The sequence below is a fragment of the Lutra lutra genome, chromosome 3 (genome assembly GCF_902655055.1).
Source record: "Lutra lutra chromosome 3, mLutLut1.2, whole genome shotgun sequence".
In the NCBI taxonomy this organism is placed as follows: Eukaryota; Metazoa; Chordata; class Mammalia; order Carnivora; family Mustelidae; genus Lutra; species Lutra lutra.
The window spans coordinates 78,906,803-78,978,891 of record NC_062280.1 but is presented as its reverse complement, the minus strand read 5'-3'; the positions used below and the strand labels follow the sequence as shown (position 1 = coordinate 78,978,891).

At 35.5% G+C, this 72,089-nt stretch overlaps 1 protein-coding gene across 2 annotated transcripts; it reads right to left on the bottom strand.

Annotated features, from left to right (window-relative positions):
• Positions 1-14,742: 14,742 nt before the first annotated feature.
• DNAJC10 (DnaJ heat shock protein family (Hsp40) member C10) lies at positions 14,743-63,577 on the bottom strand. 2 transcript variants are annotated; one of them, XM_047722371.1, is made up of 24 exons: positions 63,439-63,573; positions 62,684-62,706; positions 61,581-61,930; positions 59,839-60,004; positions 58,515-58,565; positions 47,268-47,350; positions 46,896-47,027; positions 46,247-46,340; positions 45,112-45,189; positions 41,037-41,080; positions 40,255-40,392; positions 36,120-36,209; positions 35,237-35,350; positions 32,350-32,464; positions 24,984-25,111; positions 24,565-24,681; positions 23,016-23,117; positions 22,237-22,392; positions 21,301-21,434; positions 20,153-20,206; positions 19,760-19,907; positions 17,862-17,981; positions 15,920-16,024; positions 14,743-14,865 (listed from the first exon to the last, which is right to left on the bottom strand). In XM_047722371.1, exons 3-24 carry the CDS (start codon positions 61,782-61,784, stop codon positions 14,854-14,856), a joined length of 2,385 nt encoding a protein of 794 aa, XP_047578327.1. In that variant the 5' UTR covers positions 61,785-61,930; positions 62,684-62,706; positions 63,439-63,573; the 3' UTR covers positions 14,743-14,853. The 2 variants fall into 2 exon arrangements, with proteins under 2 accessions (XP_047578327.1, XP_047578326.1); XM_047722370.1 differs by lacking the exon at positions 62,684-62,706 and having other exon boundaries at positions 63,439-63,577.
• Positions 63,578-72,089: the final 8,512 nt, after the last annotated feature.

Below are 72,089 nucleotides of genomic sequence, written 5' to 3'. Positions count from 1 at the left end.
ACCTGGAAACTAGAGCAAAGCCATATACCTAGGTTTAGGGTATATTTTGATCTGTTAGAAGAAACTATCCCAAAATTTTAAAGAAAGAAAGACTTATATGTATATAAAAAATAAGGTTAAGGGGTGCCTGGGTGGCTCAGTGGATTAAAGCCTCTGCCTTCGGCTCAGGTCATGATCCCAGGATCCGCAGGGAGCCTGCTTCCTCTTCTTTCTCTCTCTGCCTGCCTCTCTGCCTACTTGTGATCTCTGTCTGTCAAATAAATAAATAAAATCTTTAAAAAAAAATAAGGTTAAATACAATAAAGGTATAGAATATAACAATAAAAATTTTAAAAAGATTTTTAAAAGTATTGATAGTTTAAATAGTTTAAATAGTTTAAAAAGGTTAAAATACGAAAGAGGAAAATTTTTAAAAAATAGAATAAGAGAAAATAAAATTAAAAAAATTTAATTTTGAAAGACTGAAGAATCATAGGGGAAAGCTATGAATTCTATGTGTTTCATTCCCCTAGCTCTGGAGTTCATTGGTTCTCATTGATCAGCGAATTTGGTCTTGGCTGGATGTTCTTGCTGGTCTATTGGGGTTAGGGCCTGTTGCAGTGATTCTCATATGCCTTTGCCCCAGGTGGAATTGCACCACTCCTGCCAGGGGCCAGGATAAGTAATCTGCTCAAGTTTGCTCTTGTTAGCTTTTGTTCCCTGAATTCTTTCTATACAGTTTTGGAGGAAGAGAATACAGATGGTAGCCTCCCAGTGTCCAGCCTGGAGTAGCTGAGAGCTCAGGGCCCCACTCCTCAGTGCACCCTCAGAGAAAAGCAGTTAATCCCTCCTGTCACTCTGGTCTCCAGCCACACTCCATGCTTACCCAGCCTACGATTGAGTGTTTCTGTCTCTGGTGCATGGCTCCATTTGGAGTCTCTACACCCAGCCAATTCCTGTAGTGCACTCCTGTGCCTCTCCTCCTGGAGGAAGAAGGAGGGGGGTCTCCCTGGATCTGCCACTTGTGAGGGTCCCTGCTTGAAGAGCAGTGACATGAGTGTGTGGGGAATCACAGTTTGTGACAATCCCAAGCTGAAAGCCCACTCCTTGGCTCCATCTCTGCTGCCAGTTTCCTGGGGCCAATACCTGGGAGCTCTGTCACACTTAGACATCTCTGATCTTTCTTGCCCTGTGCGTTCTGAGACCACACTGTCCTGGTGAGTGCTCCATCCCCTGCTTAGCATCTGGAGCAATGTTCCTCAATGGAGCAGACTTCTAAAAGTTCCAATTTTGTGTTCTGCTCTCTACCACTTGCCAGGAGCCAGCCACTCCCCCCACAGGCTATCTTCCTGTATATCATCTGAGATTCACTTCTCTGCACGTCCTACCTTCCAGAAAGTGGTCACTTTTCTGTCCCTAGAATTGCTGCTTCTCTTTTGAATCTCCTGTTGAGTTTGTAGGTGTTCAGAATGGTTTGATAACTATCTAGCTGAATTCCTGGGACCTGATGAAATTTAGGTCTCCTATTCCTCCACTGTCTTGCTCCTCCCCCTATCACCTACAACTTTTTTTTTTTAAGATTTTATTTATTTGAGAGAGAGACAGTGAGAGAGAGCATGAGCAAGGAGAAGGTCAGAGGGAGAAGCAGACTCCCCATGGAGCTGGGAGCCCGATGTGGGACTCGATCCTGGAACCCCGGGATCATGACCTGAGCCGAAGACAGTCGTCCATCCAACTGAGCCACCCAGGCGTCCCTCACCTACAACTTTTAAGGCATAAAATATTTTAACTTCTAGCCAACAATTCTTATCACAATTCTTACCACAATCACTGGCAAACTAATTTTAAACAATATAACAATATAGTGCAATACATCTGGTTGTTAATTATACACTTTATATGTGTGTGTTATGTTCTGAAAATGGAGGAGGACAGATGAAAGCCATGTCTTATCCCCAGAGAAGAAAATTGTAAATTATGGGGGGAGGATGTGGAAGAAATTTCTTATCATTTATATTTTTCTACGTTTATACAAAACACATCAACAAAATACATTCAAAATTTACTTAATCTCTATAGGAAAAAAGGTATTTTTTTGCACTTTGAATTTATTAAAATAAATACAGATTGAATTAGCTCTCCAAGGTGCTAATAGGATTTAGACTTTTTGATATATCTTATTATTGAGCCTTGTGTTCTTTTGTGACTATTTCAGAGAGAATAAATTGCTGAGGTATTTTTAAAAATCACAGTATAGTTGACATAGTAATAACTTCAGGTTTTTTTTTTTTAGTAAACTATATGAGATGTTGCTGTTCCAAAGCTGGACATTTTATTATATAAATATACCTACCATTTTTAGAAATCATTAAAAATTTTCTCACCCCTATAACAAAATGGCAAGTAAAGGATTTTTAAAACATAGAACTAAGGAAAGCAAGGTTAGAGACTAGTTACCATGTCTAAATTTACTCAAAAACAAAGCAAAGATGGTATAGACTTTACTTTCATAATTTTCATGGTAACTAGAGAAAGAGAAGATAGATGTTTTGTAAATTAACTAGTTGTTTTAACATATGCAGGATAAATTGTCTATTTTTTTGTATTGTTGCCTTTCAGTGGTTGATGGCCCCAGATACATCCACATCCACATCCACATCCACATATACATATATTGCATAAATATAATACATATTTAGTGTCAGAGCCAAATACTGTACCTAATGGCCTGGAACAGATACTTGAGTGCAAAGGTGGGGCTCTTTGCTGGTTAACTGGCCTCAGAACCATGGTTTGTTAGTCAGAGTCTTATCATTTGCTAATATACTCACAAAGAATTTGAGTTTTCTAAATTTCTGATTTTATATTTTTCAAAAAACCCAACACCTATTCCTTTTTTAAAAGAGATATAATGACATATATCATTGTGTTAGTTTTAAGTGTACATTAAAATGATTTGATGTATATATATTTTGTGAAATAATCAGCATAAGACTAATTAATAGCCATCACCATACATAGTTGTATTTTTTTCTTATAATGAGAACTTTAAAAATTTACTCTCAGCAACTTTCTAATAGGCACTACAATATTCTCAACTATAGTCACTATGCTGTACATCATAACACCAGGACTTGTCTTATAACTGGAAGTTTGTATCTTTTGACTACCTCCACACATTTCACTCCCCTCCCCACCACACCCCACTTCTGGCAACTACCAATCCTTTCTAAGTATCTATGAGTTTTTTTCTTTCTTTTTTTCTTTTTTTTCCTAACTGAATAAATTTGACATGTAACATTGCATAAATTTAAGGTATACAAAGGTGTTACTTCGATACATGTATATATTGAAATATGATTGCCATTATAGTATTTATCACATTATAGTATAGTGTTGTCTATATTTACTATGCTTTAGCTCTCTATAGCTTATTCTACTTATTACAAGTTTGTACCTTTAAACAACATGTCTTATTCCCCATCTCCTGGTAACCTCCATTTTACTCCACCTTTTTATAGGTTTGACCTTTTTAGATTCCACATGTAAGAGATAATCTTACATTATTTTTCTTTCTCTGTTTGACTCATCTCACTTAGCATAACGTGTTCATGTTATTGCACCCATGTTATTGCAGGAAAGAAGGATATACTTCTTTCTCATGGCTGAATGATAATCCATTATGTACATATAACACATTTCTTTGTCCATTTATCTGTTGATAGGCATTTAGGTTGCTCCCATATCTTGACTACTGTGAATAATGATGAAGCAACATGAGAGTGCGTATGTCTTTCTGAAATCCTTTCCTTTGGATGGAATTCAGAAGTGGGATTGCCAGATCATATAGTAGATCTTTGTAATTTTTTTGAGAATCCCCATATTGTTTCCCATAGTAGTAGAACTAATTTACTTTCTTTAAAAAAAAGAAAAAAAAAGCTTCATTTGTTTTTATTTGAGAAAGGGAGAGGAAGAGGAGTGAGGTGCACAGGGAGAAGGAGTACTCAAGCAGGCTCCATGCTGAGCACAGAGCCTGATGCAGGACTCAATCCCAGGAACCTGAGATCATGACTTGAGCTGAAATTAAAAGTCAGCTGCTTAACCAAGTGAACCACCCAGAGGTCCCCAATTTACATTCTTAAAACAGTATATAAGAGTTCCCTATTAACCATGTTCCCACCAGCACTTGTTGTCCTTTGTCTTGATGACAGTTATTTTAGCATATTTGAAGTAATATCTCACTGTGGTTTTAAACTACAGTTCCTTGGTGATTAGGGATGTTGAACATCTTTTCATATGCCTGTTGTCCATTTTGATTCTAGGAATTTATCCATTTCTTCCAGGTTGTCCAGTTTATTGGCATTTAGTTTTTCATAATGCTCTCTTACAATTGTTTGTATTTCTGTGGTGGTGTCTCCTCTCTCATTCATGTTTTTATTTATTTGGGCTTTCTTGCTCGCTCTTTTTTTTTTTTTTCCTTGATAAGTTTGGCTAGAGGTTTATCAATTTTACTGATTTTTTCCCCCTTAAAGTACTCCTGGTTTTATTGATCTGTTCTATTGGTTTTTTAGTTTCTATAACATTTATTTGTTCTCTGATCTTTATTATTTATTTCCTTCACTGCTTTTAGGTTTATTTGTTGTTCTTTTTCTAGCTCCTTCAGGCATTAGGGTTATGCTGTTTGAGATTTTTCTTGCTTTTCAATGTAGACGTATATTGCTTTAAAATTTCTTCTTAGAACTGCTTTTTGCTGGGTCCAGAAGGTTTTGAATGATTATTTTCATTTTTATTTCCATGTAATTTTTTATTTCTTATTTGATTTCCTGGTTGACACATTCATTATTTTATAGTATGTTATTTAACCTCCACGTGACTCTGGTCTTTCCAGATATTTTTCTTGTAGTGTAGTGGTCAGAAAAGATGCGTGCTAGGACTTTGATCTTTCAGAATTTGTTGAGGCTTATTTTGTGGGCTAATTTGTGGTCTATTCTGGAGAATGTTCCATGTGTACTTGAAAATAATGTGCATTCTGCTGTTTTAGGATGGAATTTCTTTCCTTTTCTTTTCCTTTCTTTTCTTTTTTTAAATAGACTCCACATCAGCATGGAGCCCAATGCAGGGCTTGCACTCACAACCCTGAGATCAAGACCTGAGCTGAGATCAAGAGTCAGATGTTTAACCAACCAAGCCACTCAGGCACCCATCAGATGGAATGTTCCGAATATATCTGTTAGGTCCATCTGGTCCAGTGTGTCATTCAAAGCTATTGTTTCCTTATTGATTTTTTTTAGATGGATCTAGCAATTGATGTAAGTGGGGTATTAAAGTCTCCTACTAATGTCTTATTATTGATTAGTTCCTTTATGTTTGTTATTAACTGTTTTCATATATTTTAGTGCTCACTTGTTGGCTGCATTATGTCTTCTTGTTGGATTGTCCCTTTTATTATTATATAACATCCTTTGTTCTAAAGTCTATTTTATCTCAGTATTGCTACTCTGGCTTTCTCCTGACATCCATTTGCATGATAGGTAATTCTCCATCCCCTCACTTTTAATCTGCAGGTGTCTTTAGGTCTAAAATGAGTATCTTGAAGCCAACATACAGATGGATCTTGTTTTTTTTTTAAATCCATTCTGTCACCCTATGTCTTTTGATTATAGGATTTAGTCCATTTATATTCAAAGTAATTATTGATAGATCTGTATTTATTGTCATTTTATTACTTGTTTTGTGGTTGTTTCTGAAGATTTTCTCTAATCCTTTCTTGTCTTTTATGGTTTGCTAGTATTCTTTACTGATATGTTTGGATTTAACTTTTTTATTCTTTGTATACTTAATGGTTTTTGATATATAGTTACTGGAAGATTTTTATATAACCGCTTCTGCATAGAGCTGTCTCTATTAAGTTGATGTTTGTTTAAGTTTGAACCCATTCTTTACTCCTCTCTTCCCCATAGTTTAGGTATGTGGTGTTGTACTTAATTTTTATTTATTTATTCATTTTTCAAAGAGTTTATTTGCGTGTGAGAGAGAGAGCATAAGCAGGGGGAATGGCAGAGGCAGAGGGAGAATCAGGCTCCTTGCTGAGCAAGAAGCCTGATGTGGGACTTGATTCCAGGACCCTGAGCTGAAGGCAGATGCTTAACTGACTGAGCCACCCAAGCATCCCATATGGTGTCATATTTTATATCCTTTTGAGTTCCTTGGCTGATTTTTTTTAATAGAAATATTCACTTTTACTGCTTTTGTGCTTCCTGACTTCATGCTGTGATTTTGGTCTTCTCTTTCCACTCAAAGATTTCCTTTTAATATTTCTTCCAGGGCTGGTTTAGTGGCCATGAAATTTAGTTTTGTCTGGGAAACCTGTTTCATTTCCTTCTGTTCTTAACAATAGCCTTGCTAGATAGAATATTCTTGGTTGCAAGTTTTTCCCCATTCAGCACATTTATTCATTCATTATATTCATTTAGCCAGCATATAGCACATCATGTTTTTGATGTAGTGTTCAGTGATTCATTAATTACGTATAACACCCAGTGCTTATCACCACATGTGCCTTCCTTAATACCTATCACCTGGTTACCCCATCCTCCCACACCCCTCTGTTCTGTAACCCTCAGTTTGGTTCCTGGAGTCCAGTCTCTCATGGTTTGTCTCCCTCTCTGATTTCTTCCCATTCAGTTTTCCTTCCCTTCCTCTGTGATCCTCTGTGCTATTCCTTATGTTCCACATATGAGTGAAACCATATGATAATTGCCTTTCTCTGCTTGGCTTATTTCACTTGGCATAATCCCCTCCAGTTCCATCCATGTCAATGCACACGGTGGGTATTCATTCTTTCTGATGGCTGAGTAATATTCCATTGTATATATGGACCACATCTTCTTTATCCATTCATCTGTTGAAGGACATTTTGGCTCTTTCCACAGTTTGGCTATTGTGGACATTTCTGCTATGAACATTGAGGTGCATGTGCCCCTTCTTTTCATTACATCTGTATTTTGGGGGTAAATACCCAGTAGTGCATTTGCTAGGTTATAGGGTAGCTCTATTTTAATGTCTTGAAAAAACTCCATACAGTTTCCCAGAGTGGCTAAAACAGCTTTCATTCCCACCAACAGTGTAAGAGGGTTCCCATTTCTCCACATCCTCACCAACACTTGTTTCCTGTCTTGTTAATTTTTGCCATTCTAACTGGTATAACATGGTCATGTCACTCCCCTCTGGCTTGGAAAATTTCTGCTGAAAAATCTGGTAATAGCCTTATGGTGTTTCCTTTGTATGTATGTAACTGTCTTTGTCTTGTTGACTTCAATATTTTTTTAATCACGATATTTTGCCATTTTAATTACATGTCTTGGTGTAGATCGGCTTTTGTTGATTTTATTGGGGGTTCTCTGTGCCTCTTGGATATGGCTATCTGTTTCCTTCCCCAGATTAGGGAAGTTTTCAGCTATTATTTCTTCAAATATATTATTTGCCCCCTTTTCTCTCTTTTCTGAAATTCCTACAACACGAATGTTCCTACATTTGATGGAGTCACTGAATTCCCTCTGTATATTCTTGTTTTGCATAGTTTTTCTCTGGTTCAGCTTGATTACTTTCCATTACTTTGTCTTCTAGGTCATTAAATCATTCTTCTGCTTCTTCTAGCCTGCTATTCTCCCCACCAAACATGTGTCTCATTTTGTTTTTTGAGCCCTTTATCTCTATGTTATTCCTTATCTGTGCTAATGGTCTCACTGATGTTCTCCATTCTTATCACATCTGGGTAGTATCTTTATGATCATTAAAACTTTAAATTTTCCGGGGTGCCTGGGTGGCTCAGTGGGTTAAGCCACTGCCTTCGGCTCAGGTCATGATCTCAGGGTCCTGGGATCGAGCCCCACATCGGGCTCTCTGCTCAGCAGGGAGCCTGCTTTCCCCTCTCTCTCTGCCTGCCTCTCTGCCTACTTGTGATCTCTCTGTCACATAAAAAAATAAAATTAAAAAAAAAAAACTTTAAATTTTCCATCAGGTACATTACTTGTATCTGTTTCATTTAGATCTCCAGTGATGGCCTTGTCCATTTCTTTCATTTGGGACAAATTCTCTGCATTCCCATTTTGTCTAAATCTCTGTTCCTGTTTATCTGTGTAACATAAGTCCGTCATGTCTCCTGTTCTTGAGGATAATGGCTTTATGAAGGATGGGTCCTGTAGTGTCATGCAGTGTAGTGTCCCTGGTTCTTTAGGGCCTGCTGCTTTTGGGAGTGTCTCTAGTATGTGCCGTATGTGCTTTGCTGTTGTGTCCTGACCATTTTATCCTTCAGGACAGTCAGTTGTAGAGGTTCTCTTTCCCTGTCCTGGGTAGTGTTTGGTCCTTGGCCTGAATGTTGTGCATTTTAACTAGATGTGCTCTGATCTGTTTGTGAAATGAAAACTGTCATCGCCACCACCACTGGAACCAAGGCCTCAGAAAACTTCTTGGTCAGGAATTGTGGTATTGGCAGGGGTTTGGGCCAGTCTTCTGAAGGAGCCTCCCCACCGTGCTGGGACTCATGAGGGTCAGCATGACTGGGAAGGGCAATTCCACTGGAGTGCAGGGGACAGGGCTTGGTGTAGGTTAGGTAGTAAGTGTGAGTGCTGTGCTGGTTCCCACAGGTGGCCCTGTGCTTACGCTGAGGGAGGGTGAGGGAAATGGCTCTGCCAGTTCCTTTGCTCCTGGAGAGGTCTGGCTGTGAATACTGCCTCTCTGGCATGTGCTCCAAGATGAACAACCTCTTCACCATGTGCCCCATGTGCTCTTCAGATCACTGTTTCCACAATGTGTCCATGGGCTGTTTGTCCTTTCTTTTCTCCAAGAGTAGCCCCAATGTCCTCCAAGCTCTCCCAGAGCCAAGCATGCTGACCTTTATAATCTGAGCTTTAAATCCCTCTGGTTGCAAGAACTCATGAAAATTGGGCCTTCTCACTTTCCAAGTCAATTTCTATAGGGATTTGCTTTCCCTGTGTGGTAGCGTGTCCCTTGTCCTTCTCCAGGACTATAGCTCCCTCTGTTTCTCTCCCAAGCTGCATCTGCACTTCCAACCTTCTTTGATGTGGCCTCTTTTCTACCTTTAGTTGTGGAGTTTGTTCTGTCAGTCTTCAGATTGACTTCTAGAGTATTTAGGACGATATGGTAGTTATCTAGTCGTATTCGTGGGACACGGGGAACTTAGGGTCCTCCTCCTCTGCTCCCATATTCCCTTCTCCTCAGAGCTTTCCTTTTTCTTTTTCTAAGATTTTATTTATTTATTTGACAGACAGAGATCACAAGTAGGCAGAGAGGCAGGCAGAGAGAGAAAGCAGGTCCCTGCTGAGCAGAGAGCCCAATGTGGGGCTCGATTCCAGAACCCTGGGATCATGACCTGAGCTGAAGGCAGAGGCTTTAACCCACTGAGCACTCAGGTGCCCCAGATCTTTCCTTTTTCTTAATGAAGGTTTTTCATCACTATAAACTTATAGTGGTACTGCTTCTGCTGCCTCCCAAAAGATTTGCTGTGTTGTATTTTCATTCGTTTCAAGGCATTTTTTTTTAACCCATTGATAGTTTGATAGCATGTTATTTAATCTCCATACACATGTAATTTTCTACTTTTCTTCTTGTAATTTTTAGCTTTATAATATTATGATCAGAAAAGTTAATTTAAATGATTTGAAACTTATCATATTTACTAAGATTTGTTTTGTGGCTTAACATAAATCTGACCTGGAGTGTTCCATTTGAGAATGTCTATTCTGCTTTTGGGTGGAATGGTTCTGTAAATGTCTGTTCTTCTGGTCTAACTTGTATTCTAAGTTAGACATCCAATGTTTTTTGTCTTGTTGATTTTCTGTCCAATCTATCCATTGATAAAAGCGGGTGGGGACTATTATTTTATTACTGTCTATTTCTACCTTTAACATTTGCTCTACATATTTAGGTGCTCCTAATTTGGATGAATAAATATTTACAAGTGTACTTCGTTTGACCACTTTATCATTATACAGTGACTTTGTATAATTACTAGTCTTTGTTTTAAAGTATATTTTGTCGGACAAGCATAGCTGTGTCAACTTTTGGTTTCCATTTGTAACAGCTTCCTTCTCATTCCCGAGCTTGTGTGTGTCCTTAAAGCTGTAGTAGTTCCAGTAGGCAGCATAGTTGGGTCTTGTCTTCTTCTATTTGTCCAGCTATTCTGTTTTGATTGGAGAATTCAATTCATTTACATTTAATTATTGGTAGATAAGACCTTACAAATCCATCTCATAATTGTTCTCTGGCTGTTTTATAGTTCTCTTGTTCTTTTCTTCCTCTCTTGCAGTCTTCCTTTGTAAGTTGTTCATTTTCTGTAGCTATTCACTTTCTTTTTTTTTTTTTTTTTAAAGATTTTGAGAGAGAGAGCATGAGCGAGCACGCCAACGCACAAACAGAGGGTGAGGGCAGAAGGAGAAGGAGAAGCAGAGTCCCTGCTGAGCAGAGAGCCCAACGTGAGGCTTAATCTCAGGACCTTGAAATCACAACCCCAGCTGAAGGCAGATGCTTAACTGACTGAGCCAGCCGGGTGCCCCAGTTCTCTTTGTGCATCTATTACAGGTTTTGCTGTGTAGTTAGTTATCATGAGTCTTACATGGAACATCTTTAAATCCATTAGTCTATTTTATGCTAACAATTTACTCTCCTACAAAAACTTTACTTCATTCTCCTTTTGTGTATCTGACGTCACAATTTGAATCTTTAGTATGAACAAATTACTGTAGTTATTTTACTACCTTTGTCTTTCAACTTTTATACTAGATTTATAAATGATGGACCCACCAGCATCACATTATTCAGAATCTATGTATTTATTTTGGTCAGTGAGATTGATACTTTTTCTTTTTTCTTTTTTTTTTAGATTTTACTTGAGAGAAGGCACAGGCAGAGGGAGAAGCAGGCCCCATGCTGAGCAGGGAGCATGATGTGGGGCTTGACCCCAGGATACTTGGATCAGGACCTGAGCAGAAGGCAGACACTTTACCAACTAAGCCACCCAAGCATCCCTCGATGTTTTGTATTTACTAATACCCTTTCATTTCAGCTTGAAGAAATCACTTTAACATTCCTTGTACAGCTTGTTCAATGGTGATTAATTCCTTCACAAGTTCCCTCTTTGTTGTGGCACTGCACTGGGGGATGGGGTTTATAAGACTGTGTCATTGCTGCTTCTGCCCACTCCAGTGTGGGTTTTTCTCTCATTAACCTGATGGATAGGAATTGCTTGGCTACTAGCGTCTGGATTTCTCTTAGAGGGAATTGTTTTGTACATAGCTGTTGATTCAGTGTGTCCACGGGAGGAGGTGAGTTTAGGAGCTTCCTATCTCACCACTTTCTACTGGAACCAATTCCTCTTTTTTATTTGAGGATGTAAAATTTAAAATGTTTAGAATAGTAGTTATTTAATTAATATGGAACAATTTATATGGAACAATTTTTTGTGGACATTAGCACAGATCTTTCTGAATAGGATTTTGATCTGTATCCCTCTTTTTTTTTTTTTTTTTTTTTGAGAGAGAGAGAACAGTGAGAGAGCATAAGCAGGGAAGCAGCAGAGGGAGAGAGAAGCAGACTCCCTGCTGAACAGGGAGCCTGATGTGAGGCTCGATCTCAGGACCCTGAGATCATGACATGAGCCGAAGGCGGGTGCCCAACTGACTGAACCAACCAGGCACCCCCTGTATCTTTTTTAATAGGACAGCAGGTACTAAGGAATGCACTCAAGTGACCAGTGTAACCAACTGATCAAGACGTTATACTGGCTGGCCTGGCATTAGCTTGCAGCCATAATTTGGGTTAATCACCTTTCACAAAATAGATCCAACTGCTAACAAGGGGACTGGGTGACAGTACAAGAAACTAAGTACAAATTTAGTGTTAAATGTAAAAAAGACTGAAGTTGTGAATCACTAACACTTTGGTGTATGATCAGTAACACATTTCTACTTAGTCTGGTGACTAACTTAAATTCCCATTACTCTTACTGAAAATAAGCTGTTCACCAGAAGAATTTAGGTGTCTTTAAAAGTTTCAGTTTATGTGTAAAGTAGCATACTCTAGAAAGATATTCTTCTCAGCCTCAGAATCAATTACAGGAAACTACAAAAAATTTAAAATATATTTTGTTAACTTTGTACTATTTAATAGTCATAATGGACTGAATGTGTCTAATTTAAGACATTTATCTGAGTTTGGTAGACCTATGGCCAAATTATACAAAAAATCTGTTTTAAAAGGGCTGAAAATATTACTGCATTAAAGGCTTTCATATTCTAAGTATCTGGGTAAATGTGTCCCATAGGAAACAACACAGCAAATTTGATCATTGTACTTAAGAAAATTCCGCTTTCAATACTGTTAGAAAACAAAGCACAAACTTAAAGAAAACTTTTACAATATAAAAATAATTTCCTTTTCCTTTATCTTAATCATATACCTTAAGTAAAAAAGATATAAAAGATCTTAAATAAAATATGGCAAATTGGAATAGGTAAGCATCACTAACATCAAAAACACAAACTCCAAGTTATTTTATATAGCCACATATTTAAATGTATCTAATTTTCAAATACAATTGCCCGATAGAAAATGCTCCAGTCTGCTAGAAATGGTGTTGTGTTACCAAAGGTCAGCTGCACACAAAAATGGTGTTGCTGAGAGAAATGGCACATTTGACCTGGCACTCTTCAGGGGTGATCCACTGCACTTACATGGCTGTTAAAACTGTTAATTCTGCCAGCTGTTCTTGAGATACTCAATGACATTTGTGATTGCAGAAAATCGCCTCCTGATGGATATTGTAGGATATATATTATTTAAGAGGACTTTCAGTAGCCTTGGCTTTAGAGCCAACTCCATAGGCACCAGGTTACAGGGTATATAATGCTTACTTTTTTTTTTTTTTTTTTTACTGCCTAAAATGTTCCTCAATAAGTTTGGAATTGTACTTATAGTTAGTAGTATAGGTACCCATAAACCTATGTATGGGTTCAGTGTCAGAACTGTGAATTACAGACACTTGGGAGAGAGGAACCATCCCTTAGATTCCTTCTACATATGCTTCAGTGTCCAGCACAGTGGTATTTGCATAATTGGTACATTAATTCAATAAACATTTACCAAGACTTCTTTACATCTTCCATTTTGCAATTATTGTGGAAAGCCAATTTTGAGATTTCCAGGCAGTGAAAATTTAACACATGAAAGGCACTTGCCATTACTGATCGTATTTCAAAAAGGTGGTATTAAAGTTAGAAGTGACAATTGTTCTGTAACTGCCCACATATGTGAAGTGGAATCCAAGGGTAATAGGACTTAAAGGATTCAACTGAAGCAAAAATGGGAGAGTATGAATAGGATTAGACTAGAAAAAAAAATTTTTTTTGGTAGATATTGCAGTGATAAAATTATCTTCATGAAGAAATACTGGGAAGGAGATAAAGTGACATCAAAAAAATCTTCCAATATAATAGAGCATAATTCTAGTAAGTTTTTGGAGAAACTTTTTTTTTTTAATTTGCTGACCTCTTTTGATCAATTAAGAGTTTTTAATACACTCTGAACTGTAACTAAACTACACATTACTAACATGTTTTGTTAAGATGCAAGGAAAATTCTAGATTCTTTTAGTCTGAACAACCAAGAAATGAAAAGAGCCCATCCTTAGATTTATATACTTTTCTTATAAAAATAAGTTCAGTTATGCCAATATTTATCTGAAAATGACAGCATTCAACAGCAAACTAATAAATGGAATAACCACAGTGTCATTATGAGCTACAGTGAAACAAAACCGTAAAGTTACTTTTCCTATTTGAATAATAAATCAGACGAGTGAAAAAAACCTCAACTGTGGGGGGAGGGGAAGAGGCAAATGTAAATAAAGGATCTGTATCAAAACAAAGTCCAGAAGACAAAAACCATAAATATTAGACAATACTTCAAAAGTCAATTACTATCGCAGGGTAAAAATTCTAAGAAAGCAATTCAGAAGATAAATAAACACATATGTTTAAAATCTAGAACTCTAAATACCTGATATACTTGATATACTTGGGCCCACTACAGAGCCCACTTACCAGCTACAAATACTGTTTTCTTCAGGTATTTCTAGAGGCTGTAGAAATCTACTGGGTTCATTTATTGTTACAAAAACTTTTCTCAATTGTGAAAAATTAAAATCAAAAAAAGTTCTTCAAAAGTTCTTCAAACTTTAGAAAGAAAATGAAAAGTCGCTTCACTATAAAACACCATGAAAACAGAATATGTTTGCCACAATGGGAGTGTTTTTTTTTTTTTTTTTTTAAAGGAAACAGAATCTGTTTCATCCCATTTCAGAACAGGTGACAAAAACTAAGTTACGTCTCTTCAGGCCAGCCACAAAACTTTAAGGAATAGAGACCAATTTCGTACAACTTAGACACATATGTACATAACTCAACAGGCTCCTGTTTGTGCCAGCCAGTCTTAACATCATTTCCAGGGGTCAGTAATCTATAGTCCATGAACTGAATGTGGTTTGTGGTCTGTTTGTGTATGGCCCTGAGCTAAGAATGGTTTTTGCATTTCTTTAAAGGGCTGGAAACAAAACAAAAACAGAGTATGTGACAACTGTATATGGTTTACAAAGCCTAAAATTTTTACAATCTGGCCTTTTATAGAAAAAGTTTGCAGACCCTTCATTCATACCAGTGTTGTACAGAATTCAGACAGTGCAATTACAAGTCCAAGATAATGTTCATTTATTCCCACCAAGAATGTAGTAACATCCTAAAAAGATGTCTTCTGATGTCATTTGTTAGAATTCCTTCTCTTTTTTCTTCATCTTCAACATCATTAAAGTTCATCCTATAATAATGTAAAAGTGATTGAAAGAAAAAGTATGAATTTATATTAAAATATTGATTAGTTTATAGTATTCTACCTTTTAAAAAATAATGGATCACTGTATGAAATATACTTTGCCTAACTGTAACAATGGAAAAAGATATCTCTTAATTCTTACCTATCCATGCAGATACTACTAATTACACTTAAGTAATCATATTGGTATGTTTTTTTAACTTAATTTCATTTATGACATTCTGGTTTATGTCTAATAACATTTTCTATTTCAAAGATTTAACTTGAGATAAGAGTCATACTTTAAAACCTCTCGAGGAAGCTGACCTGGTCAAAACATCGGAAAAATATTTTTGTAAAGAAGATAAAGAAGATAAAGATTTATAACTCTCAAAACAGGATGTAAGGCCTCTATGTTGGAGTCTGCAGTTCTAATATGGCTCTACAAGGCCGGAGGTCTCTAGCCCTCTCCAGAATCTGTGCTGTTCTTTTTTGTCCTTCTTTCACCTTATAGGGAAAGAATACAAAAAACCTCATGCGTGATTTTATTAAATTCCACTCAGAAAGCACTCCAGCACTCTTTGGCCTGTTTTTAAGTATGTCCTAGAATGACAATGATTTTAAAAAGGGAAAAAAGAACAGTTCTTTCACAGAATAGCAAAGGGCTTGCACTGCCTCCTGAGAGAGAAAAATTCAAGAAGGGGCCAAGATGAATATGGTTCCAATATATCCTGACTTTACTAGAGTAGATATTTTGCTGTATAAAATATTTTATGAGGCTCCAGTATATTTATTCTCAACAAGTCAAGGCTTTATTTATATTTGAACAAAATTTAAATAATTTATGGCCATAGTTCACTACTTTGAGTTAAATGGTTTTACGTGTCTAAATTTCTATGCTTATTAGTGCATACAAGCTACATTCTGATTATCATATTTTCCAAATTAAGAAATTTCAACTTTACTATTTTTTGAAGCTTCCACTCTACCTGTTTATTAATATAATGTACAGTAAGAATAGGTAATGTTTGCCAAAGTCAGCTCTAGATTTAGTCCTTACCTTATCTCTCTTTCCATGATTTTGGAGATTTTTCAGTTTTTCATATACTAAGGTAGCAATCTCTTTTGCATCTCTGGCATCTATTTGCTCTCCCCAAATATTTCTCTAAAATTAAAAACACTCCTGTTATAATCTTTAAGGTATCTATTCAAAACATGACATTTCCATTTAAGAAATTTGATTAAATATTCCTTTTAAAAGTTCTAAATATTTGAAACTCAAATTTCTTCAAGGAAATAATGCTGCAAAAACAGTTAACTCATAATTTACTTAAATACAATACTGTTAGGGGAACATGTAAAATAATTCATTGGAAAAAATGATATTGCTAACTCCAATTGCCTTAAAATAACTAAATTGTAAAGAAAAGACAGCCCCCATAGGATTCAGATCATTCCAATCTAATACAAATCATAGGCACAGTTAAAACCTTGATCAACAACACTGGAAAGTAATGTATGTCTCCTGGTTCTCATTTGCTCAGAGCAGGACAGTGGTTGAAAATCAGGGAAGGGGGCAGGTCAATATATCAGGCTTGCTTTGCTTGGATCTGGTGTCATTTATTTCCTTCTTGGTGGAAACTCCACACTGTATGTTAGGATTTTGTTTTTTTGTGTTACTGCCCACCTGATCTGTACTGCTATTTACCACAATCATTGTTCTGCTTTGATTTTCAAATCTGGCCTGGACTTCCACCTCTGTCTCTTGGTTTGGACAGGGATATTTGGGGTCCTAATGTCTTCTGCGCTTCTCCTGCCACATGGTAACATCTTTTCAAACAGCTCCTTCTATGCCTGATTAATTCTGTAACTACTCATTATACTGATACTTCCCTAACACCATCTATCTGAGTGAAGACTCCTATCTATGCCATGCATTTCTCAGCTGTTCTGAGAATCAAAGTAGAGTCAATGATTCCAAAGAAATGAAGATTCAGGTACTAGTATAAGCTCCTTTACTCTCACTGAGTTCTGCTTACCCCAGGCTGTTCTTAAGACAGAATTAACCTCTTTGCCAAATCAAAATCCTTCACTGAAAAATTTAGATGACAATACTAGACTTCTGAAATTCATCATCCAATTTCATTATTTAACTCCAAAATATAATTTCTAATAAATAAACATGAAATCTTAAGCTGATGAGCTTTCTCAAAAAGTATAAAAATATTTGAAATGACTTACTTCAAATGTTTTACCAGAAAACATGAATACATAGCAAATCCTTATTTAATTACATTGTCAAAAATGTCATGCTTTTACCCAGAAAGATAGCAAAAGTCTTGAGTACTTTCAGTTAGCAATTATATTGGTTGAAAGGTATACGCATTTATATAAATGACCATAGGGGTTATCACCTGAATTTTAAGACCCATCAGTAGATGTCTAGTTTTTCTTTTTGAAGGGGAAAAAAACCCCAAAAAACATAGTGGCCCACAGAAGGGAGTTATAACCAAACCAAGGAACCATAACTTTTATTTTGTAGTCTAAATCACTAATTAATATTTCTCAAGATAAATGTTCTGGTACTAGCCTATTTCAAAAATATTATGAATTATGATAGTATTCTTTTAATTTTTTTCATTTCCTGGGAAAAATAATTATAAAGGTAGTATTTTTCTAAAAGGAAATACAGAACTTCACAGAAAATAATTACCTTAAATCTCCACTCACAGAAAACTACTACTAATATTCTAGTATGTCTCTTCAGTAGTTTCTGTAATTCAGGAGTACAAAAATTTTAAGGCAGTGGGTCATCTGAACTTTGAGACAGAAAAACCTTTTAAAATCACGTGATGCATATTTTACTGAAGCTTCTTTTCACATATACAAATAAAACAAATGACAAAGGGAGAAAAAGCTAATAAAAACATTCAGACTAATAACAAACCTTTCCAACTTGGTCTGCTAAAGGAGAGGCACATATACGAATGCCTTGTACGTACCTTTGTTCTTTCATAGGGAAAAAATTTAACAGTTGGATAGGCTCTGATGCCAGCTTTCTGGCATGTTTGAGCATAAGCCTGACAGTCTACTTTTCCAGCTTTCACTTTTCCTTTAACCATCTGAAAAGAGAGAAATATGGTTTGTCATTCTCTGTGGCATAAACTATTTTGGCAACCACAAAGCAACATGATACAAATATTTTCAAATCTTTATCACTGTCAAGACTTAAGCTTTTATCCTTTCCATCCTGGTAAGACCGCTTCCAACTTTTTACTGGCTTTTTAAACACCTGTTTACCCAGAAACACCTCTCCAAGAGCAAATAAACTCTTTATCTTATCAAGAAAAGGTCCTTCCTGGTACCCACACCCTGTCCATCACACCACAAACACCTCAGATTCTGTCCTCATCCACCTTCTTCCTTTCTCTGGTCTCACATGCTGAGAGAGCACTCTTCCTTTTGTGGAAGGTTCACAACTCTATCTAAGCCTCCAGTCCCTCTGTATCAGGCCTCTGACTTGCTCTTCAGGGTATGTTTTTTTTCATATTGAGTAACCTTCTGCTATATTCAAGATATTGTTGCATTACAAAATAAGCTAAATACAAAGGGAGTAAAACATTTTGTCGAATTACTAAACAAAAAGGAAGCATAAAAGGAGAAAAAGATCTAGTAAGTGGAAAATAACCTCTTATTTGAAGGACAATCCAATAACTAAAATAATCTTTTATGACTCCTGGGGAGCTCTGAAATCCCTTTGCTAAAGAAATCTCCGTGGCTTGAGATTTTCAGCTTTTGTTTTAGGCTGGTGAAACTTTAGCTTTCTCATTCTAGTGAGTGTTTTACAGCCCACGGGCAAAGCTCCCTGAAGCCAGGAAGCTAACAATCTGGATAGGCTAATGAGGAGGGTAACAGTGACAGAAACAACAAACATTCAGACTGTATTCAGTTTATGCATTCAGTTAAGTTTTATAAGCATTTACTGAGTTAGACAAGACGTATAAAACTAGCCCTCAAGAAGCTCAGTCTTATGGAGGAGACAGGTAACTAAGTATTTAACATCCATTATGTAAGTACACCAAAGGAGTACAAGATATTAAAGTGAACTGACTGAGATGGACAGTGAATACAGAAGTGCCAACTGAAGCTGCGTTTTGTAGGATAAGGAGGAAAAGATTCACATGACCAAGATAAGGAAAAGGCATTTTAGAGATAGGGAACAGCATGTACTTGTTCAACAAACTTGGAGTAATTTGTTGTGCCTGAACTGTAAGGTTTGGGGTAGGGACAGAGAGAAAGCCAAGAGATAGAAAGGGTCCCATCAGAGACCTGCAACCTAGGATGCCAGGTCAGAAACCTGGTTCACAGGAAGCCTGAGAAGGGAGTATTCCAGAAAGATGATCAGGGCAGAACAGAAGAAGGCAGACTGGCAACATGAGACTAGCTGAAAGGTACACATGAGATGTCTCGATGAGATGATGAGGGCTTGAACAGAGAGGCTAGCAGAAAAGATGGAGAGGAGATGTCAAATTTGAAAGGCATTTAGAAGACAGAACTAATAGGATCTATGATGGCCTGCCAAGCAGCAGAGTAAAGGAAAGAAATAGGGAACAAGCTAAACTGAGGTATCTGGCTGTTAGTTAGGTAGATAATGTCCTCAATCAAGACAGAGGTGTTAGCTAAAAGCATTAATAAAGAAGGAAGAAATCTGCAAAGATTTTATTCATAGAAATGAAATGGAATTGAAAAAAAGTTCACAGGAAACTTAAGAGAATTAATATTTAAAATATAATTATAGCTAATCATTTAATATAGCTACTTTTTAAATAACTGTTATTTTATCTAATTATTAAAACATGCATGGGACTACAAGTGATTTAAGTAGAGAGACAAGACTTACCCTAGCCAAAAGCTCAAACTCTGGAGCAAAATTTTGGCAAGGTCCACACCACGGAGCATAGAAATCAACCACCCAGTGATTTTTCCCCTGTATAACTTTTTCATTGAAAGTCTGAGGCGTTAGATCTATGGATGCTTTAGGTAAGAATCTGTGGCAAGGGATCAAATTATTTTTCATTATATGAAACCAAAGGAAACATCTAAAATATAATACTGTAAAAGTTTCTAAGTAAAAAAGGCCTTCCAAGTTATCTTGGTAAATTTTAATTCTTTACGAAGTAATTTAAAATGCTACAGCCTTAAGCAACTCACAATAAATGTAACTACAGACTTAAGAGGAAGGTAAATAGCACTGAATCTATTTTATACAATGATGCATATTTTGATTACTCACCCTAGACCCCAAATTCTCAGGGAATAAGCATCTCTATTCCATCCATTGTAACTACTGAAAGAAGAAAATTGATATAAGTTTTAAATACTATATTCTATTATTGGATATGTTCAGAAAACCATCTCTCTGCAGCAACTGAAAAGTTTAACTTATTGACTAGATACCATTTCCCTTCTCAGATACACCTACCTATAAATGCTGCTTACATGGCTTCCCAAATAAATTTTTCTCTAGTCTAGGTGTTTTTTTGGTGCTCCAGACAGCCCCGAAGTCTAACTGCCTGCTGGACAGCTCCTATAGACGCATGGGAATGGTAACACTCCAAATGTTTAAGACTTCAGTTTCAGAACCTTTATTCTGGTCATTATGTCTGTCAAATTCCTACCTCCTTCTTAAGACCCATGACAAAAGCCACCTCTTAAATGCAGCCTTTCATGATTTCCTCTCATAGCTGTGATCCCTTCCTCCTTTGGAATCCACGGCTCAGTTTTACTTTTTACATAATGTTCTTTATATTCTGCCTTGCACTTGAGTTTTCTACCTCAAATGCCATGTGGTGTTACAGAAACAGGATGGGCATTGACACAGACTGGGCTGAATCTTCAATTATAAACCTTAGCAGCTGTGTGACTTGACAATTATTTAAGGTCTGTTAATCAGTTTACTTATCTTTAATAGGAGGAAGGGCAATAATTCTTATTTCTCAGGGTCTATGGGAGGACTAGTGGGAATAACATGAACAAAGATCTAGTATAATACCTGAAACCAAAAACTGACTTACTAAATGTTAGTACTTCCTCCATTTATCTTTTTCTATACTGGCGTGCCAGCTTCATAAACACTGGGATCATTCAATTCTTTTTTCATCTTCAGAGGTTCTCATTAGCACATCATCTTAAAACATGGTGGGCTCCCAAAAAATATTTATTGGGTTAACGTCTATTTAGTTACGATAACTTTTTTTTAAAGAAGCTTATTTATTTAAGTAATCTCTATACCCAACACGGGGCTGGAACTCATGACCCTAAGATCAAGAGTCACATGTTCTTCTGACTGAACCAGCCAGGCACCCCTAAGATAACTTTAAAATTTTAACTGTTTAAATAAAAGGTTATAATAAATGTCTTTACATTTTAGGCAACACTTACTGATACTGATAAGCTTTATTTGATTTTTGGGGGAAAAATCTTATCTCAGGGTATCTCCGAACATTTTCTTGGGCACAAAAAGAATGATACTGTTGGCAGTCTATGCTGCCCACATTGATCAGTCCAGTTAATGTCTATAAAAGAGAAAGGAGATAAACAGATCAAAGTGATTAGAATAAAATTAGAATTAGAATAAAATATAACTATGTTTATAATAGAGAAATTATCACTGTGAGATGATTATTATTTTTCAGTGATTAGAACACTTACAGTAATGAACTGAGAATGTAATGCTGTAGGTAGGACCCTACTACAATTATTACAGATTAAACAACAGATTTCATTCATGTTCTATGCGGGGGGAAATTAGGTATTTATAAAATTGTTAGAAACAAGGAACTAATGAAGATCGCTGCAATGGTACTTCAAAGTTATTTTCCAAATAGAGACCTGCATTGCAACACATTGAAATCATGCCCCAATTTTAAAATTTTACTGAAAAGGACACAAAATTGCATCATCTTAAATGTTAAGATACTAGAAATCACTTTTACCTATTTGGTTTGTTCACTTTTTCTTAGAAATGTAAAACAGAGATTTCATTTTCCATTCTCATATTTAGTAACTTTCTTCCAATCCTTCATAACACTATGTCTATTTGTATAGAAAATAAAGAGATTTGGGGGTTGACTTTGGCAAAAATTTGGCCAGATAGGTACCAATCAAGTGACACAGGGGAAAAAAAAAGGTAGATTATCTATACCATCTATACCATTCACCCAACCAGACAGAGAGAGTTGAAATCCAACTGGTATAATCAGAACTGTTTAAGTGATAATCTAGAGGTGGGTTCATCTCAGTTTCAAAACAGTTCTGTTAAATACACATTCATGCTACATGTTAAGATTAAAAAAAAAACCAAAACCACTACTATACCCGGGCCATTCTTTTCCATTCTGGCATTAGGACTTGACATGGATGACACCAAGGAGAATAGAAATCAACCATCCAGACTTCGTCCTGTTTTCTCTGTTTAACTAGTTCATTGAAAGTGGTGGGTGTCAGGGTGATCACTGAAGGATTCATAAGATCCTAAAGAGAATATAACTTTCATTATAACAATATAAAAAAGTGTTCACATATTCTTGGCAAATTGTTGTCACTTAGAAAAGTTCCTGTTTCTGAATAATCAAAAGATACTTATGGATGTTTAAAAGATAATCAACAGTGAATTATTTTAAAAAGGAAGGAATTATTCCCAGTTTAGACTTTGCCCATTAGCCTTCTTAAATCAAGGTTTTTTTTTTTTTTTATTTCCATGTATCATTAAAATCATCTTAGTAGGGAACAGAGGCAACTTTACTTAAGGTGACATTAGATGGGATAAAAAGTTCTAAGAGGTGCCCAGATAGCTACACAGGCCAAATAGTCCCGTTCCAGAACCAATGATTGGTTTGGAAACGATCCTTTAATCATTAATGGAAAGCCTATTACTCTATTTTCCTGACAGTCTGATGGGAGATACTGCTCAACCTCCCTAAAAGCTCACTTGCTCCAAATGCTGTTTTAATACAGCTTCAGTCTACCATGATAGGGTAATACTAACAAAAAAGTTAGCTTCACAGGGGAAATAATAAAAACCAAAACAACACAAAACCAAAAACCAGTTAAAAATAATTTACTTTAGTAAATTACAATACTATAAATTAAAATACCTCTATGAATTCCAAGATCTGTTCAGCAGAGTGATGTCCTTCATATTCATGAACATTGGACTGGTTGAAAACCACTGTTGTTGGATAAGCCTGAATGTTATACTGTTAGGAATAAGAATACAAACTAAAGATTTTATGCATTTTACCAAAAAAGATTTTATGCATTTTACCTCTTGGTTGCAAATTTATAACCAACTTGCTTTTAAGTAGCAACAGTAACATTTTAAAAACCCATTGCTAAACTGCTGGTGACTGAAAAATTTTAGCCTGGCCAAATTTGGCAAAGAAATGGATTCACAGTTGCACTGATAAATGACCCTTTTTTATAGGTAGTCCATTAGCCATAAAATCCATGGGCAATGAAACATTGAGAAGTGAGCAAAGCCATAATATGGCTAATTATGAGCGTGGGCCCTTTTGACTCTCTTGAAGCAAGATGGATAATACATTCTTGGGACATAAGTCATAATTCCTTAAGTTAAAATATGGTTGTGTACACATTATTCTTTCTTTATCCTTGCTACTTTGTTTCCTTTATTTTCTTCTACTACTAGACAAATTGGAGCATTATTGTGGTTTCAAAGACTCAAGCCAGAGATTAGCCTTCTCTTTACAGCCTTATCCATCTTGCTTCAAGAGAGTCAAAAGGGCCCATGCTCCTAATTAGCCATATTATGGCTATGCTGTGTGAATTTACTGTAGCTGATCTTTGCATCCTTAAAGCTGACAAGCACTCAGCAGCAAACTGGAATGTTTGACTAGGATTCAAAAAACTCATTAGGTATGACTGTTTGTTAATCTTAGTGTTTAGCATATGCTGGACATCTTTTTAGCACTGAAATATGCAGTTTCTCTTCTTAAAAGCTTTTATTTATTTATTTGAGAGAGAATCTGAAGCAGATTCCATGCCAAGCACAGAGCCTGACATGGGGCTCAATCCCATGATCACGAGATCACAACTTGCACAGAAACCAAAACTCTTGAGGCTTAACATGTTCCTCTAACTGATTCCCTACACACGGACAGATCTCAAGGTGTGATCTGATTTAGGTTTCAGAGACTTGTTCCAACAATATTTTATAGATGGTATATACTTTCATGACAAGATATATAGTTTCTAGTTGTTCCTGGAACTGAAAAATAAACATTAAGAAAATGTTTTATTATAAACAAAGGTTCAAAAATCTTGTTCATTTTTAAAATTTCCATCTACTAAGAAAACAATTATGAGGAAAACCTGAGAATCAAACTACAGACTGCCAAAAGGCAATATTGCAACAAAAATTATAAAGATTTTAAATAATGGAAAAATCATATATTTTATCAAATAAACTAAATATTTTCCTATGTTTGATAAATAAGACCATATCCACATTCAACTCTTTATGTTGTCTATTCATGTTTTAATCCAATCATAATTTTATATCATTTTTTGAAATATTTGTTACTCCTCTAAATGTACATGCACATTTTAAATTACACTGACAAAGGTTTCTATTTCAAAACTATTTTACAAAAGTGTTAATTAGAACAAGTATTTTATACATACCATGTTACAGAGTCCCTCATGAACTGTACAATCTAGTGTACCAAACTTAAGCTGACCGTAAAGATGCTTTGATGCTTTTCGTAACTCTGGCAATAAAGCTCGACACGGTGGACACCACTATGAAAGAAAAAATATAAGCACAGAGCTACAGGGAACAAAAAAACCACATTTCTGCAATAAGCAATATATACTAAGTAAGACAAACCAGACTTAGTGGCAAATCTTATGTGTGCCTGCCTGTGTATTTAATTCTTGGAGGGGCAAGTACATCCCTGCCCCCTTGAAAGCAGTATCTGATAGGGGCCAACGTGAGTAACACAATTTTGGTATTCATGGTTCAAGACTATCTAGAAAAAGTCTTTTTGCTATGATAAGAGAAAATCTGACAACACTGAAACTGACAGATAAAAATTACTTACTGGGGCAAAAAAATCAACGAGCCACGGTTCCTTGTCATTGGCAGGGAAATTTTGAGGTCCAAGTGTGGTAACATGAGAATTAACACTTTCTTTGGCAAAGGCAAGTATATCATATAGAATCTTCTTTCCTTTGAAATTGTATAAAAGAAAAATTAAAATCCACATTCTTCCTTTCTACCCATATAAACATTTCAAAGTTTTTGTACTTAATGTATTAAAGAAATGAAGATAAACTTGTTGAACCCACTGATTTTGGTGAGGGTCTAGTGTTCTGTATACTATATGTAAACAGGTTTGCTCTGCCAGGAGCACTTTTCTTATATGCTTCTGTTTCTTGGAGGACCTATCTTTGCAATATTTCTTTATCCTCAGAGGCAGAGTAACCACTTCTTGCAGTATTTGTGTTCTTTATGCTTACCTGAACTACTACTGTGGTCCAACTACTAAATCTGCTTCTTCAAACTCGACTTCCCTTATGAATTCAAAACCTGTATTACCAACTACCCAGTGAAAGTATTCACATGGATGTCATACAAACATTTCAAACATATTAAAACTGAAATTGAGTTACTTTCCCCCGAACTTGCTCCTTTTTTCACCTTCCCTATCTTGGCAATGACATAATCATCCACTAGGTGGATGAATAGAGTGAGAACTAAAGAAGAAATAAAGAAATAAAATATATAAAAAATGAGTCAGAGCCAAAGAATACAGTAACTGACACTAAAAACACACGGAGGGAGTCAACAGATTAGAAGCAGCATAATGGACCAGGAATCTGGAAGACAGAGTTGAGGAAATCCCCCAGGCTGAACAGCAAAAAGAAAAGAGAATAAAAAATGAGTACAGGTTAGGTTAAGGGACCTCCAGGACAGCATCAAGCATACTAATATTGACATTATAGAGGTTTCAGAAGGAGAAGAAAGAGACTAAAAGGCAGAAAAATTACTTGAGGAAATCAGAGCTGGAAAACTTCCCTACCAAGGGAAGGAAGCAGATACACAGATTTAGGAAGCACAGAGAAAACCAAACAAGAAGAATTCAAGTAAATTCAAACCCAGACACATTTTTAAAATGTCAAAACTATAGAGAAACAGAAAATCTTAAAAGCAGCAAGAGCTATGCCAACTAGTATATAAGAGGGTACCCCCATATGATTATAAGCTGATTTTTTTCACCAAAAACATAGCAGGCCAGAAGGGAGTGGTACAATATATTCAAACTGTTGAAAGGAAAAACTCTACAACCAAGAATACCTCATCCAACAAAGTTATCATTCAGAATCAAAGGAGAGAGTTTCCCAGGCAAACAAAAGTTCAAGGAGTTCATCACCTACACCAGCCTTAAATGTTATAGAAACTTCTTTAAGCAAAAAAGAAATGGCCATAGTTAAAAGAATGTTATGAAAAAAAAAAAAATCACTGGTAATGGCAAACATTAGTAAACATGCAGAAAAGGCAGTGGATTGATCACTTTTAAGGCTAGTATGAAGGTTAAAGAGAAAAAGTTGTAAAACTTTTATCTACAATAATTAGTTATGGGATACACAAAAGATGTAAAATAGGATGCCAAAAAAAGGCAGCAGGGAGAGTAAAATGTAGTGCTTTTAAAATGCATTCAGAGGGTGCCTGGGTGGCTCAGTGGGTTAAAGCCTCTGCCTCTGGCTCAGGTCATGATCCCAGGGTCTTGGGATTGTGCCCCACATCGGGCTCTCTGCTCGGCAGGGACCTGCTTTCTCTCTCTGCCTGCCTCTCTGCCTACTTGTGATCTCTGTCAAATAAATAAAATCTTTAAAAAAATAAAATGCATTCAAACCTAAGTGACAATCAACTGAAGACTACTATACACATAGGTTGTTACATATGATCCTAATGGTAACCAAAAACCTGTAACAGATGCACAAAAAAATTAAATGCAAATATAAAACTAAAGAAAGTCGTCAAATCACAAGAGAAGAAAGGAACAGAGAAGAACTACAAAACAGGCAGAAAATAATGAAGAAAATGTCAATACATACCTATTATCTGTAAATACTAAAAATGTAAATGGACCAAATGCTCCAAACAAAGGACACACGGTGGCTGAATGGATAACAAAAGCAAACAAAACAAACCCCGCTCTATAGGCTACCTATAAATACCTTACTTCGGATATAAGGACATACACAGACAAAGTGAAGGGATGAGAAAAGATATTCCATGCAAATGGAAACAATAAGAAAAATAGACTAGCAACACTTATAACTGACAAAATAGACTTTACAACAAAGACTGTAATAAGAGACAAAGAAGGACATTTCATAATGATAAAGGGATCAATTCAACAAGAGGAAATAATTATAAATATCTCTAACATCAACATAGGAACACCTAATATGTAGAACAAGTATTAATTGATATAATGGGAGAAAGTGACAGTAATACAGTAAAAATAAAGGACTTTAACACATCACATACATCAATGGATGACAAATCATGCAGACAGAAAATCAATAAGAAAACAGTAAACTTCAATGACATATTAGACCAGTTTGATATTACAGATATATACAGAACATTTCTTTCAAAAACAGAATACATGTTCTTTTCAGGGGCACACAGAACACTCTCCAAGAGATTCATGTTAGGCCACAAAACAAGTCTCAATAAATTTAAGAAAAATGAAATCATACCAAGTATTTTTTCTGACCCAATGGTATAAAATTAGAAATTAAAACTAAACAAAACTGAAAAAAAAAAAAAAAAACCCACAAACACATACAGAGGCTAAACATGTACCTAACAACCAATGAATCAATGAAGAAATGAAAGGAGACAAAAAAATACCTTATATGACAAAAATAAAACACAATGTTCAAAAATCTTCGGGACCTACCAAAAGCAGTTTTAAGAGGCAAGTTTGGGAGCACCTGGGTGGCTCAGTGGGTTAAGTGTCTGCCTTCAGCTCAGATCATCATCACAGGGTTGCTGGATTGAGCCCAGCATCTGGCTCCCTGTTGAACAGGAAGTCTGCTTCTCCCTCTGCCCGCCTTTCGTATATTCTCTCTCCCTCCCTTACTCTCTCAAATAAATAAATAAAATTTAAAAAAAAAAAAAAGCAAGTTTATAGAGATACAGGCATAAGGAAACAAGAAAAATCTTCTTCAGGAAAAATTTCTTCAGGAAACAAGAAAAATCTCAATCTAACCTTACATATTAAAGAACTAGAAAAAGAACAAATAAATGACTCTCTGCTCAAAAACTAATAGAACAAATCAACTCAGTAAAGTAAAAGGATACAAAATTAATATACAGAAATCTCCGTTCTTTTTTTTTTCCTTTTCTTTTTTTTTTTTTTTTTTTGAGGGCAGGGAGGGGCAGAGGGAGAATCTTAAGCAGGCTCCACAACCAGCATGGAGTACGATGTGGGGCTCAATCTCACAATCCTGAGATCATGACCTGATCCAAAATCAAAAGTCAGGTGCTTAACTAACTGAGCCACCCAGGCGCCCCAAGAGCTGGACACTTAACTGATGGAAACGAGGCTCCTCAATCTGTGCTATTTCTGTACTCTAATATCAAGCTATCAGAAATTATGAGAACAATCCCATTTACAGTTGTATCAAAAAGGATAAAATACCTAGGAATAAAAGTAACCAAGGAGATAAAAGACCTATACTCTGAAAATCTACAAGACATTGCTGAAGAAACTGAAGAGGACAAAAATAAATATATATACAGTCCTCATAGACTGGAAGGATTAATGTTATTAAAATGTCTATATAGGGGCACCTGGGTGGCTCAGTCATTAAGCATCTCCATTCGGCTCATGTCATGATCCCAGATCCTGGGATCAAGCCTTGTACTGGGTTCCCTGCTCAGCAGGAAGCCTGCTTCTCCCTCTCCCGCTCCCCCTGCTTGTGTTTCTCTGTCAAGTAAATAAAATCTTAAAAAAAAAGTCTATATGATCTCTAAAAATCTACATGTTCAAATCAATCTCTATCAAAATATCAGTGGCATTTTTTTACAGAATTAGAACAAATTACCTTAAAATTTGTATGGAACCACAAAAGACCATGAAGAAATCAAAGCAATCATGAAAAAAGAGAACAAAGCCAGAGGTATTGTGCTCCCTGATTTCAAGATACACTATTAAAGCTATAATAATCAAAACATTATGGTATTGGCACAAAAAAACAGATATATCAATGGAACAGAACAGAGAACCAGAATAAAGAGAAACAAACCCATACTTATATGGTCAATCTGTGACAAAGGAGATAAAAACATAAAATGGAGAAAGACTTCAATAAATGGTACTGGGAAAACTAGAGCTACATGCAAAAGAATGAAACTGGACCACTTTCTTATACCATATGCAAAAACCAATTTAAAATATATTACAGACCTAAATATAAGACCTGAAGCCGTAAGACTCCTAAAACAAAACATAGGCAGAAGACTCTTGGACATCTGTCTTACCAATATCTAGAAAACAAAATGAATGAAGAAGCAAAACAAAATAGAAGAGACTCATGAGAACAAACCGGTGATTGCCAGAGGAGAGGGAGGTGGGAAGAAGGGTGAAATAATTAAGGGGTTAAGAGGTACAAACTTTCAGTTACAAATAAACAAGTCACAAGGGTATAAAGTATAGCACAGAGAACTAGTCAATAATAATGTAACAACTTTATATGGTGACAGATGGTAACTAAACATCATGGTGATTATTCTGCAATGTACATATAAAAGGGAGTTACTATATAATACACCAGAAACTAAAACTGTATTCCAATTATACTTCAATGAAAAAAAATCTTAAAAATGCTTAGAGAAATCAGTAAAGTCAAGGCAGAAAAATGATGTGAGACTGTCAATTTTACCAAAGAATGATAATAGAGTAAATGAAGGAGATGATGAACTGGAAATAAGGCAGCATACATGGGACGGGGAAGGAATTGGAATTATTTCAGAGATAAAGAAGAACAGAACTCCATTATTAAAACATGGTCATTTTTAGCACTTTCAGGAGACAGTACAGTTTAGTGCTGCTATAATCCTAGGCTCTGGAGTAAGACATATTTGGGTACAAAATCTACCTTGACTAGTTACTAGTTCTTGATCATAGGCAAATAATTATCCCGAGCCACTGTTTTCTCCCTTGGTGGGCTGTTGTGAAGATAAAAACAGAAAGGGCAAAGTATGTGAAGCCTTTAGGAAAACATCTGACTTGTAAAAAGTACTAAATAAACAGGAGCTACTGTTAGGTTCATCTTGCCGAGACTTTGCTCACACAGCTCCTTCAGCTTAGCCTCACTTCTTGCTTTTCTGTATTTACTTTGAGAAACTGAGCATTCAAATGTTATCTCAACTCAAATATCATCTCTAGATCTATACTAAACGTAAGTCTTTTTATTTGATCTTATAACTTATACATACTGGCCATCACAATGTTTTTCCAGTTTTCTTACAATCTCCTGTCAACCACACCAGATGATATTTTAAATTTTTTTCTTTTTAAACATTTTTAAAATTCATTCATGCTCTCATGAATGAGAGGGGCAGAGGAAGAAGCAGACTCCCCGCTGAGCAGGGAGCCTGATGCAGGACTTGATCCCAGGACTCCGGGATCATGACCTGAGCTGAAGGCAGACACAACCAACTGAGCCACCCAGACCTCTGATACTTCAAATTTCTTGAGAGAACTTTGCATTCCTAAGCATATAACATCAGTCAGTATCTGTTTTTCACTTAGCTGTGTTGCAGTTAGTAGTTTTTATGTTTCTTTTGCTACATTTGACCTTTTTCAGGACAGGGACTATGAGGTAGCCCAAATCCTCATAATTGCAACTGTACCTACATGAATGCAGAGCTAAAGTCCCACACAAGCTGAAATGTAAGAATGTAATTATAAATTCAAGAGAGATAAAAGTAGCCATAGAAATATTTAATAGTCTAGCGGAAGAAAAATCTGGAAAACGCCCATGGCTAAAATACTACTTTGGCACACTGGAAATGGAAACTATAGGTATTGCTTACTTTTGTTAATAGGACCTCTAAATTTTGAACTAACCTGACAATGTCACCAGCATTCTTGCTGAAACACTAGTCAAAATAGTGAGCAGAAAAAAAGTTAATTATTTTAAAAAGAGAATAAAATAACTAAATATAATTCAAAAAATCTTTCTCCAAAAGAAACCTATTTACTCATAAAGATATTTACAGTAAGTATTTTCATATAAAATAAGGTAAAAAGAACCACAAAAGATCCCAAGTAGCCAAAGTGATCTTGAAAAGGAAGAACAAATCTAGATATCATGGTCCCTGATTTCAAGATATAAGACAAAGCTATACAGTAAACATGACAGTATGCACTGGCACAAAGACAGACACTTAGGTCAATGGGACAGAATAGAGACCCCCAAAATAAACCCATGCTTACATGGTCAGTTATCTTTGACAAAGGAGACAAGATTATACAATGGGGAAAAGAGAGCGTCCTCAGTAAATGTTGCTAGGTAAACTGATCAGCTATATGCAAAAGAATGAAATTCAACCACTTTCTTACAACATACACAAAAATAAAACTCAAAAGGGAACAAAGACCTAAATGCGAAGCCTGAAACCAAAGAAGTCCTATAAGAAAACTTAGGCAGTACTCCCTGACATTGGCCTTAGTTACAATTTTTCTATAACTGTCTCCTCAGACATGAGAAATAAAAGCAAAAATAAACTGTCAGGACTACACCAAAATAAAAAACTTTTGCACAGAAAAGGAAACAACAAAAAGAAAAGGCAACCTACTGAATGGGAAAAGATATTTTCAAATGATACAACTTTTTTTTTCTTTTTTTTTAAGTTTATATACAGGGATAGAGAACGTGTGTGTGAACTGGGGGGTGAGAGGCAGAATGACAGAGTTATCTTTTATTTTTTTTTTTAGATTTATTTATTTCAAAGAGAGAGAAAGTGCCTGTGCACTGAGCAAGTGGGGGAAGGGGCCAAGGGAGAGAATCTTCAAGTAAATACAGAGAACTGGTGGTTACTTGAGGGGAGAGCAATGGCAGGATGGGCAAAATGGGTGAAATGGCATGGGAGTTACAGGCTTCCAGCTATGGAATGAGTAAGTCATGGAGATGAAAGGTACAGCATAGGAATATAGTCAATGGTACTGTTAATAGCAGCATCATATGGTGACCAAAGGTAACTACACCTGTAGTGAGTATAGCACAACATACAGAGTTGTAGAATCACTGCCGTACACCTGAAACTAATGTAACTGTGTGTCAACTACATGTCAAATAACTAAAAAACAAAATAAAAAGTATAATTAAAAAATTACTATTTGAAAACTAATATAAATTTTTTTCATTTTTTTCCCTTCTTACCATGATGAATTTCGTATTCCCTGGTTCCTTGTCCTTTAAATACTGCTAGACATGGCTGAAACACATACAGATTACTACAGATGTCTGGTGCAGAGGAACAGTCAAACTTGCCAACCTGAAGTAGAAGTTTAATTTGATGAAGACAAAATCACATGCATTCATTTTTAATATATTCATAAAGGAATGACATTGCTCTAATAATAGTTTCTAAACAGAAATTAACTGGCCATAAAAATAAAAGATGGAAATAAATAATTTACATTAACACTGAAACACAATTTCGTTAAGGGGAAAAAAAAAAAAAAAAAACGCCCTAGAGAGTTCAAAAACCTGAGAGAAAATTTTCCAGAAAATAGGAAGTTGTTTAAGAAATCCACTTTTTCGGGTGCCTGGGTGGCTCCGTCGGTTAGGCATCTGCCTTTGGCTCAGGTCATGATTCTGAGGTCTTGAGACAGAGCTTGCATGGGGTTCCCTCCTCCATAGGGGGCCTGCATCTCCCCCTCCCTCTGCCTGCTGCTCCCCCTGCTGTGCTCTCTTTCAAATAAATAAATACAATCTTTAAAAAAAAGTTTAAGAAATCCACTCTTCTAAAAATATAAAGGATATTTATGTAATTTGAAGTGGGGGAGAGAGTAAACTCAGATCTAGAAGCAGAAATAATAAAGCAAAGTTTCAATTTCATTCACTGTAAAGAAAAACAGCATAAAGAATACTAAGAGGGAAATGATAAACCAAGAAAAAAATATTTGAGTATTTCAGAGGATCCACTAAGAAAGAAAAGATAAACATCCTATGAGAAGAAAGAAAATGGGCCAAAGACAGAAAATAGAAAAAAATGGTAATTTGTTAATAATCACAAAAAACTTTTTCAACCCTACTAGGAATCAAATAAATGAAAATGAATATTATTAACATATCACTGTGGCTTATCAGAATGGTGATTAAAAAATGTTAATACCATGGTTGGCACAGGTATGGAGAAATGGTTACCAACATGTGGTAAGAATATAAAATGATACAAACATTCTGGAGGACATTGGTAATGAGGACAATTTAAAAAAATATATAATCTTGGTTAAAAACATTCTCCATACTGCATTTTTACAGTATGTGTTTTTGATATAAAAAATAATGGAAAGTAGGTGCCTGGGTGGCTCAGTGGGTTGAGCCGCTGCCTTCGGCTCAGGTCGTGATCTCAGGGTCCTGGGATTGAGTCCCGCATGGGGCTCTCTGCTCAGCAGGGAGCCTGCTTCCCTTCCTCTCTCTCTGCCTGCCTCTCTGCCTACTTGTGATCTCTGTCTGTCAAATAAATAAATAAAATCTTTAAAAAAAAAAAATAATGGAAACAATGTTAGTAAAGGAGGATATGTTAAACAATTATGGTGTAACCATATAGTGAAATACTACCTAGACTTTAGGGAGGATGATATCCCTAGGATGATATTTATATCATATGTTTAATAATGTACTTAATATATTTATCATCTCTAAAGATGTATATATTTATCATCTCTAAAGACCAGGAAGTACTTTGTATACATATATGTACATATACATATACATATAGACACATATATATACATATTCACATATACACATACATACATACCAGCATATAAAAAAATAAATGATATTGTCAAATGGAAAATTCTACAAGAGAACACAGCAGGTGCCCTCTTATCAGTGGTTTCACTTTCCATAATTTTGGTTTCCATTGGTCAAACTATAGTCCAGAAGTATGATTCTCTTTCTCAGGCATTTTCAGGTCAGTAGTAGCTTAACATGTCACAATGCCTGCGTCATTCACCTTACTTCATCTCATCATGTAGACATTTTACCATCTTGTTATCAATTCACAAGGGTGAGTACAGTATAGTATAATAAGACACTAATACATAACTTTTATTATAGTATATTATTACAATTGTCCATTTTATTGTTATTGTTAATCTTTCACTGTGCCTAATTCATGAATTAAACTCTCTTAGGGATATGTATGCATAGGGAAAAAAATAAGTACATATAGTGTTTGGTACTATCTGTGGTTTCAGGCATCCACTGTGGGCCTTAGACTGTATCCCCTGCAGAAAAGAGGGACTACTGTACAGTGAATCCATTTTGGGGGGTTTTCTTTGTTTTTGCTTTTAAAGATTTATTTTAGAGGAAGAGAGACAGAAAAAGCAAGAGTGGTGGGGGAGAGGCAAAGGGAAAGGACAAGAGCAACTCAAATAGACTCTACACTAAGTGCAGAGCCAAACGTGGGGCTCCATCACATGACCCTGAGATCAAGACCTGAGCTGAAACCAAGAGTTGGAGACTTAACTACCCAGGTGCCCCTATATTCAATCCATTTTCATTAAAAAAGCTCATAAATAAAGTTACAGGTATGTTTATTACACTGGCTGTTACAATATGCATGATATAAACACACATACCTATGCCCACATACTAAAGCATATGCAGAAAAAGTCTGAAAAGTTACACAGTAAATTTATAGTAGGGCTATTAACAGCAGTAAAAATAGTAAATATTTTAATTCATTTTTGAGCTTATTTATATATCCTAATTTTTAAACTATGAGTACAAATTACTTACATAAACCAATAAGAATTTTAAAAAGGGAAAGATATTCTTCTATGGTATGCATTCCAAAAAATTGTCTGATACAGATATATCACATGCTAGCTACTAAAGAGAAATTAACTGTTTTTAGACATCACTGTAGATTCTTAATAGAAAAACAAAATCACAGCAGAAGAACAAAAGCACTTAGGGCTTTCTAAACCTAGATTCAAATAAGCATTTTTATGTTACTTAAAATATAATTTCATATATTAAATTAGTAAGAAAACACACTTGCATAAGGCTAGGCAGAATGTTTTCTTACTTGAATATGTTCATTTTTAAGTAGAGTTTTTAGTTTCTTCAATTCAGGATCATTTGAATTTTCATGTTTTCCAAAATTAAAAAATATGAGCCACCGATGATGAGCCAACCGATCCTTCGAAGTGATAAAAAGGAAAAAAAAAAGTGATAAAATAATGTCAGAATCAAGAAATTCTAATGGTCCTATTCTTTATTTCTCTGATTTAAATTTTAGCTACCATACCCATTACTTCAAAATACTGTCTAAAATTCAGCCCTATTCACGCTTATATTCTGTATTTCTTTGGAATGTTATGTAAGTCAATCCCACATTAAAGGCTAAAAAATCACTAAGTTATAAAATCTAAAAGCAGATAGCTGTGCCAAAAATTACATATAATTTTAATGATATATAACTAAAAAGTTGGGGGTAGGGAAGTAAGCTTTTTCAGGTTTGGCAGAGTTTGGTAGGGATACAGACTTAGCTCTGGGATCACTGAGTAGAAAAAAAAAATGATTTTACTACAAACTCAGTCTTTCTAAAGCTGCTTCTTAGTTCTCAGTGAACAATATAAACAGTTCTGTAAGCAAGAACATAAAATTCTAAATCAGATCCAAAGTTACTTTGTGATCAAAATCTTAGCTTTTCTGACACTCCCGCTGAGGCCCCCATTCAGGACTTACTATGTTGTCCCGAACTCCAGACCTACCCTGAAGTTGCAACTCCAGCAATTAGAGTTTAACCTAGAATAACTAATATATACATATAGGTTATGTTTATATATGCAATCCTTTGAAACTGCTACTTTCTAATGATGAATAAAACAAATGCTGATTTTAAAATGTTAAGACTTGAAATGTTACCAACATTTACTACCATTTATTACCATTAACAGAAATATTACCTCTAGTGTGTTTGCAGAAAGTAGTTCAAAATCTGGAAGATTATGCATTATTTCCAAATATATTTCTTTAGCATCCAATGAATTAAGGAACTAAAATAAGAGAATCATATTGTAATCTTTTAAATCAACATCCATTTATTTTAGTGTCTTTTTTCCATATAATTCTTAAGATAAAAAAAAAATCACAAAAGTTAAAAATAGTTTTTGAGCTATTTATTCTAAAGGTTGTTTTTTAAAATGTACATCATATTTTGGGAATTAATAAAAATTGTGTAACTCGGCTGTTTCTTAAAAATATTAATGTAAAATTAAAATTCCATTATCTGGAATTTTCTTTTGTGGTGTGCATTCTATAATAATCTTCACAATAATCTGGAGTAACCTCTGAATTAATGGGGAAAAAACTGTTACTATGTTCAGATTAACTTTAATGCCCATCATGTTTTCCAGAATGCCAATGCTTTACAAACGTTTTAAAGAATTATTAATTAAAACACCAGACTATCCAATGACACAAGACAATGCATACCTCAACTAATAACTAATAGGAATTAAGAACTTATAACAGGAAAATTAGAATTTTAAATACTTATTCATTATTATCTATTCATAAGTGGTTATGAATATATAAATATTAACACACTTATATTTATTAATAAACAATAAAAATAAACATAATTATATCATCTATTATATACATATATTATACATAATGTTATATATTAATATAATAAATATATTTATTATAGAGGTTTTCAGAAATAAAGTCTAAAATCCTAACCACCTAGAGGTTTGGCAGAATTAAACATCCTGATAAAGACCTTATCTTAAAGGTTTAAAACACAAACAAGTGAAAAAGGCACACCTCCTTTCTAACAAATTTCCTTTATTTCTGTCCATATTTTATCCTTAGTACATTTTTCCCATTCTAGCTGCTCATGTAATTCTCAAAGAAGCAGCTGCTAACAACAAAAAATAAAGTAATGGTCATCAGGAAAATGTATTTGGGGGTTGACAAAACAGTTTAATTATGAACCACCTATGCCTGATCATTCAAGTATTACTTGAAAGACCTGAAACTCCATTAAAAACTTATAGGAACTTCCATATTCAGAGCTTAACTGTGCCCAATAAGAGAATAATCATATGGAGAGAAACAATGGGTATAAATAACATAAGAGTAGAAAACTATTTTTCCTAAGTTTCTATTCTTAAAACTTGTTTTTGTTCTTTTTTCTTAAATCTTTAGCATATGAAATATCTTCTATTACCAAAGGGCTTTAAAAAGCCCCAAGTACTGCATGCCATAATACTATACAGGTCACTGGCACGAGTCACATTTATTAGGAAGATTTTCTAAAAACACTGATGAATCCACCAGAACCTCATTATAAACCTGTTTGTCATAGAGTAAAACTTGGTAGTTGCACTTACAAAGGATACCGTCTAACCTCTGAATTTCTTCCTTTCTCCCTTCCTCCCTCTTAAAGTTATTATACACAGAACATGTCCCCTATAAAATGTACATGTACCTTTTTTTTTTGAAAAACATACCTGTACACTTTTAAAATGTGTAATGTGGTGAACATTTTCTCAATTACACAACTGATTTACAGAATATACTAAATCAGTTGGGACAGTAACTCACTGCTTCAAAATAACCTAATTACAGCACTCAAGAGTTTTTTTTTAATATCTAATACAAAGTTATATATGTTTTTTGGGGATTCTTTTGCCAATATGTGTTTGGGGAGACAGTTTTAACCATTTAATATAACTCCAGTATATTACAGTCACTGCACAATAAACCAGTTTATTACAGACTGAAATTTTTTTCATTATCGATGGAATGTAAACAAAATACTGGGTACTTTTAAATGGCAGATAACCACAAGATTATCTTTGATAGTATACTGGGTTTTAGAATAACATTAGGATATGAATGGTGTAAAATGCTGTTGTAAATAATACATCCCAAAACAATGAGGCTGTACTATGATGATTCACTATACTGTGTGCGCATTTATTAAATAAGTGAATTTTATCGATTTTTCTTCCCAATTACGCAGTACAATTTCGTCCACAATAAGGGCTTGGTAAATAAATGTTTGCTGAATATACTGACTGGGATAGAGGGAAGAGATGGATCATCTCAGATGGATGTCAAGTATTATAACTGGAATTTACCTGGGAAAGAGAATGTTTAAGGAAGACATAAACTACATATGGCATACAAATAAATGATCTCACATTTCCACAAAACCACTGAGCAGAAGACACTGCCACTGGAATAAACAAGGCAGGATTTGCCAACAGCGAAAATGGAACTGGCTTTGAGAGATAACCAAGATGTTTATATTAGACCATACCTTTTCTCACCCAATTCAGTTTGAGGCAGACCAACATATGTTTTACTTTTCTAAAAACCTGAATGCTTTTAGGAGTGATAAGGACCGTTTAAATTTCTCACTCTCTGTTATTACACTTCCAGTATCACTCATTTATGTCTCCTAAGATTGCATCTGAGTTTGCAATTTTGTATCAAAAAGCAGAAATATCTCACTAAAATATGAGATTGTAGTACTGAAGCCAAGAACCTATATGAAGGGACTAGGCATGCCCATGAACTGTGGTACAACATAAACAGAAATTCCTATAGGGGCAATCTGGCAAAACAAACTGAAATTAAAATTGCCATGGCTATTTCATCTCAACAGGTAACTAAAGAGCACAAAGATGAACAAACAACACTGATCATTACATATAAAAATCAAGAAAAAGTAGGTAACTTTAATATCAAGAGAGGACTGATTTAATTAAGTATGTCACATTTAGTGGATGGATTGTTACTTAGGGATTGTTGGGTTTATCCATTTATGTGTTATTTATCTCTAGCATATAGTATATAATATACATAGGCACTATATATAGTGTCTACTTACATGCCAGATAATCTTCTAGGGAGTTGAGATATAACAGTAAAAAAATTCAAACTTAAAAATGTATTGTGGGAGAAAAATAAAAATACAAAGATAATATATTAGTGTATACTATAAGGGGATAAATGCTCTAGTAGCAGTGGAAGTGGATTTTAGAAAAGATTTTAATGACAGAGTCACAGATTCTCCTGATACAAGTTATAGAATATAAGAAAAAGAAGAGTTAAGAATGACTGCAAGGTATTTGACCTGAATGATAAAGGATGGATTTTTTTAATCAACTGAGATAGAGAAAATTGTGAGTAGAGCAGATTTATGGGAGGATATTAGCAGTATAGGTACAGATATCTAAGTTTGAAAAATATCAGTTCATATCCCAGGGGAGATGTCAAATAGGCAGTGGAGTATGTATGCAGGTCTGGAGTGGAGGTCAGAGGTCTGGGCCACAGATAAAAGTGCAAAGTTGTCAGCATGAAGTCATAAGTGCACATATATGTATGTAGAGATCTGGAAGAATATTTGTCAAGATTTGATGGTGCTTATCTATGGGTGGTTTGGTTTTAGAAGAATTTTGATCTATCTCTATACATTTCTATACCCACACATGAACTTCTGTAGTGAATATGTGTTACCTTTGTCGACATCAAGAAAGCAAGTTAAAATACAGAAATAAAACTAATAACACTTTGTCTTAATCTATTATTGTCTTTTGAAGTTCCCTAGGGACCTATCTAATATCCCATTATTTATCTTAGCTCCTTGATAACTAGCTTGAACCTCAGTGTCCTCATTCATAAAATTAGGGAGGTGAACTATACAGTAGATTGCCAAACTGAGTTTATACCAGAATCTAACAGAGTCGTTTAAAAAAACAAATACGAGTCCCAGTCAAACATACAAATGATCTATATTTTAACATTAGAAAATACACATATAAAATGGAAACCAATGAAAATTCATAGAACCTAAGAATGTTTTCCATACTGCTGGGTTGTAAAGTGCAATGGTTTTTACCACTGTAAAATAATCCTTATAGCAGAACTTACCATTAAACAGAATCCCAGAAATTAAATACTTGTTCTAAATACCAAATGTTTATTATAAGTGGATTCATTTCCTTGTTACTGTTTACAAAATGATGTATAATGTTTGAATGTATGTGTTCACATATATATAAAGAAATTAGCAACTCATACCAAAACACTGCTTTTCTCTTTGTTACTTAAAGTGGCTCCAGGAGGAAAATAAGCAGTAGTACTTGTTGTAATATCCAAACTTTTACAAAGGTTGTCCTGGGTGGCACAGTCCATCCATCCTACATTAACAAGACCATCCTATAATGGAAAGAAACAACAACAACAACAAAAAAAAAAAACAGGTCACGTGTTAAGTAAAAGAGAAAGTTAAAGGAATTTAGTTTTATTTAGAAGACCCCAACTTTTCTACTGTAAATTTAAAATTTTTTAAGAAAGTTTACTCAAATAATAAATGACCAGATTTGAATTACATGATTAATAAAGTTGGTCTAATAGATATAAAAATTCTACCTAACATACATAGAAAACATATTTTTGAGCACACATAGATCCTTCACAATTTTCCTAACTGATAAACTTCCAGGCAGCAAAGGGAGCTCCTACAGTGTTAAAGTATCAACAACATACAGATTACATTCCCAACCATAATGTGATGAGAGCTAAGTATACAACAAAATAACAAGATAGCAAAAACAGTAAAATAAAGTTTGGAGGGACACAAACACTTATATACACCTCTTTGATTAAATAGAAGTGAATGACAATGAAAGCACCACATGTCAAAATTCTAATTAGGAAGAAAAGTTTTATAGCTATGAATACATTTATCAAAAAACAAAATTTACAAATAAGTGTTTAAGGAACTACGAAGAAATATTTAGAATCAATTCTCAAATGTCTTTAATACGGTGATACAGTTTTACAAAATAACTGATGCTTACCAACATGCCACTGAGCCTGAGTTGTGTCTGTGAAGTCAAACAATCTAGCGAGGAAAAAAATTGTAACACAATTTTAGCTTTATTAAGTCTGTACTTTATTTTGCCTTTCACCCCAAACTAACACAGTGATTCTAAGGCAACTGACTGGACTCCACTGGTAAATGTCCATACATGCTGACACACACGCACACATGTGTGCACACATTTTCCCATTCTCTCCCTAGTTTCCCAGGATTTCTAGCTAAAGGTAATCTCCTTACAATGATCCTCTTAAATCTCTGCTCCTATCAACAATCCCCTTGATCTAAGAAATCTCATGATTTTGGAGAAATAAAATGTAATGGCTCTATTTGATAAAAATATATAAAGAACCTTTAAATTTAAAATACAACAGTCTTTTACTTAATTTTAATTCCAGTAGTTAACATACAGTGTTAGTTTCAGGTGTACAATACAGGGATTCAACAATTCTATACATTACAGTGCTCTTCATGGCAAGTGTATTCTTTAATCTCCATTACTTTATTCACCCATCTCCACACCCACCTTCCCTCTGGTAACCACTAGTTTGTTCTCTATACTTCAGAGTCTATTTCTTGGTTTGTCTCTTTTTTCCTCTTTCTTAAATTCCACGTGTGAAATCATATGGTATTTGTCTTTTTTTCACTGACTTATTTCACTTAGGATTATAGTCTCTAAATCCATCCATGCTGTTGCCAATGACAAGATTTCATTATTTTTTTTTTAGGCTGAATATTCCATTATATACCATAATTCCACTTCTTTATCCATTCATCTATTGATGGACACTTGGGCTGCTTCCATAATTTGGATATTATAATTAATGCTGCAATCAACACAGGGAGATATGTATCTTTTTCAACTAGTGTTTTCATATTCTTTGGGTAATCACCCAGGAGAGGAATTACTGGATCATATGATAGCTCTATTTTCAACTTTTTGAGGAACCTCCATATTGCCACAGTGACTGCATCAGTTTGCATTCCCACCAAAAAGCGCACAATGGTTCCTTTTTCACCACATCCTCATCCACACTTGTTTCCTGTTTTTGATTTTAGTCATTCTGATAGGTGTGAGGTGTGAGAGGCTCAACATGACTCATCATCTTTCCATGTGTGTTGGTCATCTGTGTGTCTTCTTTGGTGAAATGTCGATTCATGTCTCCTCCCCATTTGCAAACTGGATTATTTGTGTGTTTGTTGAGCTACACATGTTCTTTAATATTTTCTTCTCCCATTCTATATATTGTCTTTTAGTTTTGTTGTTTCCTTTGCTGGGCAGGTTTTTATTTTGATGTAATCCCAATAGTTTACTTTTGCTTTTGTTTTCCTTGCCTCAGGAGGTATGTCTAGAAAAATGTTGTGGCTGATAGAGAAATTACTGCCTGTGCTCTCTTCTAGAATTTTTATGGTTTCAGGTCTTACTTTTAGGGCCTTACTTCATTTTATTTTTGTTAATGGTGTAAGAAAGTGGTCCAATTTTCCCAACAGTATTTGTTGAAGGGACTTTTTTCCCACTACATATTCTTCCTCTTTTGTAGATTAATTAACCACAAAAGCACGGCTTTATTTTTGGACTCTCTATCCTTTTCTCTTGATCTATGTGTCTATTTTTGTGCTAGTAGCATACTGTTTTGATTACTATAGGTTTGTAGGAAATCTTGCAATCTGGGATTGTTATACCTCCAGTTTTGTTCTTTTTCAAGGTTGCTTTGCTATATGGGATTTTTGCAGCTCTAAACAAATTTTAGGATTATTTGTTCTATTTCTGCAAAAAATGCTGTTGGTATTTTGTTAGGGTTTGTAGTAAATCTACAGATTGGATTTGGATAGCATGGAGATTTTTAACAATATTTGTTCTTCCAATCCATGAGCATGGAATGGTATCTTTCCATTTGTTTGTATTGTCTTCAGTTTCTTTCATCATGTTCTATAGTTCCATAGTACACGTCTTTTACCTTTTTGGTTAAGTTTATTCTTAAGTATTTCACTACTCTTGGTGCAATTCTAAATAGGATGATTTTCTTAATTTTTCTTTCTGCTGCTTCATTATTAGGGTATAGAAATGCAACAGGTTTCTGTATATTGATTTTGCACCCTGCAACTTTACTGAATTAATTTATCAGTGCTAACAGTTTTCAGTGGAGTCTTTAGGGTTTCCTATATTGAGTATCATGTTACTTGCAAATAGTGACTATTTACTGATTACTATTACTATTTACTATTTACTGATCTAGATGCCTTTTCTTTTTCTTGTTTGACTTCTGTGGCTAGGACTTCCAGTACTAGGACTTCCAGTACTACACTGAATAAAGTGGTCAGAGTGGACATTCTTGTCTTGGCCCTGATCTTAGGAGAAAAGCTTTTAGTTTGTCACCACTGAGTATCATGTTAGCTGTAGATTAGTATACAGCCTTTATTATGTTGAGGTATGTTCCTTCTAAACCTACTTTGTTCATGAATGAATGCTGTACTTTGTCAAATGCTTTTTCTGCATCTACTGAAAGGATCATATGGTTTTTATCTTTTCTTTTGTTGCTATAAAGTATAACATTGATTGATTTGCTAATGTTGAACCATCCTTGCATCCCAGAATTCAATCCCACTTCATTATGGTAAATAAATTTTTAATGTATTGTTAGAGATTTTTGTATCTATGTATCTATGTTCATCAGAGATATTAGCCTATAGTTTTTTTTTTTTTTTTTTGGTAGCATCTTCTGGTTTTGGTATCAGGGTAATGCTGGCCTCCGAGAATGAATATGGAAGCTTTCCTTCATAAAATACAATATAGTTTTAAAATAACTTCATCATTTTCATGAAAATGCTAGGATACAATGAGACATATTTAGAAGCAAGGGAACTGTAGCACCATAGAGCTTTTAAAGATATGTAAAAACAATCTACCTGGGGTAAAAAGTAAAAAAAAGTCAGAAAGTTTAAAGTTTTCTTAATGTGTGGAAAGAACAGAAATCTGTGCATTAGATCAAAATGAAACAAAATCCCTCAATGATAGCCTAATTTAAGGGTTATTTTTGCTTGAAGGCAATAGCTTCCTAAGATGGGCCTTACAGGATAGGGGTGAGTGGTTGATTTTAGCTGAAGGCAATTTGTTCTCAATACAGTAGCATGAAGCTGACAGGTAAAGTCTGGGTTAAAGACCCATGTTGGAATTAAACATATGAAAATGTATTAATGAATTGGGGTATTCTGTAATAATGGGGCTGATTTTTAACCAATCTCATTGTTTGAATAGAGTTTAATAGTTTGTGGTTTGGTACCCAGAGTACTGAATTTTCTAAGTAATTTACTGGTAAAAAGTTTCCTAGAAATGGAAAATTGTCATTTTCAAATATTTTATGAGGCAACATGCATACATTTTTGATATGTTAAGTATGAGCCAAAGTCCATAATACCAAAAAATTATTATTTTGGGAGGGTTACATCTGTCAACAACTAATTATTTTTGCAAACTGCCAAATATATCTGTGGTTATCTGGATGTACTATTTATAATGAGAATAAGTTGAAAAACTGGTCCACCAAACAAAAGCATAAATGAAATAAATGAAATCTTAACAAATTAGTAATCTATAACTTATGTGTAAATTAACAAATAATGTAAGTATTCATTAAATGAAAAATTGTAACTGGATATGAACTGTAACTTGAAGTACTGAATAATCAATTATAGTAGCATACTTAAGACTGACAGCTAGTCAAAAGGTACAAACTCCGTGTTATAAGATTAACAGGTTCTGGGAATGTGATGTACAGCATGGTGATAATAACTGATATTACTGTATCATACACTTGAAGACTGCTAAGAGAGTAGATTTTAAATATTCTTACCATGAAAAAGAAATGGTATTTATGGGACAGAAATGCAGTGTTAGCTAATGCTATGGTGGTAATCATTTTGCAATATGTAAGTGTATCAACAGGTTGTATACCATGAAGGTACATTATGTGATATGACAACTTTATCTCAATTAAAAAAAATAAAAATTAAATATCTTGGTTTCTTCATCATTACAAAATAACAAATAAAATTACCTCCTCCTTTGGAACAAAAAGTGATCAGCCAGCCAACACCAGCAGCAAAAGCAGTTTGTATGGAGTTAACAAAATTCCCTTGAAAGAAAATTAAGCAAATTTCTGATTATCTATTACTGGAATTCAGGAATTCATAAAAATCCTCTTGAAGCATATCAAATTCCTACATTGACTTTCCATTGTTTTTATCATCTAAAATCTTAATTCATTATTTTATTGAGAAATTGGTAACTAAAACTGATAACTAAGGCCCCTGTGATCTGAGCTTTGTCTACCCATTCAGCTAGCTGTGTTTTTCTCCCTATTATTCCACCTGCTGCCCATCTTTTTGTTAGATTTATGGCAAAGTAATGCCAGTTTCTAAAGTTCACAGTGCTCTTTGAAGGCTTCCTCTTCATTTTCATGACAGATTGGGTCTGACTTTATTCAAGAAGTACCTTCTAATCCTTCCAGTTTTCCTCATCTGAGTTCTTTTATATCCTTCATGTTTCCCTAAGACTGCCTCTACCATAATAATTACTACATTGCATTAATGGTTTACTAATGCCTTCCTTGCTAAAACAATGAGGCACTTGAAAGAAGGATTACATATTACTGCAGCCCTAATATTTAACACAGTTCCAGAGACATTACTTGTATTCAGTGAATGATGTGAACATCTTACTAGATATGAATACTGTCATTTCATGGGTATCACAGAGCATAACCCACCTAAAGTCACTTGATGAATTAAAAGTCTAAGATTAGAGGAAAGAGTTTTTAAACTTTAAAATTACACTGGATCAGGAATTGACTGCCTGATAAGGTACACTTATGAAAGCAGTAAAACGCTTGGTTAACTAAACATTGTACTCTGAAAGCTGACATTACATGTCAGATGTGACTAGCATCACACTGTATTCATTTCCCACATCTTAACTGCTTTAGTTTCTATACAAATCTGATTCACTTGTTAAATACCAACTATTTAGCAGAGGTCAGAAAATGACAAAATTCCCTTTTTTTTTAAAAGCATGGAAAAGATAGCTTAAAAATTTCAATATTATGACCAATGTGTTAACACTATTACTGAAAAAAAGTTAAAATACCAAAATCAAAGTATCCTTGAAAATCAAAGAAATGAAAATAAAATTACCTGTCCATAATTCTGTCACGGTGCTTCTAACATGCTGCATGGCAAAACTCACTAAATTTTCCTTTGATCTGTCACCATGATATTTCACTGCAGCCTTTTTTTTTTTTTATAAAAAGAAAAACATCTTTTATTGTTTCTTTTAAAAACTCAGTAGGAATAATACCAAATGCTTTCAACTTTACCTTATTTTGAATACAATAAGATTTCTCTCTCAATTCTACTTCCAAACGATATACTGCAGATCTTGATTGTGTAGATTCCACAAAAGACATTTTAACAACACTATTTATAATAGTTTTCTAGTTTGTTTTTTCATTAGAAAAAGAAGGAGCTATCAGAACTTTATATTCAATGAGACAATACAGGTAAACTATTTTGTGAACTATAAAGTACAATATGCATAATGGTTCAGTTAAGACAGAAACCAATGGTAAACATTTAATTTTGAAATAAAGAAAGGTCAAAGTAATGGCATCTAAATTATTCACAATATAATCCAAAATGTTTATTATGACTAGAGTCTAGTTAGATGGCACCTAAAATCATATTTAAAAATCAAAGCATTCTACAAAATCATGTATTGTGTTCTCACTAGTATTTTCCTTGTCATAAAGTTCCAAATTTAAAAAATGCCAACTTTACCCCTTACCATTCCAGACCTAAAAATGAAGAGGCTGGGATAACTGTTGACTCCCTTCATTCGGCAAAGCATTCTATCATCACCACAGTTAACAGCACCAATTCGAAGTAATCCATCCACTTCTTTAGCAAAGTCTCTCCACTAGTAAGAAAAAAGAATAAGTATTTCCCTGATAAGGTAATTTTTCTTTCCTTGAACACTCATCAAGCTACGCATTCTTAAAGGAGAGTATTTTTATCAAATAAAACCATACATATATGAAAGTATTTGATAATTGATAGTTATCATTACTATTAGTAGAAAAAAGTCCTAATATATTAAAAAAAACACTCGACAGATCAGAATAAAATTTTAACAATCAAGATGTAAAAAAATACATACTGTGGGAGCTAAATCATGGCAGTGCGAACATCCTGGGGAGTAAAAGTTCACAAACCAAAGTTCTCCAGAATTAACAGCAGCATCTAAAGCATATAAAACCAAAAAAACTTAGAATTATTTGCTAAAGGTTTGTGCATATTTTAGTTAAAATTCTGTTGTAGTCATACATTTTCCATACTACCTTTGTTATTTTCTGTGCAAGTTTTTCTATAAAAAGAGAACATGTTACAGTTGACCCTTGAACAACACGGGCTTGGATTTTTTTCTGATACAGTAATGTACATGTATTTTCTCTTCCTTATGATTTTAATAATTTTTCCTCCAGTTTACTATTAAGAATAACAGTATATAACATATATACAAAACATGTGTTAATCAACTGTTATGTTACTACAAGGCTTCTAGTCAACAGAAGGCTATTAGTAGTTATGTTTGGGAAAGTCAACTGGGTGGGAGGCCAGTGCCCCAACCCCTGCACTGTTCAACGGTCAACTGTGTATCAACTGTCAAACTAATAATATTGCAAAAAAAACCTCCTTTGGGCACCTCTTTAGTCAAGAGCAACCCTAAGCTGCAAGACACACTTGTCACCATGAAGCTCTGAGAAGATGTGGCATAAGGAATCAGCAGCCAAACCTCATACAGAAGTTTGTGTGGATAAGAGAAATAAATGAAGAGGAGAAACAGTGAGAGAGCTGGAAATTTAAGTTCATCTACTAACTGCAGAACAGGTTAAATACCTGGGTCAATCAGTTCTGACAGCTACTTCAAATTTTCAAAGAATGAAATAAGACAACTACACAATACAGTAAGGACTGAGGAGATTAAATTTAATCTTTGTTCTTAAATAAGTCATTTACCTAAACTCTTTTATTAGAAAAACATTAGATCAAGGTTTTTAACAGTTTAAAACACAAATACATATTTGCTAATATAATGGATCTGAATATCACATGATATCTAGCCAATAATCTATTATGCATTATAATCTATAAAATGACCAGATGTAAACTCTTAAGAAGAGAACATAGACAGTAAATCTCTTTGACCCCAGCAGTAAGAACATTGTTTTAGAAATGTCTCCTAAAGCAAGGGAAACAAAAGCAAAAATAAACTATTGGGATTACATCAGAATAAAAAGCTTTTGCACAACAAAGAAAACCATCAACAAAAAAAGGAACCTCCTAAATCAGAGAAGATAAATACATAAGAAATTTATACAATCCAATACCAAAAACCCCACATAATCTGATTAAAACTGTGCAGGGCATTGTATATTTTTCCAAAGAAGATATACAGATATATGTAAAAGATGCTTAACATCACTAAACATCAGAGAAAAGCAAATTATAACCACTATGAGATATCACTTTACATCTGTCAGAATAGCTAGAATCAAGAAGAAATAACAAGAACTGGCAAGTATGTACAGAGAATGGGACACTTGTGCACTGTGGATGAGAGTGTAAATTGTTATGGGGAGGTTCCTCAAAAAACTAAATATAGAACTAACATATGATCCAATAATTTCACTGGGTATTTACCTAGAAAAAACAAAAAACTAAGTTGAAAGATAATATGCACCTTTGTGTTTACTGCAGCATTATTTATAATAGCCAAGATACGGAAGCAGCCCAAGTATCCACTGACAGATTAACAAATTAAAAATGTGGTATATATACAATGGAATATTAGCCATAAAAAGGATGAGATCCTGCCATTTGTGACAATAAAGATGGACCTACAAGGTTATTATGCTAAGTGAAATAAGTCAAAGAAAAACAAACACCATATGATTTCACTTATATGTGAAACCTAAAAAACAGAACAGATGAATAAGTAAACAAAAAGTAGAATCAGACATATAAGTACAAACTGATGGTTCCCAGTGGGGAGGAATGTGTGGGGAAAGAGCAAAATGGTAAGGGAAGTGGGAGTTACCAGCTCCCAGTTATGGAATAAATAAGTCATGGGAATAAAAGATACAGAGAATACAGTCTGTGGTATTATAACAGCATTGACAGTGACAGATGGCAGCTACACTGGTGATGAACACAGCACACCTACAGAGCTGTTGAGTCACTATGTTGTACATCTGAAACTAATGTAACATAGTGTGTCAACTCTACTCAGTAAACAACTCAATGTTTACTTTCAATTTCAAGACACATGGATCTGTAGAGAGAAGTTAATCTGTACATTACTGGTAAAGCATATAATTTAGGATTTTATCAGCTATTCCCTGGCAATGTTTAGAAAGTCTGACCAACAGATCATTCTATCTAAGTGGCTAAAATAATTACCACATAAACTTGGACCACCAACTGGTAATAATTTAGGTAAAATTTTTTTATAAACTCAGTGAAGACTCTAACAGAAACAGCGTTATTTCATTAGCTATAAATAAGAAATGAGATGGGTATTTATATATAAAAAGATATAGAAATGATTAGACAAAATAGGACTGATCATAAGTCTTAAATAAAAGTGTGACATATGACAAATCTGAATGGCATTTAAATTGAAACAAAACTGTTCACGGTGAAAAAATGTCCTTTTGGTACTTTGTTTTCACAGAGCACTTTTAACATATTTATACAGTTCCCACTGCTGCTGAGTAAAATTAAAAATATTCTTAATGCTCTGTTACTGACGCTCAACGTTTTTACAAAACCCAGCAACACAGAATAAAACAAGTATATTTCAGAATGCAACTTTTAGCTTCTAAATTCTACAATTACAGTAATATCCACTGATATCCACACAACTACAGCTAACAACTTGTTAGCCTAGAAAAATGTAACAATAGGATGAGTCATATACACGTGAGGTAACAGAGATCAAAGAGTTAAGAGCACAAATTACTGAGTAAGAGAAAACTAAATGTACAAGTGGTAACAGAGATCGAAGAGTTAAGAGCATAAATTACTGAGTAAGACAAAACTAAACGTAAAAGTATAGGGAATACAGTCAATAAGACAATTGATGAGTAACTCTAATGCTAACAGGTTCATTTCATTTAAGAAAAAAAGAGCAGCAAAAGCATGGGCTTTAAGATGAACCAGAGTTGAGTGTATGCCCTGTCTCTGGTACTGTGTCAGTCAGGAAAGGTTATGCTATAGTAAACAAGTGATTCCAATTATGTCATGGGCTGACAATAAAGGTTTATTTCTACCATCTATTACATGTCTATATTGAGTTGGCTGCAACTCTCCATATCATTTCACCATTCACCCCTGGCCGGTGGAGCAGGCTCTATTTTCAAAAACGCTATTTCTCCTGACAGAGCAAAATGGTGAACCACATGTTGGCTCTTAAAAGCTTCTGCCCAGAAGTGACACACATTACTTCTGTTCACATTTCACTGGCCAAAGCAAGTCACATGGTCATGCCCGAGTTCTACAGAGTCGGATGTATAATTCTCCATCACAGAGGAGAAACTATCAATATGGATGAATATAGTAAAATATACCACAAATACCTAATAGCTGAACTTAGGCATGTAATTTTTTTTCCCCTCAAATGCAGTTTGTAATTTCTGGGGAAAAAAACCCCTAGTATCAATATTGATGTTTGTTGTGAAGACTAGGTATGTTAAATATTAATTGCCTGGAATAGGAACTGATGCTCACAAATAAAAGCAATGTTTTATTATTCTCTTCCACTTACCTACAAAACATTCTTATAATATGACCACTTATTATTTGAAAGAACTTTGTCGTAATAACTCACGAAGAGGCAGCACAGGACTTGCTGGCAGACAGCATAGTTGTGAAATCAACAACTCCATGAAACTGCACATTAAAAAATTTTTTGCTACGATTTTTGTCCCTCAGAATGAAGCCTGTTAAGAGGATGTTTATTTATTCATTGATTCATTTTAGTTACTGAGAAATAACTCATTCCCTGATGTGATTATTATGGAAAAAAATTAGAAAATTTAGGGTATTAAAGGAAGTTTGTGTTATTATTCCCAATGGTAGAATTTCATCTTTCTTGCCCCAAGGAAAAGGGTTTCAAAAAAAGTCTTATCAATGGGAAGCAATCCAGCATAGCTCCTATTCCTGAGATTTCCCAAAACCTTACTAAGGATCCAGTTATTGCACACTCCTGCAAACATGGCCCAGAATGTTGAGAAGTTCACCCTATGCAGGCTGTGCTTTGTATCATTTCAACACTGAATGGGTTTTGTTAGATGCCTTTACATCTTGTATTAACCAGATATGTCTGCTTCATAATTACAAGAATTACAATTCATAATCGTTAATTGAAATTAATAATAACTACTCTCTAAAAGAAGAGTTTTCTGACAAATAATTGAACAAAATCCTAGATTTCACTTTGTTAGATGATGGGGATTTAAGAAAAAAGAAAAAAAAAAAGAGGCAGAGGTGCTGTGAGCTCCTTCGCAACTTCTTGAGTTTGTCTTCAAAAGGATGCCTGTATTATGTAAGTACTATTCAGGATGACTAGTAAAAGTGAGATGTCCTCTGCTTTTGCAGATACTGTCTAGAATTTGCTTATAATGACTAATAATCTACTTTTCTGTGACACATAAAAAGACAGTATGAACCATACTTAGTAGGAAGGATGAGAACCTTAAGTGGAGTTTACTAAATCAGATTTTCTCTTCTGTACTATAAACACTCTAGAGTTCAGTACTGATAAAAGTGAACTATGCAATTAGCACTAACTCTCCCACAACAACTGCAAAATTGGACAAAATATAAGACTTCTGCTGAAAGCATCAGACATTTACCAATACAGTGAAGAACTAGAGGGCCAAAGCATGGAAGGAGGTGGAAATCACAACGCCAGCGTTTTCAAGAAAAGGTAGTTGATTGGCAAGAAAGTGAGCAGAACTTTCAATACATTCATGAGGCCAGAGGGACAAAAATAGAGTACAGGGCAAATCTAAGACAGGGTCCTCTAAATAAAGATGAACTGGAAAGTGACCAGTCCTCTCAAAATCCAAAGCTCGGCTTTGGAATCATTTCAGTCTCTGGATAAAACTGATCTGAGGCTGTTAGTGACCTCAGCCAGAAGAAAGCATAACTCCTCTCTGGGAAAAGAGAACAACATAATTTTGAAATATCTTTGCAATTATATGCATAGTTACATAACAACAGAACTAAGTAACACAAACCAACAGAAATAACCAGTAATAGAAAGAAATACGCAACCAAGTAGGTCAATGTGATATTTACACAAGTACAAATTGATACTATCTTGCTTCGGCTTCTTCAGTGAAAACATCTGGATCAGCTTGTTCTGGCCCAGTTACAGGGCACCTTCAGAGATCAGATACCACGGCGCCAACTGTGCACCGAACCTATCAGTATTAGCTTATTATTCCCGAAAAATGATCTCTAAGGTTTTGTGGCTGTATTTTCAACTACTCTTTGGGGGTTGTACATGAATTATTAGCAGTTTTTAATACCTGTTCCATAGTGACACATCTGAAAATGTTTGAACCCATATGCAATATAACCATCAGGAAAATCTCTCATTCTGGGTCACTCCATTAACTGGTCAGTTTTCAAGTTCTGTTCAGTTCTTCCAATTCTATCTCTGATTCCACTTTTCTGCCCTACTGGTGCCCAAACACTCACTGGCAAACTAGCTGATGAGAGGTACTAAGAGCCATAGAGGAAAGCTATAGGTTCATATAACTACATTCAGTGGAGTTATGATTCTCTAGCTTGTGATATGAGTAGCAGTTCTATCTACCAAAAATCCAAAAAAAAAAAAAAATCAAAATTTTCCAATTTTCTTTGTATAGAAGACACACCTTTTTACTTTAAGAACTTGTTCAAGTGTTCATGTATAAGACTATTGACAAAATGCACTGAATATCTTTGTAGGCCTAAGCTCACCAACAGGATAGAGAAAATAAGTGCAGTTCTTGGCCAGAAGAAACTGCTCAAAATCAAGCGACTATTAGACATCTTTGATAATGATAATGTGTGAGAAACACTATATGCATTATGTTTTTGCAGCTAGTATGCTATTTTTATTTTCTAAATTAAATGAGATTATAATAGAACAAAATAAAATTGAAATTTGAGGTAAAATATTTATTTGAAATAGAAAGAATAAACCTATTTTATTATACCTGCACAGCCTTTGAAAGTAAGAATCTAATCCAATAGTTAAAATTTTCTAAAATGCAATGGAAGATTTTAATAGAACTGTTATTTTTACATCCATTTTCACATAAATGAAAGTCAAAATAAATCTGCTTCCAAAATAACCACAGCTAACCAACTCTGAAATCCAAAAGCTCCAAAACTGGGAATTTATGCGCAAGTTTGCAGCAAGCTCTCATGGCATCCAAACCTGTCCTGAACTGTTCTGGGGCCACTTATCATTCATTCTTTTCTCTTTCTTTCTTGTGTACATACTTACACATTTACTATGCAGAAATATTAATGTTTTAGAAAAAAGTATACTGCCCCACATTCTGCGAAGAACATTATTTAATCCACAGTGTACTGATGAAAAGTAATAAAATGAAACTTCACTAGAGTTGGAGGCTGGAATGAGGAGCCATACCTCTCAGCATCAATTACAGTAAGAACTGTCAATTATAAACCCCAACAGAATCATTATTAACAGAAAAGAATGATCAGGGAGCCTAGGTGGCTCAGTGGGTTAAAGCCTCTGTCTTCGGCTCGGGTCATGATCCCAGGGTCCTGGGATCGAGCCCCGCATCGGGCTCTCTGCTTGGCGGGGAGCCTGCTTCCTCCTTTCTCTCTCTGCCTGCCTCTCTGCCTACTTGTGATCTCTGTCAAATAAATAAATAAAATCTTAAAAAAAAAAAAAGAAGAGAAAAGAATGATCAATTATAGTCTGTAGATCTGCCAGTTAAACTGTTGTCACCCTGAACTCTTGCTTTCCTCCAGTGGATTTTCATTCAGAACAACCCTTCCCAATTTCCTCCTTTTTCCCCATAAAGTAACATTCCTCTCTGCTGTTTGTTAGACTTGCCTATGTTTTTGTCCTACCTTGAATGTCCCAAACTGCAATTCCCTGCTATTCTTGAATAAACCCTTTCTTTTCCTGGTAAAATATCCTGTTTTCAGGTTGACATTATTTGGCGATCAGACATGGGCTCCAGGCAGGACCCCAACAACTATGAGACAGGTGAAAAGCAGATGCTGGTACCCACAGAGTCAACTGAGCTAACTCCTTCCTTACAACCCTGTAATCTGAGGTTAGGTTTTTTTCCTGGATTCTGAGTTCTGTTCTCTGCATTTTGAGCTCTCCAGGCTTTATTCAGGATCTGTTTTAAGGCTTTCTTCTTCTTGAGAGTACTCATTGGGCCTTTGGTCCAACTCTTCTTTGGAACCAGACTATTTCTGTTGGAACTGCGTTGGCCTTTGGTTCAACTTCTTTTTGGGACCAGACCTTTTCTATAGGGACTATTCTTGTTTTCTATAGGGACTATTCTTGTTGGGACTGTACTGGCTTTTAGTCTGATTCCTGGAACCAGACTATTCCTACTGGAACTGTGCTGTTTAGGAATTTTTCTTTATGCTTTAGGAAAAAAACTCTAAGAAATGGGGTACTAGTCATCAAAATGCTTTGAGGGTGTCTGTACTTCTAGGACTTCAGCTGGTTTTATGTTTAAAAACTATGGTCCATCCTTAAGCATATTTCTAAGTAAATGGACCCACTTAACTAAATTCAATTTTAGAACTTCAGTGACCATTATGGTGAACTTTGGATCTCCCCAAACTTACTTTCCTTAAAATTGAACTGGATAGCCATGGCTCTACAGTTGTTGAAACTGAATGGGATTCCTGTATTACCTGGTGTTTTGAAGCATCTGACCTTTACCAGGAACCTAAAATTGCCTCTGCAAAATACAATTTTTATACTAAATGAGGCGAACAATTAAAAAAAAACTAAAAGGCTTCCAAGGGCTCCTTTCCCCTTCCCCGATCTCACCTCAGAATGTGTACAGCCCCCCACGCTCAGGCCCCACCTCCACTGTCATCATCCTCCTTCCCTACTACACACTTCTATCTCCACCTCCCTCAGGCCCTCGGTTTCCTCATTTGAATTTTCTAACTGCACTTCTCTGAGTTATTTGGAACCTCTCCCTGTTCCCATCTCTGCTGAACCTACTAAACCTGCCCCATTAGAGACTTCTGAGAATCCAAATAAACCCCAAATTTCTTAGGTTCCCTGGACTAAAGCTAAATTACAAGCCATAGTTAGAGAGTTTCCTAAAGTGAGTGACGACCCCCATAGGTCTGCTGAAGATTTTAGCATAGTTATTCAAACTTACCAACCTGGTCTCTCAGATATTTTTCAGTTAGTCTACATGCTTGTTCATGAGGGCCAGGCCAAACGCTGGATGAAATCAGCCCAGGGCGAACATCCTGAAAGGGATTCTGAGAAATAGACCCTGAACTTTTGGCAAGATGTTAGAACACTCGGCTATAAACCTCCACTGAGCAATTACAGCAGCCTTTCCTAAGCCTGTTGCCTGGAACAGAATTCAGGCTTGCACACAAAAGCCTGATGGAGCCTGTTCATGATTATTACAATCAACTTCAAATTATCTTTAAAGAAAATTCTTATCTTACTGTGCATGCTGAATCCACACAGGTAGCATTTAACTTTATGTTTATTAGCAAGCTGAACCCGGGTCTCTTTTAGTTAAAAGAACCAAGGCAAAATGGGAAACTATGTCCACTACAGATTAAATTTGGCAAACCAGCTTGCTCACACCCTAAATGAGTCACCTGAAAGACAAACCATTAAAATTCTTAATTTTCAACCCCAGCAAATGAAAGCCGCTAAGCAAAACCAAAACCTCATAGTGTCTGCTGTTGTTGAAAAGAGCCAGGACATTGGATAAAAGACTGTTACCCTCTTAAGTGCTTCAGATGTCTTTAGTCCTCTAGACACCTTTCCAATGCCTTCCTAATTCCCAGTGATAGGGATCCAAGGAACTACCAGGCATCTTCCCAATCGTCCCACTTAATTAGCTTGGAAAAACTACTTGTTTTTCCCTGTCCTTGACACCAGAGCTATAGTCTTTGTGCTCTACCTCACTGCTATAAAGTCAACTTGCCCCAGAGTACTGAAACAGTTCAAATAGTGCAGGTCTCTAATCAACTTCAACAGCTTCCTAGCTCTGAACCTATTCCATTTTGTCTCGGGTCTTTAAGAAATATGCACCTTTATCTCCTTAGTTCTGCAACCCCTTTCATTTACCAGGTTGACATTTCTTAGAAAAATATTATGCCAGAATAACGGCTACGTTTTGAATTCAGGTAGGCTTCAGTGGATCCCGAACTCCCCCCCCCCAACTCTGAAGCTAATCTCTAATTGCAAGGTTTTCTTGGACTGACTGGACACTGCTGAAAGTAGATTCCAAACTTTTCTTCTAGCTCAACTTCTATGTGCTTTACTAAAAAAAAAGGACACACCTGACCCTACTATTTGGAAAGAGTGGATAGACAAAGCTTTTGGGACTTTAAAGAAAAACCTAGTAAAGCCCCTAATAAATGCTTTTAGACATCCAACTTCCCTTTTTCCTCTTTGTATGTGAGAGAGAAGGAAAGGCTTTGTCTGCGTTTTCCAAACCTCTACAACAGGGGGAAACCTCTTCTTTTGATTCCGTTTTTTGGAAATAGCCTCATCATGATCCTGTGATCAAATTAATCCTTTACTTGTTTTTTTCTGAAGGGTTAGAAGGTTGAGAATTCACAAGTCCTTCTTTCATCTGATGTGTTATCTGACTCTGGAACTCTTATACAAATTCATGGTCTCTGAATTTGCAACCTTACAGGTTGTATGGTTAGATAACATTTGTTTCTAAAAGTTCTTTTGAGATAACAATACTGTTTTAATACATCTTTGAGGTTTTGTTATTTTTTGCAACAAATTCATTAGCTATTGCTTCACCTATACTTGCATTATACTGTCCCAAATGCACTTTGTAAATTCGGTGTGCTCTTGCAGTACTCACTGTTTGGCTTTCATGGCCACCCAAGTGGGGATTTCCAAGAGGCATCCATAACTCTGGGTTTGCTTCTGTTGGGAGAACCTTTCTCCCCTTTGTTGGAGTAAGTGCCAATAAATATTTTCAGTTAATTTTTTTTTTTAAAGATTTTATTTATTTGACAGAGAGAGATCACAAGTAGGCAGAGTGGCAGGCAGAGAGAGAGGAGGAAGCGGGCTTCCGGAGGAGCAGAGAGTCCGATGAGGGGCTTGATCCCAAGACCCTGAGATCATGACCTGAGCCGAAGGCAGAGGCTTTAACCCACTGAGCCACCCAGGTGCCCCAGTTAGTTACTTTCTGATCTAGGGTCTTGGTTTAGAACCCTCATAAAATCTGGATTTAGGTTACTTCTTCTGTTTTGCACGATATATTTTAAGCTTTGTATTTTGTTACCTGGCAAACTTTTGTAAAAATCACATACCCAGTAAGGAGATGATCTCCAATGCTTACAATCTTGATAAATAGGAACTATACAGGAGAAATGCCTAACCTTCCTTGTTATTCAAATGTGACCATAAATGGTTTCTAACTACTATGTACTTTCCTTGAAGTAGGATGTGTGGACCAGAAAAGGTCCTTCCTGGCACTGAGGAACAAAACCATTAAATATGGAAATCCTGGCTCTTGATCAGAGATCCTTTTGGATAAAGATCTTGACCAAAAAGGGGGAAATGTGGGACAACCTCATTAAAGTAGACTGGGAAAGTTGAAAAGGGGAGGCACACCACTCAAAGTCAATTACAGGAAGAACTGTCAAATGAAGATCCTAACAAAAGAATCATCAACAGGAAAAAATGATCAATTACAGGCCACAATAGGAAAAGATGGACATTGAATCTTCTATGAGAATTTGACTACCCTGCAAATCAGCTAAAGAGAAACTGTTATCACTTTGAATTCCTGCTTTTCTCTAATGGACTCTCATTCAAAACAACCTCTCCCAACTTCCTTCTCCATAAGATAAAAGTTCCTTTTATTTGCAGGACTTGCCTATGGTTTTACCATAGCTTGCATGTCCTGAGTAACAATTTTCTGCTATTCCTGAATAAACCTATTTTTTTCTGGTAAAATAACTATTTATTTTGAAAGTTAAAAATACTCATTACCATGTTAAAACAAAAAACAAAAAAAAAAAATCTAAATTCCAAACATATCTGTCCTTAAGAGTTTTAGGTAAAAGAGTGGTCTTGGACTAGTTTTAGAAAACCACATGATCATGAACTTACCAAATTCTCTTCTATCCAGTGTTATGATTTCAGGATCATCATCATAAATACCTAATTTAAAAGTAAAAATTATAAATTAATAGTTCATCATAAAAATAAATTACCACAGAAAAATAGGTTACTTACTCTTGTTTTTTCATCAAAAATCAGATTACTATACTAAATCTCAAAGTTGAAGAATGTGCAACAAACTAACAAAAATGGAGAGTAAATAATACCACTCGTGATGCATCTGAAGAGTTATAAAAAACAAAAAAATATCCATCTCCTGATAGGGACTCTTATAGTTGTGCATAGGAGTTCCTAATATTCCCATGATTTCATCTTCACAGAAAACTTCTATTATTTTTTTTAATTGTTTATTTTGTAATAATTATAGACTCAAAGGAAGTTGTAAAAATAGCAGACCTCTATGTACCCTTCCCTTAGTTTCCCCTAATGGTGACTTATGTAGTTTTAGTAAAATATCAAAACTAGGAAATTGACACTGATCTGTTACTCTTAACTACGCTACAGACCTTACTTCCTTCTCAGATTACATGGTTTTTTAAATAAACGGTATCACTAAAATATTTTTTAATAGTCTTAGAATTTTTATAGTAGAGATCGACTTATTTAGTAAATATAAATTGTCATAATTAAAATCAATGTGAGAAAATTCCTTACTATGTGAAATATAAAAATAATACTAGTGATGGATAAAGACCAGGTGTTGGCAAACTTTTTCTGCAGAGGCCAGTTAAATAGGCTTTGTGGAATGTATAGTTTCTGTCATAACTATTCAACTCTGCTCCCAAAGTGAAAGAAGCCAAAGACAATATGTAAATAAATGAGCCTGATTTTACTCTCATAATTATCATGGTCTCATAATTCTATGATTAATAAAGCTCTATTTATAAAAGGAGGTGGCAGGCCAGATTTAGCCTGTGAAACATAGATTGCTGGCATCTGATACACCCTACTGCACTGTAGTGATTATAAATGAAAATACTATTTTGGAAAAAAAAAGTCAGTCTTGAGAAAAAAATACTCCGATATAAATTTAAAGTATTTATGTAGTCTACTACAAAAGAATATCTCAGTTCTTAGAGTGCATTTCAGGATAATTAAAAATGAAGAGAAATGCTGGGCAAGTGAATGCTCCCTCTTGCCTTGATACCTGTGTTTATTTTACTTCCCCTCCCCTCCTCTGGAATTCTGCTCCAATGTTATATTAAAAAAGTGACACATATTAACTACATAAGCTTAGTAGTAAAACAAAATTAGTTTTCAAAATTTACTCAAATAAAAACAATATTTCATACAGAGTATCTTATCATCTTACCAAAATCATAACGATAATAATTCCAGCTTTCATACTGGCCTCCTTCTTGATTATCTGCAAGTCCCTTTTCTCCGTATTTGTCATACTTTTTCCGCAGATCTTCATCTTTGAGTACTTCATATGCTCTATTTATTTTTAAAAAATCACTATGTGCGTTTGGGTTATTCTATTAAAAATATTAGATATAACGTTTGTTTTAGGTATGTGATCAAGTCTCTTCAAAGCCTATATGAAGATTTAATTTAATCTTAAGATTTCTGGGAGAAAAAGTAAGGAGATGACATGAAATGTGTTATCACAGGTTAAAATAAGAAAGTATTTCTAAAGAACTACAATCTTCCAAAGAAAAAAAAGAATAAGGAAAGTAACAGAGAAATGAGAATTGATGCCTCCAAAGGCTGACAGATATGGTTTTACAGTATGTCATTCCTTCTAAGAAATGCAACTGAGAAAAACTAAACCTTAGAAACATTCAAATTTGTAAATATTATGCTACCTCTAAAACAATTACAAAGAAATTTGTTGGTTATTTTTCCATTTGAGGCAAAAGCAACATATTAACTAAAAGCCACCCCAAAACAAAAAACAAAAGGTATGTGCCCCAATCCACCAGATAATTAAATGGGACTGATACCAGAGTAAAACTCAAAACTGGATTAGAAATGTTCCTCATTTGTTACTGTTGCACAGATCTGGTTTCTAAGGAATGCTTTCATCTAAATAATAATTAGCTATAAAAGGACTACCATCTTTCATATGGAAACTTAAAAATTCATGTTCTGTAATTTTAAAAGAAAAATATGAAAAATAAAAATTCTAAATAGAGTGCAGATCTCAGGAAAGATAACTAACAAGAGTTCTACTGCTGAGCTGTATGCAATGAAAATAAAATAACTCTATTTAAAAACTTCTACATAGGAAACAGAAAATTACAAACCATACCTTTCTTCCTGATAAGCCGAATCTCATTAAAAAGTTACAGAAATTACTAAAAATACTCTAAGTATTAAAACATTTTATTTTGAAAAAAATGACATTATTGAATACATAATCAAATATTTATGATGGGAATTAACTGGATTTGGCTGTTCTAAAGTTTTAATTTGAAGTAATTTCTCATTCTGGTCTGGAATTTGTATGTGGGAGAAAACAGTGAAAGATGAAACATGGTCTTATTAGCTCCTACTGCCATTTTTAGCAAGAACCTTTCAAGTTCTAAGGAAATAATTTTTCTGTTACTTTTTTTTTTAAGATTTTATATATTTATTTGTTAGAGAGAAAACATGCACAAGCAGGGGGAGTAGCAGGCAGAGGGAGAAGTAGGATCCCTATTAAGCAAGAAGCCAGACGTGGGACTCAATTCCAGGACCCTGGGATCTTGATCTGAGCCAAATCAGAAGTTTAACCAACTGATCCCACCCAGGTGTCCCTTACCTAACTTACTTTATTAAAAAAACTACTTCAACTACTCCACAACATTTTTGTTGGCTTTGGAATTAACACCTGTAATGGACCTGTTGTAAATTAGTTTTAAATTAAGAGGGAATTAAATTTTTGGTATCAACATTCCTTCACATTGTTATCAACTAGAATATTTTGCTGCTTCTTGGTACAAAAACTGAACTGTGATTTTTGACATGATTTTTCTTAACCATGTGAGCACTTATTTAAAATTTAAATATGTATCAAAACTTTACTAAAATATATTAATTAGAGATATTTAAAAAGAAAATTTTACCTACCGGGTTTTTATCAGGATGTAGCTTCAATGCCAATTTCTTGAAAGCTTGTCTTATTTCTCTACTGCTTGCAGTTTTGGATACTCCAAGTAAACTGTAAAAATCCTGATCTGTGCCCACTAAAACGGCCATATATACTATTAGAAAACAAAGAATGATCCTTTTCAAGTCTCTGACATAGTCATTTTTATTTAACCAGACTTCCATTCTTTTTCTTATACAAGTTAGGATTTAAGTGAACATTAAAATACACTGCTGGTTCCAGCTGATATAATATGCAAGTTGGAGAAGTTCTGTTCACATTACTCCAAGAGTGCATCAAGCATCATGAAATTGTCTCCCAAAATGTCAATCTAAAGAGAGGAAACCAGGTAGTTAAAAATACATTTTAAAAAACAGCACTAACACTATTAAATAACATGACCAGTAATAGTCTCCATTCAGTGGCAAATCACCGTTGGGGGCCCCTTCACTGCTTCCCTCACCAATTTGTTAAACTACTCAAGAAAGGAGATAAAAGTAAAAGGTAGTATGTAGTTGTAGCTAGCTAGAACACTTTAAAAATAAACAAATTCAACTATTTCAACTAATAGTTGAATAAACTAATTCAACAAATTCAACTATTTGCTCTGATCAGCACCAGAACACAAGGTTGGGAAAAAGCGGTTTCCTTTCCTTTGCTTTCTAGCTTAAGAACTGCTCTTTTGTAATATCATTTCCTTTTTAACTACTTTTTTTTTTTTTTTTTTTTTTGCCACTTAAGTCTATACCGGTTTCATTTTAATCAGATTTCACTTATAGGAAATATCCTTTGGAGGGGCTAGAAGGAAATATAGGGTCCTTTTTCATATAATTCTCCCAAGAATGGCATGAATTTATATTGTTTTAAGAGACAACATACTTGGTATGGCCGTTTTTTCCTGAGTTTTCTCAGAAAGTGCTTACACTATACATAGAGACTACTTTATACAAATAGCAGAATAATAACTAGAAGTGTAATTTTATTGTAAAGTTTCCGTTTGGGATAAATAAAAATAGAAAAAAAGAAAGAAAGAAAAAAAAAAAAAACCCAGAAGAGAAGGAATCACTTATTTTGACATGCTCACCTGTAAAGGGTAAATAAGTTCCACTTCATCAGATCACAAAAGATCTCAAACTGCTTTGAAAAAACTAACTTTAGCATTCTGTTTTTCCTTTCTTCATTTAATTCTAAATGTCTATTTCTAAACTTTCTTACCTGCGAATGGTCTTTGGCTCATTCCTAACTCCTCCATTTCATGCAACCAAAACATACCTTTGTAAAGTATAGTGATGGAGAGTAACAAATACCCAGACTAAAAAGCAAGGCTAGAGAGAAATAGAGAACATATTCCTAAACACCACTTTGGGATAGGTGGTGTTCCCTGCCTAGCGGTCGTTCTCAGCGTGGGTGTGGCTTACTCGATCAGTGCCAAGCTTCGGGGACAGGTGGAAGCTGCAGGTATAATGCAATACGAAGGCTTTCTAGCTGCCATCACTCCAGAATGGGATGCGGGAGAGGGGAAAGATGGGAGGCAGTGAGTGAAAGAAACTATTAAGTGTTGCTGGGGTATGAAGTCTCCGGCCGGACATGGGAGAGAAGAGCCTGAGTAACTGAGGCTTAAGTGAGAAATTGGAGTTAAAAGCAGGGAACCGAGGTCGGAAGGAGGGTGAGGATGTAGGTAATCGGGTGAAGATGGGGAGCGAGAACACAATAAACCGGCCGCAGGGGCGGAGGAGAGGGAAAGGGAGATTGAGGTGCACAGGCATTTCTCTCGCCCTTCCTGGAGAGCCCAGGCCGCCGCCGGCTCCGGCTGAGCCCCGGGCCCCGGCCCATGCCCACCTCGGTGTAGCGGGGTCGCTTCCTGCAGCTACTCCCCCATCCTCAAGTCCCGGCGGCGGACCCCACCCGACCGAGCGCAAGCTGTGCGCGCGCGAACGAAGCACGCCCTCTCCGACCGCCGGGCCGCCGCGCTCGGGATGGGAGAGGACAAGCCGCACCAGCAGCAACGAGCGCGGCAGCTCCAGTCGGCTCCTCGCGCCCCGGTCCCCACGGCGAAAAGGGGCGGGGCCTGGCGCGGGGCACTGTGGGAAAGGCGTGGAGGACGCGGCCTGGGAGAACCTGCGGCAGGCTCTGCGGGTGCGACGGCAGCAGGGTGGGAAGGGCGGTGTAGGTTTAGGTTGACGTGGCCGTCTGCGCGGAATCCGGCTCCGGCTCGGGCTCCGGCTCCAACCCGGACCTAAGAAACCCGCTCAACCCTAGAAGCCCGCGCCCCCGCACCTAAGCGGCTGGCGCACGCGGCGAGCCGGACGTAGGAAGACAGAACCCGCCCCTTCCTGCTCCAGTTGCTACGGCGACGGAGAAACCCAGAAGGCACGATTAGGCGTTCATTTTCCGTGTAGCTCTGTTCTTAAAGGGAAGGCTGCGTTATGAAGCATTTTTCTGTTGGTGGGTGGGTGTGGCAGAGAAGGAAAATTCTGTGAGAAAAGGGTAGGTTGGCCAAAGGGACACTAATTAGAGTGGCAGGCTGAAGAGGAAACTTGGGAGAAACAAGAATGTGTGTGTGTGTGTGTGTGTGTGTGTGAACAAACATTTGAGGAATCTACAGTATTGTCTGGTTTCCTAGTCACCCAACCTAGAAACTAGGGAGTTAGCCATATTTCTCTCTCTCACTTTTACATTTAAATGATATGGTACAAAAACTGCATTTTTGATCTCCGGCAACATAGAACGGTTGAAGTAGCTACATTTGCCATCATCAAGAGAAAAAAAAGAAAAAACATTATGAGGATACCTGCTTAGAACGTTAACCCTAACATGAAATAAGTCATAATTGGTATGAATTTCTTGGGTAGTAAATCAAAGGTAAGCTTATAAAAAACTGATGACTGTATGGAATCCATAGCTGAACTTATATATCGCAAGAAGGAGGAGGAAGTAGGTTAACAAAAGCAGAAATATTAGAAGAGTCTAATATAATAGTAAATATGTGCCAGGAACTGGTCTAAGCACACATGTATTAATTCAGTCCTCCAAATAATCTCATAGTGACTATTCCTCAACTGTGAAATGGGTATAATGAGGTAAATATGTGATAGACCTGGGAATCACACTTAAGCAGCCTGGCTCCAAAGACTGTGATATTAATCATTATGCCACACTGTGTGAACCAACAAAATCTTTAAGCTGGAAAGCAAAACAGAACACTGGAGAATCAAGCAGGGACCAGATCACAGTGGGCTTTACACTATGATGAAAACATAGACTTCATCTTTTTGGTAATGAAAAAACTACTTAAAGCTTTTAAGTAAGGGACTGAGATTGTATTTGAAGCTATTGGAAAGTGAATCCAAAGGGAACCAGATCAGAAAGGAAGAGCAGTTAGGGGAATGCTAGAGAAAGTAAATTTGGCAGGAGATGGTGACTGGTTGGATATTAGAAAGAAAGAAGAGGAAGGATCTAAGGTTACTTCTGGTTTAGGTAAATGAGAAACTCAGGGAAAAAAGAAAGTGTTCTTATTTGGATATATCTATTTCAAAGTTCCTACATTATGTCCAAATAAATACATCCAGCCTAAAACTCATGGGAAGTGTCTAGATTGAAGAAAAAAAAAAAATGGGATATTATCAACTAATCTGTGGTAGTTGGAGCCATGAGTATAACTAAGATTACTGAGAGAAAGTATGCAAAATAAAAGCTGTGAGCCAAGGATAAAATCTTGGGGAATTCTAATATTAGGACTGTTGCACAACAAAGGAAACAATCAACAAAATGAAAAGACAACCTGTGGAATTGAAGAAAATATTTGCAAGTCATATATCTAATAAAGGGTTAATATCCAAAATATGTAATGAACGTATACAACTCAATAGCAAACAACCCCCAAACAATTCAATTAAAAAATGGGCAGAAGATCTGAATAGACATTTTTTCAGAGAAGACATACAGGTGGCCAACAAGCATATTTTTTTTTTTCCAACAAGCATATTAAAAGATGCTCAGTGTCATTAATCATCAAGGAAATGCAAATCAAAACCACAATGGGATATCACCTCATACCAGTCAGAATGAATAATATCAAAAAGACAGAAAAATAAGTGTTGGCAAGGATGTGGGGAAAAGGGAACCCTTATAGGGTTGTTGGGAATGCAAACTGGTACAGCCACTATGGGAAACAGTATGAAAGTTCCTCAAAAAATTAAAAATAGAGCTGCCATATGATCCAGCAATTCTTCTTCTGGGTGTTTATCCTAAGAAAGTGAAGACAATAATTAGAAAAGATATATGCACCCTTATGTTCATTGCAGCATTATTAACAATAGCCAAGATATGAAAACAACCTGTTGATTGGCAGATGCATAGATGAAGAAAATGTGGTATATATGTAAGATGGAATATTTTGCAGCCATAAAAAAGAATGAAATCTTGTCACTTGTGACAACAAGAGTGGATTTCAAGGGCATTATGCTAAGCGAAAAAGGATGTACAGAAAAAGATAAATACTGTATGATCTTATATATGGACTCTAACGCACACACACACACACACACATACACACACACCATGAAACTTATAGATACAGAGGACAGACTGTTGGTTGCCAGAGACTGGGAGTGGGGGGGTGGGTGAGATGGATGGAGAAAGCCAAAATGTATAATTTTCCAGGTATAAAATATAAGAGTCCTAGGGATGAAATGTACAGCATGGTGACTATAGTTAATAATACTGTAATGCATATTTGAAAGTTACTAAGAGAGTTGATGCTAAAAGTTCTCATCACAAGAAAAAAAAATCTATAGGTATGTATGGGACAGATGTTAATTAGATTTACTGTGGTGATCATTTCACAATATATATAAAAATAACAAATCATCATGTTGTATATCGGAAACTAATATAATGTCAATTATACCTTAATTAAAAATTCACAAATTAATAAAAAAAGAATGTTAGCTCTATGAAGACAGGAATTTTTGTTTGTTTGAATTACTATTGTATCCCTAGTTGCTCTTGGCACATGATGGGTACTAAATAAATATTTTTTATATGAAACAAAATAATTGAGAGCTGGGCTGAAAAAGAAGAGCTCATAAAGGAGTCAAAAAAGAGATGATCAGAGATGTACAAAAACAGCTGAATATCAAGGAAGTTATTAAGAGTGATCAGGTGAGACACTGACTATAAATTGATAACTGGGCCTGGCAGTTAGGTTATACCTACCACGGCAAGCACATATTTGGTGGATGGTATAGGTGGAAGTCAAGTTGCAGTGGACTGAAGATTGGATAGAAACTGGGGAGATGGAAAGAGCAAGTTTATAGCACTCTGTTGAAAGTTTGGATGAGAAGAGAAGCAGGGAAATTGTGTTACAACTTGAGGAGGATGTGGTTTCAAAAGATGAAACGCTTTAGGCCTAGAAAAGCTTGAATATGTTTCAAGGCTGATTAGAAGCCAAAGGAGAGGGAAAGAGAGATGGAGGAGGAAGAGGAGAGAGGGAGGGCAGGAGAGAAAGGCTGCTGATATAGAAGAGAGGACAGAGTCAGGGACAGAGACGGATGGATTAAACATTTCATTTATTCAATAAATTGTTTATTGTCCACTGGGCTAGATCCCTGGGGTATTATGGTCAGCAAAGACATAGCTCTGTCCTGAAGAAGCAGTGTAATGGTGGGGGCACATCAATCAATTATAAAAACAAATCTATAATTATGAAGGGAAAATACGTAGTGCTGTGAGAATGAATAATGGGGAATTGATCTGGTCCTGGGTGCAAAGATTTTGAAAAGGTATTGCCAAAATATATAAAATAAAAAGAAAAAAAAATTAGTGAATATGGGCAAGAAATTAGGGAGTGGTTTAGGCAGAAGTAATAGGAAATACATAGGCTTCATACTTCTAAAGCATATGGGTTGTTCGAGGAGCAAAAAGAACATCAGAATGCAGTAATTCCAGGGGCGCCTGAGTGGCTCAATTGGTTGTGTCTGCTTTTTCCTGAGGTCATGATCCCAGGATCTTGGGATTGAGCCCTACATTGAGCCCCACATCAGGCTTCTTGCTCAATTTCCCTCTGCCTACTGCTTCCCCTGCTTGTGCTCTCTCTCTGTTAAACAAATAAAAGCTTAAAAAAAAAAAATGCAGTAAGCCCCAAGGAAAGATTCAACAAGATGAGACTGGAAAAGTAGACAGGGACAAGATCATGTCAAGTTTCATTTTAAGGATTTTGGTTTTTTCTCTAAGAGAAGGGAGAAGTCACGGACACGTTTTAAACAGTGGAATGTCATTATTATTATTGTTATACGTTAAAAAAATCTGTGAACAATCTCAAAGTTACAAAAAAGTTCAAAGTATAATTTAAATAACTTTGTTTCCCTCAGCCTTTTGAGAGTAAATTGCTGACATGTTTGCCCATTACCCCCTAAAATTGTGGTGTGTATTTTTTACAAACAAGGACATTCTTTTGTAATCCACAACACGATCATTAAAAATCAGAAAGTTAACAATGATACATTAATACCATCTAATCGTCATATCTCCTTCAGACTTTGCCAATTGTCCCAATAATGTAAGTAGGATTCAGCATGTAATTACATGTTTCATCAGCTGTCATAACTCCTTAGACTCCTTCAGTCAGAAACAGTTCTTCAGTTTTACCTTGACTTTCAAGACCTTGATACTTGTGAAGAATACAGGCCAGCTATTCTGTAGATGTCTCCCTCTTTTGGTTTGTCTGATGTTTGGTCTTGATTAGATTTAGGTTATATATCTTTGTCAGCAATACATGTAATAGAAGTGACACTGTTATTTTCACTGAATTTTAACCAGATGGCCCCAAAGTTTGCTTGTTTTATTATTGTGGTGTTAACTTAGATCTCTTGAAGAGTATGTGAAGCCCTTCTACTCTAAAGTTACTTTTTTTTTCCTTGGTAATTAAGAAATGCTTTGTGAAAGGTACTTCCTAATTCTGTGAATAACCTATTCCTCATCAGACTTTGAATTTATTCATTATGTTATTATGGATTCATGGATTCTTATTTTAAGAGGTTAAGATTCATTACTATCATTTTTTGGATGCTTAAGTTGTTCTAGATTTGACCTTTTTTAAAATTTAATTCAATTAGTCAACATATAGTACATAATTAGTTTTTGATATAATGTTCAATGATTCATTAGTTGTGTGTAACACTCAGTGCTCCTCAGATCTTGTGCTCTCCCTAATGCCCATCACCGAGTAACCCCATCCCCCCATTTATATTTCTTTCACACTGGCTTCTGTGTTCTTTTGACAGTCCCCATCACTTTTTGATTGTGCTTATTTTACTGCACAATAAGATGTTCCAGACTCATTCTGGACTTTTCCTGACTCAATCCTGATATCAGCCATTTCTATGGTTCTGTTTTCTTTTTTTAAGATTTTATTTATTTGTTTGATGGATAGAGATCACAAATAGGCAGAGAGGCAGCCAGAGAGAGAGTGGGGGAAGCAGGCTCCCTGCTGAGCAGAGAGTCTGATGTGGGCTGCTCAATCCCAGGACCCTGAGATCATGACCTGAGCCAAAGGCAGAGGCTTAACCCACTGAGCCACCCAGGTGCCCCTATGATTCTGTTTCTTCTGAAGAATGATATTTAGATAGCAAGATTTAGGTGCTAGATATGTTCCAAACGTTTGGGATGCTGTTACTCCCAAGCCTTCATAGTGGACAGAAGTAAGAAATATATATGTACATACTCACACACATGTTCATATTTACATATATATGATATATATATATATATATCATATATATATATATGACTATTAGTTCAGACTAATATCTCCAATGCCCATACAATGCTACAGGAGTCATTCCATTTGTTCTAGTTTTCTCTTTTTCCTGAGAGTAACTCTATTCCCTGAAAATGAGAAACATGGTTCCCATTATCCTTGATATACATATACTTAATATTCAGTTCTCCTGTATGTAACCAATCTCCTGTTGCTGACGCTGGCCCCTCTCCTGTGCATTTGCTCTCTTCATGCTACTTGGGTTCCCACACAATATACTGGGCCACTCTAGGTGCCCTGCTTACCTCACTTCACACTTATAAGGTTCCAACTTATGCCAGCTGCCCTCCCAACAGGACACCCTGAAAGAGCTCTATTATGCAATAACTCATCACCACTCCCATCTCTCCATCTCTACCCTATATGGACACTCTTCTCACCTTGGTTTGGCTCTGACATTGTGCCTGTCCTATCTGATGGCTTTTGGTTTGGATTCAGAATGGGAAAGGGCCATGATTATTTTTAGTAATCATTTTAGCTATAGGTTGAAGAATATAGAAGGGCAATAGTAAGTATAGGAAAACTGGCTAGGAGACCTTGTAGTGGCCCCGGTGATAGATAATGATGTCTTGGACTACAGTGGAGTTAGTGCAGATGCAGAGGAGTGAATAGATTGAAGAAAAAAGAAAGAGGTAATATATAGAGAGAATTTGGTGATGAACTGGTCATGGTGGGGAAAAGAAAGGTATTTGGAGACCCATTTCTATGTCAGGTAATTGACATCATGATGTCCACCTGCTTCAGGGAAACCAAACCCTTACCAGCCTCAGTATAATAAATCAAAACTTGATACAATAGTTCTAACATGCATGAAATATGTTATAGCAAGGACTTTTTTGTTTTTATTCTATCTAGGGCATTGCTACTCATACAAGATCAGCTCATGTTTCTTCTAGAAAATAATTTTCTGTGAGCCATTCAAGCATATTTGAGCATTTCATCCTTTCCTATTGCATTTATTACACCATATTGTAATTAAGTTTCATCGGTCGGTCTACTATAATGAATTCTTTAGATCAGGAATCAGATTTTATTTACTTTTTTCCTCAGTGTCTAGCTAGAACAGTGCCTGGCACCTATTCAGGGCGTGCATTATGATGGAATGAAGAATCAATATTTATCATGTGCAAAGAGGAAAGAATGGCCCTTTGTTCCTAAAGTCATTATTACCTGGCCTGGGGAGGAACATGAAGAACATGTATTCACACGTAGAAGCATAATAAAATAAATGTCAAATGAGTGGTAAAACAATATGTTTCATAAGGAATCAATTTGGGGCTCAAGTGCTCAGAATAGAATCAGAGTGCAGTAAGGGTGTTTCCGAATTTTTAAAAAAATGCCTAATAAATTTGGAATTTCAGAACCAGGTAAAATCTTCCAGGTCATGGAGTTCATTCTTTAAATCTGCAGAGGAGGAAACTGAGGCCCAAGAAACTTAATGAGTGACTTGCTGAAAGATACTGAAATGTAAATGGATGATATGAGAATATAACCCATGTCTCCTATTTTCCTAGTCTGTGTGAAATGGTAACCATAACTAAAATTTAGATGTGCTTTATATGTCTCAGGCACTCTACCAAGCACTTTACTTGTATTAACACATTTAATTGTCATAACCACTCTGTGAATGCAATTATTATATTAATTTTACAGATGGAAAAACTGAGGCTAAATAACCAATGTTACACAGTTAGGAGGCAGTGGAATTTGGATGACAGCCTTGGCAGTCTAGAACTGGAATCTATAAGGAACACCACAGTCAATTAATTGAAGTATTCCCAATAGCGTGAAATTGCAGAAATCAGCATTTTTGATTTAAACTAAATAAGGTGTTATTTTCATATAATTTTTCATAACAACATAATAACCTGTCACAAGTGTTTGATCTTGAGGGTAAATTGTAATAGCTTATTAGATCAGATCAAGTTTGTAAGGACAAAATAGCTGATGTCTTAAAATCACTTAAAGCATATACTAATGGAATTGGTGTTTGATATATGTGTTGAATTCAGTTGAATTTGTGGTTGCTTATATCTGTGATAATTATAATTTCTTATTCATCCCCAATAAACAGGTCAACCTTCAGCTGTAGCTGACCTATCTTTCATGCTTGTTTCTCTACTTCCCAACTATCTTGACACTATAGTTTGTAGTGTTAAATAACTTATGTGGTAAGGGGTGCCTGGGTGGTGCAGTTGGTTAAGCATCTAACTCTTGATCAGGTTGTGATCTCACTATGGTGGGATTGTGCCCCTCATTGAGCTCTGCTCTCAGTGTGAAGTCTGCTGGAGTTTCTCTCTCCTCCCTCTGTCACTCCCCCTGTAATCTCTCCCTCTCTCCCAAACAAATAATCTTTGAAAGGAAAAAAAAATATGTGGTAATTAAACACTTAAGTTAATAAAAGTCAAAATAAAGCAGACATAGGAATGTACACACATGTTTACATATGTATATACACACATATATGTACATATATTTTGTAAATATTGGTTTTATTTGGCACTATTTCCTTCCTAAATACTTACTAAGTTGAACTGAAAGCAAATAAAAAGCAAATATAGATTGACAGTCCTAGTGAACTTTCTTTCCATTTCACTTGGTAAACAATAGGGGACCAAGAGATCAGATTATAAACTGTTAAAATGTGCCTGCCAGCCTATTACATCCCAAA

Excerpts from the sequence above, each read along its gene's own strand:
- DNAJC10 (XM_047722370.1), bottom strand. The coding sequence starts at position 61,784 with ATGGAAGTCTGGTTAAATAAAAATGACTATGTCAGAGACTTGAAAAGG. Across the intron at positions 20,207-21,300 it reads AATAAAGCTTATCAGTATCA|TAGTTACAATGGATGGAATA; the intron begins GTAAGTGTTGCC and ends TTCTTCTTTCAG. Across the intron at positions 19,908-20,152 it reads CTGAGAATTTGGGGTCTAGG|ATTCTTACCTAAAGCATCCA; the intron begins GTGAGTAATCAA and ends CCCTTGCCACAG.